This window comes from Homalodisca vitripennis, chromosome 2, assembly GCF_021130785.1.
Source record: "Homalodisca vitripennis isolate AUS2020 chromosome 2, UT_GWSS_2.1, whole genome shotgun sequence".
NCBI lineage: Eukaryota > Metazoa > Arthropoda > Insecta > Hemiptera > Cicadellidae > Homalodisca > Homalodisca vitripennis.
The window spans coordinates 76,323,922-76,396,010 of NC_060208.1; positions in this window are offsets into that span (position 1 = coordinate 76,323,922).

Below are 72,089 nucleotides of genomic sequence, written 5' to 3' on the forward strand. Positions count from 1 at the left end.
TTCATTTTCTATCACATTCTAAACATTGCTGAGATAATTGATAGTCGTTCCTTCGTGAGCTTCTTGGGCGCATTATGAAGGTATGTACCACATTCCTGATACTTCTGTCAAAAAAAAACAACTAAGGTTGCTTTTATAACATTCTTTATATTTGTAGCCAACGTAAGATAGTAATTATGATATCTGCATTGCTCTTCTGATCAAGCATGAGCATGGTTTATATTAAATAAATATTGCAGTTAAAGGTGAATTTTTACGTCAAATTTGAATTGTATTATCTGGATAGTAAAGTCTATGTTTAACAGTGATTGCAGAAACAGTTTAAACAAAATTTGTCGTTTCTCTTAAGCTTACTCTATGCTTTAAAACTATAAGTGTAGTAATTAAATTATATATAAATATATTTTTTGTCGCATTATATATGTTTACAAAGAACAGCTGATTAAAAATTTGAAAAGACTCTTTCACTTAATAACATATGTTTGCTGCAATGCATTTCTTACGGGTATTTCTGTAACCAGTGGGGCGGAATCCTGAATCGGGAAAGGGATAAAAAGTATCCTATAACCTTCTACAGATCAAGACGAACAAATTAAAAAAAAAAAATTAGGCGAATCCGTCCAGCCGTTTGTGAGTGATGCTGTTACACACGAACAGTTTCATTTTTATATAATAGATAATTTACATTCAGCAACCAGTGAACAGGTCTATTAGTGTAAGTGTCTGTAGACCTAAGCAACCTGCAAGCAGAAAATTGCCACATAGCTGTAACACAACTTGTGAAACATAGAGGCTTGCAGTACACTACTTGCTAGCTAACTGGAAATCTATTATCATAGAAAATGTATCTTTATAATATATTACTCTAAAAATTTTTCTGTTTGGAAGGCAGTGTTCGCTAGTTCTAGTCTACATTAACCTGAAAATTATTTTGTACAGCATAGGTAATATTATAAATTTCTAGCCAGATTTAAGGCGTGCAGTGTTCCAATATTTTTTATACCCTATATTATTTTTAAGACTGTTTAATTAAATCAAACATGACTAAAATTTAAATACTATTTATGTAAATAATTAAAACTGCTTACAAGAAAACTAAAGCACAAAACAAAGGAAAAAAAAAAACGGAAATCAACCCTAATTTGGTTATTTTTTGTTATTATTTACAATTGTTATTAAAATCAGCAATACTTCAGAGGTATTTATATTCAAAGAAAAAAGAATAACAAATTGTTTTTAAACCTTTAAAGCATAATTTAAAAATCATTTAAACTTATAATCAATCGTTATATATAGCAAAAAAAATATAACAAAGAACATGCATATAATCATGTCTCAGCTACTTTAAACGGTGTATTTACTATTTTTGTAGTTGCTTTACTAATGGCCAAGGTATGATTACCTCGTGTTTACATATATCTCCAGTGTTCCAGATGCTAGCCAAGTGTAATCAATCAGCAATCAGACAGAACAACAGACAGCTTGCAAACTATGACAATTAATGCCGGTCACATCGTATAACAAAGAGCTGTACAGAGACATAAAATACATTATTTTTACAGCAAAAACAGGTTTTTAAACATCTGGACAATCAATGAAACTAAAACAAATGAAATGTTGAAAATAAATATTTTAATTGTATTTATATAGTGTTGAAATTTAAAACTGCACTGAAAATTCTTATTTACAAACATTAAAACCCAAACTAAAATGGACCAACATGCATTATGAAATTAAAATATGAAAGTAGTTTGACGACTTCAAACAAAAAAAAAAAAAACTGAGAAAAATAATTAAAACTATACTGAATTATATTTATGACATTAGTTAATAATATATTATAAAGAAATAGATTTATTTTGAAAAAAACAATTTCTAACATCGGTTATTGGTAATTGAAGTAGTTCGTAAAAGTGTACCTTGCAGGTTATAAATTTCAATCCAAGATATTAATTTTACAGTTGTATAATTAATGCTACTTATATATCTTTTTATCCATTGCGGATAGTTGGCGTGGTATAAAAGCGTAATGTTATTATTTAGTGTAGTGGTATTTTTAATAATATCTTATATAATACGAAAGCAGGCAAATTTCCTATGTACCAACTAAAATAGTTCAAAATATCAAAGTTCAGTTGAGTTCTAAAGAATTTCGTTGAGCTTCATTGTATGTTTTCAACATTATTGTTGTTTGTTTGTTGCTTATTTAGTATTTCTACATGAATGTACAGTAACCACTATCTTGATCACGTTAGAAATTATTTCAGACTTTCACAATTTATCAACTAATTTAGAAGACTAAAATAAACAAGACAAAATGTAATAGATGAAATCGCTTATCCGACGAAGCAGTCATACAACGAAGTTCTTTTGAATACAACGGGATCTTCTTTTTCTAATATAAAGGACTAGTTATGTGTGTACGTCTCTCTAGCATATCGTGCAAAGATATATTAAGCAAGTTAAAAATATTACAATCGAAACAGCAGACGAAAAGGTTCTGCAAAATAAGACAGAAATTATCTTACAATATCACTCATTTTACACACCACAACACACAAAAACCAACACAAATTTAAAACATACAAAAAATAGATATTCATTGAATCATTAATCCACTCAACCTAAAATTACCCATAATCTCATATAGTCCATCGCTCAGGTAAAACTATTTTAGGGTATCTGGACACAATTCCTCCACGTAAATTAAATTTTGGAGTGTTCTAAGGCATGCACAAGGATATATTATACCATGTTTTGCCTAAATTTCTTTTGAAAATTTCATGGAACCTAAAAACCATGATTAGGACCCTTTCTAGTTTGTTGCTATAACTCGAAAAATACACATCCTTTGGAACCATTTTCGATATAAAGTTAAATAACACTACAAATATTTTCTTCATAATTCTCTGGTGAAACCTATATTTCGGCATAGTATTTACCAATGTACAGTCCTCTGTAATGAGTCCTCAAATAACTGGATAAATCTATTCATAATGTTCCCTTATGGTCTACGACTGAATCATGTATCACTGATCGACACTTTTGTGCACCATCAGTGCTTTCAAGATAGAACCAACCTCAGTGGTCTTCAATCAAAATAAATTGCCACAGCCAATCCTTTAGGGCATAAAAAGGAATAGCGTTTTATTGTAATCAATAAATAATTATTGTAATTAATTACAACGCAAAAATAAAATTAGTTAACTTAATTTGTTTACGAGTATAATAGTTCATACACCCGAACAAATAAAGAAAGTATAGGAACAAAAACCAATTTAAATGAAAGGATCCGTAAATTTATATAGCAAGAAGGAATTTTTTAGTTCTTATGTTTACAAATTTTGTATATTTGTATGTATAAAAATTAAGTATTTCAAAGAGCCCGAATAGTATGTCACTTTTCATAAGAGTTTCTCAGTTTTGGAGAGCCACGAAATGTATTAATTATGCAAAACCCTTTGTCGTTTTATCTTATTAAACGCCATTAATACCCTGCCTTTATCCCTGAACAATGGTCTTAAGCGGCTGAGATAGCCTTAATCTCCTTAGCAGAGCTAATTTCCTTGTTTATTTCTCTGTAACGTGTTTTGGTACAGAGAATCGTGTCTGCTAAAGTAAAGATGGATAGTGTAAGTTGAATAAAATAATAATTCAATCATTCTTTAAAAGTTTGTCCTATATTATGATTTGATACCCTCATTATATTAAACAAAGTAGGAGTAAGCCACACTAAGTCTCAGTAACAGACTTCGCTTAAGTGCATTGCTGCTTTTCAAGTCTGCAATTCATTTTGTTTTAGATAGATAGACCTGCAGGCAATCATACAGCAAATAAATTTGTATATCACCCAGCGAAAAAACAGGAATTGTGTCAGCGTACTTAGTAATATAGTTTAACAACGCCTAGGAAATATCTATGGTTGGACGTTCAACGCCTTACAAGTCTTTCTTGTCTAGGTATAAAGTAAGTTTCATGCAACATTTCAACCAAATAACCATAACAAAATGTTTGATAACTATTTAGGGTATTTTTCTCTAACTCAATAAATAGACATTACGCGCAAAACCTCTTATGACTTTCCTGCACATGTTTACACATTTATGTGTTCTACTATTTTCTCGATGCCATATTGGATATCCATAACATCGATTTACAAATATTCGCCAACGTTCAGCCAAATTACAACGCTTTTTACATACCATAATCGTTCTCAGTGTTTCTCATATAAAAATAAAGCTTCATGTATAATTTCAAGTCTAAATTCCATTTCGTTTAAAAGATATCGTGCAGACCGAAAGACAGACAGGCAGAAATTAAATGTTTCCCACCCCACGAGTGATAGGCTTAACTAACGCACAGCCAATACATATATTCCGTTTATTATTTGCAAATTAAAATTGATAACAATTTAATTTAAAAGTCTGAAAACATTGTATCTTATAATGTTATAACAGTCCATTGTTTAACGTGTTTTAAACTATCAAGGAATAAATTAGTAATCGTATGAACCATGTATAACTCAGAAGTGCAACATCCAAGAGCTCTATTTGATTTGGTCCTACAACTTAGTCCAGTATTCTCAATATCATTGAAGTTATAAGTAAAAACTTTTACAATATTTCATGACTGATAACTTTATCCCCTCACCATAAAAAAATTAATACGCTTATAGTTACAATAAGTTCAATTGGGGAACCTGACCTACTTTTGATTATATTAAAAATTGGAAAAGTTTTACTCCTTCACTAAAAAGAATAAGAACTCTTTATTTTTGTCACTATCTTGTATCTGTACATTCTGGAAGTCTCTATGGGTATTTTTTCTTCATAATGCAAAAAAACAAAAAAATACAAAAAAGTGTCTAATAATTAAATTAAAATCAAGTTATTGGCTAATTATCTTAGATACAGATTGTCGACGAAGCTTGAAAAGAATGATTCAACCATCTTGGCATGAAGTGATTGTAGCTACATGTATCAGATATCTGCGACATTAAAATAAATAAACAGAGCATTAGTTAATATGTTGTGTGGTGCAAGAATAATGTATATTAATAATTCATATTTATGTACCTGAAGATGAATTCATAGAATATGAAATGTATATCGTACGAAATAAAAAACATATATCAAAAGTGATCATATCTTTATTATTGTATTTAAGAATAATGTGTTATGCAGGTTACTTATCTTTCTATGCCGGTCCACTTTTGGTTTGAACTCTTGGTTGACCGTAAATTAGTAAATTTATATCGCTCAGGTAAGCATTTCAGGGTGGTATACAGGAAAAGAAGAGATTTAACAATTTGAACTAAACTTTTAATGAATCTCGGTATTAATATTATACATTTCAATGATTGTATAATCAGCACTAGCTAAGGGAGCATTGCGAGATATCCTATTAAAATATAAATAACATTTCACTAAGAATAAACTATAATACGTAATACATATTTAATTCAAATTTTATCCATGATGCTAACGTTCAGGTAGGTTTTGAGTGGTACATTTTGAGCTCACGTATTTATGAAGCCATGACAGTTGTTATACTTTCCATTTGTAAATCTCATAATCCCAAATTGCTTTCACCTCTAAAACGGTAGACTCCACTGGTGTTGGATTCAATTAAGGCGGGCTATTCATGTGATAGAAATGATTCTAAATTACGTACGCACTCTATATTAAAACTTCAAAGTTAGAAGTTTTAATTGAAATGATAAGAATGATGCTTACCTGCACCTTGCAATTCAAAAGCGTTGAAGATAATATAATGATATGCTGAATATAATCAGTGTTATGTATACATATATAGTTGTTGAATCCAATTCCAAACATTTTGCAGACTAGAAGTATTGCTTTCAATAAGTATTGTAGTAAATCCAGAATTAGAGGTGCATCTTGTTATCGATAAAGTAAATACTTATGTATTAGAATGATTATAAGCTTAAATCTACATGACTTCTTGGCCGATTGTTATGTTTTAGTCTGCTAAATGTTTGGAATTAGATTCAACAACTTTATTTCCTTTTAAAATTTTCATAATCATATTATATTTACGACTAATCTACTTTTAAGACTTTAACTGTCCGCCATTTTAAAACATAGTATGATAATATACTATTGATAATTCTTCTTCTGATTTGGGACTACAAGAAAAATATTTGCACAAGCCAAGTGTGAGTATTTTACATTTATAAATTTCTGGAATAGAAAGTTGAAAAATTATACATAAGGTAAACTTATCTGGCATATATGCATATTAAATGTTGTCTCGACACGAAGAACAAATATTGCCAGAGAGTTCGAAAGTTTCGATTATTTAAAAAAATATATGACATTATCCTCTTATTATGCTATATAATTTTAATGCGGAGGTTTGTGAAGATTTTTTTAGACATTTGATGTTTAGGATTTTGTACTCAACCACGCGAAATATGCCATACTCAATGGGCGAAATTTGGCATGTACGTTACAAATACTTAAAGTACAGGAGGTTGATTACCAATAAATTGGTTTTAACATTCGAAAATGACAATAATTTATTGTAACACTCTTTTTTATGTACTGAACTTTTTCCCGGAACAAAGCACTGACTGACTTTACTTACTTGCATAGCCTTTAAGAATTCCTAAGCCCTGAAAACTTGAGGTTGTTAAGTAAGAAGTATAAATAACTTGTACCAATCTTGTACCAAAGGTGTTTGTTATTAACTAGTTTTGAAATTTCTAATTTTTCAAAGCTATAGAAGTGTTCTTTCTATCTGAAATGTTATATCTATCATCTGCAATATAATATAAAAACGTTTTATATTTATAGTCATACTTGTTGTTAGCTATTGACTATTAGGCCTGACATCTTGGCATTTTTTGTATGTTCTGTCTTTTACTGCGATGATTGTCTGCTGTTCCATATATAATTACTCTATATATAAAAATTTCCCCCACTCCTGCCTTGTATACTGGAATCTGACTTTATATACTCAATATATAGTTTAATCTATACAAACACAATAGATGAACAAATGTATTTGTGGATTCTTCCGACGTGGCATTTTCATGTTATTGTTATTAAGATAACAATAGAACCCTAAAAATATAAACTTGCTTGCTTCAACTTATATTTGCTTTTATAAATGAATGTCAAAACAAAGAAGTAGTGTTATTTTTATATAATTTAAAGATTTGTTAGTGAAGTAATACAGAAACCTCAAAGCAACTTGTAATCCCCACTTGGTGAGATTTTTTGTTTATTGGGCCGCATTCCCATTAAAGTTTAAGTTAAAGTCCATTTTTATCTGAATATATTAAAACTGTTTCTGTCTCATTCATATCGTCAAAAATACTATACTTACTTTACAAATAAGGAGTATATTTGATATTCTTCGGTACTATTCTAAAGTAAAAAGTCGATAGAGTTTGAAATAAATTTAATTTTTATACACAAATTATGTCTCAGAAACACACGTTAACAAAGTTCGATCTAAATATGTAATCGAATCAAAATATTTTTTGAAAGTCTTTATGTATTTTTATGTCAAAGTAAAGTAATTACGCATAATCAAACAAACAGATCATTTGGCATACTTATTTAACTGCCTCAATTACGTTTTAGTCAGACTTAATGTTACAATTTATAGTTTATAAGAACATATTAATGTCCCATTTAAAAATCATACAAAGGTATCTTTTTCTCTTTCACTTTATTGATGTGTAATATAAACTTTACAAAGTTAAGAAACACTAGTTTTTATTTATTTAGTTAACTGAAGATTCAGATAGAAATCATAAAACATGTATGTTTAACTTTTGCTGCCCCACAATATTATATTTATGCAAATGACTAACCAGGTGATTAAGTAGCCAGGAACTCATGCACAAACAGTAGAACCCACACATACACACGGATATTAAAAATTCACAGTGTTTTCCTTAATAGCATTGTCTGAAAATAACTTGTACAGCTACGTCAAAGAAATAGCAAAAACACAAAACGAGTAGAGTAGTAAACCGGATTTACAACGTCTTGGCTTTGTTTAGCTAATTTGCAAGTTCCTTTGTACGAAAAAGGCTGTATATATTTCACAACATCTAAAGCGTTAACTTATTTCATTAAACCTTGCTAAGATACTAAAGTCTAGATTGCTGAATTCAAACTTATAAGCGTTTGTAATCGTCATACTATCTTGAACAAAGTTAAACATAATTCCTTTTAAAGTAGAATTTTGTTCAGATTATTTTGTATCTTTATATCAAATATACCAGTATGTCTATTTCACGTTTTAATCAAGTTATCGGATATTTTATAGTAACAATATTTTCATTATTTTGTTATCTTTTCTTAATTTGTTGTGTTAATTTATTAGCCAGAATTATTGCATTTAGTCATATATTCAGGAAAGCAGGAAATAACTTACTTATAAGTTTACGTTGCTTACACATGAACTTATAAATGAGCAGTATGTTTTAATTATTTTAACGTCTCAATTTTCATCAATATTTCATTTTATCTTGGGAGGATCAAGTTAGTGTATTTGATCAAGTTAGATCAAACTAATTCCGAAATCAACATGTCAATTTTACTGTACGAACTGAATCTGAAATTGAAATTCTGGGCAATCAAATAACAATTCAATTTACACGATTATTCTTAAATTGTTTTTGTAATACAGCAGCTGTAAAATCTCATATCTTGTGTTGTAGTAATTAAGATACAGTGAAATAAAAATAAAACAATCACTTCCCGCTCTATGGTGGAGTGTGATGTGAATAGCTATCGCTCGCTCACTTCTCTAACCTTACATCGTCATCCCATGATCAGGTTATGATAAAGGTGTGGAGCGTGATGTATATACGCTATCTCTTCCTCTCTCTTGAACCTTACATCGTCAGTCCATTATTAAGGAATAACAGTACTGGATGTCTTGTAACAATTAAACTTAAAACTGCCACACATCCTAGTCTATTGTGGAATATGATGTCAATAGCTATCGCTCGCTCACTTCTCTAACCTGACATCGTCATTCCATGATCAGGATATCACGACACAATTCCTTAGCTATATATTGGAACGTGATGTATATACACTATTTCTCCCTCTCTCTCTCTCTCAAAACTTACATTGTCATTTCTTTATTAGGGAATAATAGTACTAAAGGGTTTTTCATTTTGGGCGGATAGATGTTGGCAGCCTGTGGCGGCCATGTTGTTTTGGTGTCAGCTCTTTTATTAGTGTATTGTTGTTCAGAGAGTGCTGCCATTTCAACGTTTGGTAGCTAAATTTGAGAAGACCGGTTCGCAAGCAGCCTACACCCAAAACAGGTGTATATATGCCTACGTCAAAGGAACAGCAGATATATCGAGAAAGTGTCCGTGTAAGTGTGCAGAGGAACCATGAACCCGAGGCAGTCAATTCCTCGCCGTGCACAAGAACTCGGCCTTTCGAAAATTTCAACTTGGCGAATTTTGCGTCTGAATTTAGGCCTGCATCTGTACAAAATTCAACTGACCCATGAGCTCAAAGTTTGTGACCATAGACAACGCCGTTTGTTCGCCGAATGAGCTTAGGAGCGTTTGGAAGAGGACCCTAAGCTTTTCCGGCAGATAAATGAGCCTTTTAATTTCGGCAGATAAATGAACTTCAGAGACGAAGCACATTTCTGGATGAATGGCTATTTCAACAAGCATAATTGCTGTATATAGGATAACGCCAACCCACATGAGGTGCGCCAGGTAGTGATGAATCCACAAAAAGTTAATGTTTGTTGCGGATTTTGGGCTCGCGGTGTGATTATTCCGTATTTTCTTTCAAAAAAACGTTGGTGAGTCCGTCACAGTCAACGGCGAACGCTACAGAACGATGATAACGGATTTATTTTGGCCCAAATTTAACTATTTGGACGTAAACGACATGTGTTTTCATCAGGACGGCGCTAATTGCCTCACAGCGAACGACACCATGAACATTTATTTTGCATGAACGATTTTAAGGTATGGTTATCTCTCACAGAGGTGACGCGAATTGGCCACCAAGATCGTGCGATTTGACTCCCCTAGACTTTTTTATGAGGTTTTTGAAGTCGAAGGTCTATACCAATAGGCCTCAACCAACCGATGAACTTAAGATCAACATAATCCAGGCTATCGCTCAATTTCAACCGGATTTATCCGGCAAAATGAGAAACCCATTACAATCCTTGTGGAAAATAAAAGAAAGGGTTACCTCCAATCCACGAAACCAGTGAAGTAATTAACCAGTGAAGCTGAAATATGGAACGATGATTTACTCAAGGTTCTCCATCACATTCCTTCCTTTTCCACCCTCAAAAAGGTCATCTTTGTCTTTCAACACCTAACTATCGCTTATTGTAACAACACTTTTCAATTTAAATGAAGTTTATTTAAAAATTGTAACAAAACAAATAATTTAGAGCTCACTTTGGAAATAAAAAGACCTTAACTATAACATTAAGCTTTACAAAGATCCTAAATAAGAACTTTGTTAGTTATTTTACATTAATTAATTTTAAATACATAACTGATATTGTTTAAAAAAAGTGAAAATTATATTTGAAATTTATTATTTGTATTGTTTGTTATTTGTGTATTTTGTTTGTATTTTCACTAGGAGACAATTAGGTACTTACATTTAAAATGTTCCATGTTTTTTTTTATAAATTAAGCTATGTGTTTAATTTTCTTAGCAAATAAAATTAAAATGCTTTTGCACAAAGGTTAAATGTGGTTTGATTTTCTCTCTCATACGATGAACAAATGTTTTAAAAACCTCCGGCTTAGTACCTCTGTTAGTCTGGCGTAACCATAATAATTGATTTCCGACAGACAGGAGCGAGGGTGATCTCGGGCCGTAGTAGAGAGAGATCCAGTGGAAAGGGCTTACCTCACTTGATACTTTTTCATACCACTCAACCCCATATCGTAATAATCGCCCATTAAACAAATATAGATTTTACATAGTACAATAAACTTTGGTTGGTAATTAAATCCAACAAAGTTTTCATATATAATTATTTTTGTTTATACTTAAAAATTAACCACATATTAAAACAAAACACTACATCCACCAAGTTATACAGTAATAAAGTATTAATGATGAGGTAAACAAGGCCAGACAAGCTCAGTACATTATTAAACTGCCATCAGGTGAGCATAGTTGCCCGGAGCGCTACGTCATTGTCTGAGAAGATTAATTCCCTCAGCGACGAGACCGAGGTTTAATAACCCGTCTAGTTAGGCTGGCCGTTTCTTTGTTACCGCAGGGATTTTAAAAGTCATACTAATTTGACATTTACTACTAATATTAAATACATAAACAATGCCCTTGAGTAAAAAATGGTCCCTTAGTTTGAACTTCTGGATCTAATCGGTAAAAAACATTTAGGATGGAGAAAATAAAATTATATTAGGAAAATAAATATTGTAGACGATATTTATTTTTATATTTTCTCCATCCTTATTGAAAAGAAAGTTTTTTGTTTGATAAATAAAATGTAAGACTTTTATATTTAACTTGAAAATCAATCAAACCGTTTCTTTCTTTGATCAAGAGTAACCTACCAAGTTTTAGTACAGACAGGCGGACCACACTTTGACATTTTGGAGTGGTCTGCTGATCATTTGTCATTGATTTGGTGAAATGTAGAGAGGAGAAGCATCAAGACAAAAACAAAGTATTGTAATTGTCTTGTATAAGGTATCCATAGAACAAGATCAAAGTTACAGAAAATTGGCTGAAATAATGACTATTTATACTCGTAAAATGAAAACGTATGAAAAGCCAGTTCAATTAAACCATCCCTTCTTGATTTTTAAAATAACCTCAATATATTTCACATTATAAATGCATACTCACTACAATATATTACTATTTAGTTATGTTGTCAATGCTGTATGACATAATTAATTGGATAACACAGTAACCAAGGTGTTTAATTACTGACAAGATATATATCGCAGCAATGCCAGATTGTCTCAACAATCACTGTCAGTTCCTTCTCTGGTGTCTGAAGTGTATTGGATTCGTGCAAAAGCAAATACTTAATTTAAATGTATTACTTATTAAAGCATCACTTAAATTCAGTGTTCTACTTTGTGTTCAGAAATTTAAATGCAGTTTTCCACCATTATCAGGTTTAGTTTAAAACTGCAGTTTATGAATACTTTTGATAATGGCTTATACATGCTATCAGTTAGTGCAATAAATATTTACCTTGCAGTAGATGTTAGATTTTTATTGTAGTCTCATAATTGGCCAATAGCATGTCTTGGACATACCTTAATTAATCATCAGGTATTTCTAGAAATATAATGTATAGTTGAGTGTTCTTTGACTATATATTCTTATTTTAACAGCAGAAACTTACGTCTGTTACACCCGGTTTTGTGTATTGTTATATATTTTGTGTGTATGAACATTCAAACATAGAAACCTGAAAATATACGTTATTCGTTATGTACGTATGTACGAAGAATACAAGTTTTGTTAATTACGGCCTATATGGGTTGAGCATCCTATAGTAAAAAATCTATTTTCTCACTCGGTCCGTTGATGGGTTAGTAAGTGATGTGTAGATATCTCTATTCGGCTCACAGTAATAGCAACTATAGTTAGTATACTTTAGAAGTGAAGAGTGGCTGACGCTAGAAGAGGAATTGAGTCCACGACGCTATCGCTGTCACCCAGCATTGAATATTAACAGAGAGGGAGGTTGTTTTGCCTTGAAAGCTTGAGAATTTCATTGAGAGAGACGTAACATGCGCACGGTGGTCATGCTACAGCCCTAGTCAGAACTAATTGAACTTATCTCCCGGACCATAGCAAGCCTCGTTCATAGTTATCTCCTGTATAGCTAAAAATGTAAATGTTAACTGCATGTACTGTGATACACTTCCACACAGTTTCTTTAAATAGTGTAAAAATTTAAATTTCGTGAAGTGTTGATCATTCCAATTAGATTTCTGCAATGATTTGAGCAAACCGGTCCCTTTTAATACATAATTTGACTTAGACATTCAGTAGTTACTATAAGTATAATTGGTTTTGAGTAAAACGAAATTAGGTTATTATTACTTTTGTGTGAATATTAATATTTCATTACAATGGTCAGTGCGTCTTTCGAAAAATGCAGTTAGTTTACATTCATTTTAATTACAATATATATACAGGGTTAATAAAAAGTCTGGAGACCCCCCACTAATATTGTAACGGCTCACACGAGAAAAACTAAACTCGCCACACATTTATGTTACATTATGAGGTACTTTTTGGGCGTAATTAGTGCTTCATTCACAAACCCAAAATGGGGGATTTTGGGGGCAGCTCAAAAATTTTAAATGTAAAGCCCCATCAAGTGACCTGTCATTTTCAAGCCCCTGATAAAAGAAAACAAACAACGCAAACTAGAGGTCTCTATCTTAACCCAGTAAAAAATTACTGCCAATTGAAAATTGCATAAGCCAGAATAAACTACTTACAACATAGGAATAACTAACTTTTGGGGCAGCTAAAAACTGTCATTTTTAAGCACCACTCAGTTGATCTCTCATTTGTTAGGTATTCATAAAAGGTACAAACTAGGAAAAGTGGAGAATTGTAATGAAACCCTTATTTTTTATTGTTCCCTATAAAGGAAAAGAAGAGATATTTAATAAGAATTTTCTAACATCGTTTTGTATTTTTTAAGCAGATACTCTGTCATTACTTACCAGCTTAACGTTTCACAAGAAGTGTTCAAATTGCTTCCCCTCAGCGGCTTGACAATGCGCTAGTGTGGTGTAAACATGTGATACAGCTCGCTGCAACGTTTGTTGAGGAATCCCATGTATTTCCTGTACAACTCGATTTCTCAGATTGTCAATATCTCGTGGCTTTGTTTTGTACACTCTGTCTTTGACATAACCCCACATGAAGTAGTCAAGTGGTAACAGGTCTGGTGATCTGGCGGGCCACTCAATAAACCCACGTCTACCTATCCATCGATTTGGGAAAACATTATCCAAGTGAGATTGTTTTGCCTTTTAATACCTAAAAAATGAGAGATCAACTGAGTGGTGCTTAAAAATGACAGTTTTTAGCTGCCCCAAAAGTTAGTTATTCCTATGTTGTAAGTAGTTTATTCTGGCTTATGCAATTTTCAATTGGCAGTAATTTTTTACTGGGTTAAGATAGAGACCTCTAGTTTGCGTTGTTTGTTTTCTTTTATCAGGGGCTTGAAAATGACAGGTCACTTGATGGGGCTTTACATTTAAAATTTTTGAGCTGCCCCCAAAATCCCCCATTTTGGGTTTGTGAATGAAGCACTAATTACGCCCAAAAAGTACCTCATAATGTAACATAAATGTGTGGCGAGTTTAGTTTTTCTCGCGTGAGCCGTTACAATATTAGTCGGGGGTCTCCAGACTTTTTATTAACCCTGTATATAAAACTTAGTTATGGTGAGAAGGGTAAATTCAATGTGAATGATGAGGTAAGGTACATTCATCTCCCGCTTAGTTCAGCTTCTGAATTCTGATGCTGCTACTGACTTGACTCCTAGAACGTGGTCACTAAACACTCGCATTGCGTTAAAACTTCCCACCGTAGTTACGTTATGTGTAGAAAACTTGGTTGCTCCACCGTGCTTTGCGATCGTGTCTAAATCATCGTAGTGCACTCAGTTGTGCACTTAATGAAACAATGAGAATACCTATTCATCTAGACTTCGCTTGATTCTGTACTCAAGGTGTTTCTGATGTCGAAACGATCGAAAGAGATTGTTTTGAGCTTTTTCGTCACCAACTTTTCTTATATTTTCAAACGGATATTGACTTCAGATTCCTGTAGTTAGGTCTTAACGTCAGATTTCAGATCGGTGTGTAAACCTTTAAGCATTATGGAGCAAAGATACATCGTTAATCCTAATAAATTTTCAAAGATCCTATAACAGCAGTGCTGCCTATGACATACATCAACTAAAAGAATGTTTAGCCAAATATAAATAGTACCAATTTTATTTTTTTTAGGGTTCAAATATCAGTATCCTAGAACGTATTTCATAACTAACTTAGTTATTATTGAAATACACTTCTGAAAATATGCGATGAATTTATAACTAATTAACATACATTAAGTGTAGCTTTTGTAACCATATTCAATTACTTTAATATTTGCAGCCATGTGAGTTATATGATATTTAATTTAAATAAACCGTTAAAAAGACAGTTTTCATACTTGGCAATGACCACGTAATACACACCCGTGTCACTGCGGAAACCTACCAACTCGGTGAATAGATGTGTTTTGTGTAACGTATAATTAATGTGACATTAATGTAGTTTTATTTTTTTTTTCTTATGTTAAAAAAGTCTAAGATGAAAATTAAATACGTTCTTATAGTTTTTGGAAGAAGTAAGAAGTAGAAGGGGTATGCAATTGATTCCTGTGTACAATTGATTCCTGTATACTATTGATTCCTGTATACCATTAAAGAAGTAGGGTACACGATTATAAAAATATATCAAACACTTTCTCCTATTTTTTTCATTTTCATTTTACAGGCCCAATAATTAGGAAACAATAAAAAAACACATCGGTATGAACCTTGAATGAGCTTTTAAATGTAACTCATGCCAAAAATTAATTCTAATTTCTGGACTTCAGAAGTACATTATAATTTGTGTACCGAATGTCTTACAAATTCCACCCTCCCCTCAATTACCTTTCTTATGAATACAGATGAAGGGATTACTTTGGCGCATGTTTATATGAGTAACTGAGAAAGATTTGTGAATAAAAATTTTTGCACCCCCTCTCCCTCTAAAATGGCTTAGTTTGAGGTAAGTCAAAATGTTTTAAATAGCAACACCTAGAAAGTAACAACTCATTTTAATGTGTTATAGAAAGAAGAATAATCGTACAAACTAGAAGTATCTAATGTTACTATATCAAATTTGGTAGCTAATTAAATTTTGAATTATTTTTAAAAACCTCTTCAATATTTTGTCATACCACTCAACCTCATATCGTAATCATGCTCATTAAAAAAATGTAGATTTTGTACATAGTAAAAAAAAGTTTGGTTGGTAATTGAATCCAACAAAGGTTTCATATATAATTATTTTTGTTTTCCAATATAATTTTTTGTTTATACTTAAAAATTAACTACACATCTAAACAAAGATATGTAGTAATAGTAAAAAACTTTTTTTATTATTTACTAACTAGATATTTTGAGAAGTTACAACACCTAATAGTAAAAAACGTTTTTACAAGAACCTACAAATATCAACAAATATCATGAATAAGAATTTATTAGGTTTTGTTTTATCTGACTGAAGTCCAGTAGGAAGTCTTGGGAATACCAGTTGTTAAGTTCACAAAGAGATAGAAATAAAATTAAGAAATTAAATTACATGAGGACCAAAATGTTAAGTTTGGTCCTCCATGTGTGAGATTTGGTGACATAGAGAATTCGGTTCGGAGGTACAAAATGTTACGTGGAGAGAGCGCTACAAATAAAATTAAAATATGGAGATATCCGTAGATGGAAGGACAATGTGTCATGAGGTATTAAGGATGCATTTGAGGGTAGGTTCCAACTCACCGATATTGGTTCTTGCCTCGATTCATCCGAGGGGAGAGGGAGAGAACTTCCAGCTTGGCCAGGGTCTCTAGAGCTGCAGTGAGAACCAGGGAAGGACTAGTCACTTGCACTAAGAATCTTCACTGGCATCGGGATAAGAAGAAGTGTAGAGAGGATCCATCACGAATGGTAAGCTCCCGCAATCGTACCATGTCGCCTCCGACGGGAACAATAAGACACTATACAATGAATAGGAAAAAGAGGGCATAGAGACCCGGGGCGACGACACTTTTACTACCGTCGGTGATCGACTACAACTGGGCCATGTCTTCAGAAAGGTACAGATTAATGTTCTGGCGTTTAAGGGACTCTCCTGAAAGGCAAACAGGCAGATGGGAACACGCGATGTGTTCACCAATGAGAGACGGTGGTTAAATCGGACGATAGGTTTAACGGTCACTTGGATAAGCTCACCAGTATTGATTTTGGCTTAGGAATTCCCTAAACTACTTAAATATAACAAAGAGTATTCTACTGAATATTAAAAACTAAAACCTACTCTATTGGATATATACTCTATTTGACACCGTCTATTTAAAACAACACTAAAACGAGATGGGGCCGTAGAGCAGCTTAGTTGAGTAGTGGAAACACCTGGGCCGCATGACTATCAGGGTTCCGCATGGATTAGGCACGGAACTGGTGGTGCGGGCTTAAAGATGGTGGGGAGGGTTGGCAGGCTGCCGTGACGAGGCGCTCTGGTACAGCTTAACTGGTGTGCGTTCACGTGCTTGCGCTACACTGTTGACCACATCAGTCGTAAGGCGGCAGTGGGGAGTTTTTACCAAGAAAGGGTTACAGTAGAGTCACGCCACACGGACATAGAGTCAATGGTAAAATGTTTACCTAACTGCTCAGAGCAATAGCTAACCAGCTGGGCTAAAAGGTGCATGGCACGCAATTCCATTATTGGTAGTGTAACACGCTTAAGAGGGTCAACACGAGTTTTTGATATGATTTGACTCACGCGTACTTCACCTTTACTGTTTGTGCATTGAAAGTATACTAGGGCTGCGTAGGCCTAACTACTTTCTGTCGCGTCCTAGAACCCATATATTTCACACTTTTAAATTCTGGCACAACGAGTTCCACTGTTGGGCGAGATTAGTGGGGAGGGGTTCATACTAATCACTCCCAGATGTCCAGAGCAAGAGCAAAAAATATTTAGTAGTCATTATGCAGGTATATTGGAAGCCATAAGGATCATAGATATAGGCTATAAGGCTTAGTAGGGGTGTCAAAGGAGAAGCCTATGTTGTAAGTGAACGAGTCACTTTGAGAGGACCAATAAAAGTGGACTCAGTGAAGTAGGTTATTGATTTTGGAATAGGAATGCCCTAAACTATTTTAAAGATAGCAAGATGTCTTAATGAACGTTAAAAACTAAAACCTACTCTACAGGATATATTGTAAATATTAAACACCAATAGCTGGTGTTACCATGTTGTCACTAATTGGTTACCAGTTAGTATGTGAGACATATTCAGTCCAGTTACTGTTTTAAGTTACATTGTTGTTTGTATGTAATAAAAATGGCTCGATCATATGAAGATAAAATAAAGATCATATTTTTTAATAATGAAGCTAAAAGAAATTTTCATAAAGCAGTTTGTTCATTTAATGGTGCCTATCCGGATAGACCAGTAGGCAGGGCATACATTAGGCATTTATTAAACACAGTAACTGGAAACATAACAAAACCAACCACTGGTACTATCAAGACTTCCTGATGGACTTCGGTTAGACAAAACGAAACCTAATAAATGCTATGTTATTCATGGATTTTGATGTTTGTTGATTCTTGTAAAACCTTGTTTTACTATTTGGTGTCGCAAGTCCTCAAAATAACGAGTAAGTCAATAGTTTATCTGACTTCCAATAACGTAACAAATAACTTAAATTGTGGGTGTTTTATTAAAACAATTCAAACTTTAATTAGCTTCTAAATTAGATAGGGTAGCATTAAAGACCTCTACATTGTGCCAATATTCTTCTTTCTATAAAACCTTTAAATTAAGGCGTTACTTGATAGTTGATCCCTTTTAAAAATTAAATTTATCTCCAAACTACTCCATTTTGGAAAAGCAGTCGCCAATTTTCTACGTTGGAAAATCTCCTCAGTTGATGATATAAACATGGCTCAAAGTAAATCAGTCCATCTGTATTCATAAGAAGGTGATTCATATGGAGAGCAGATTATAGGACACCCGGTGTATACCTTAGTTGAAAAAACATATATTCTGTTTAAAAAGGGCATTTGAAATTACTTATACATTTTTATTTTTATTTATTTAAAATAGAAAATGAATCCTTTAAAGAAGAAAAAATGTGACGTTTTATGAAGTAAATATATGTTTGATAGGAACAGGAAAACAGTCGCTACTTCTAAAATATGTTACGCATGAAGACCATCATAAATCTCTATAAGCTCTCCCGACACAGCGGTGGAAGTAACGTAAACATGTCACAACTGAGCAGTGAAAACCTTCACCTTACAGCGTAGCGTTTGGATAAATTGTGTTGGGTATTGTACTAATAATATACAATTGTTTTGGAGAGAACTGTACCTTCCTAAGAATAATTACATGCAACATTTTTCTTGTTATTTAGAATCTATAAGAAATATACAACCTGGCTAGAAGCCACGCACCTTGATTTCACTATAGACTTAAAATTTATATTTTACATTTTGGAAATTATAATATAGTTAATTGATAACAGTGTCTTAAAAACTATTAGTGTGGATACATTAAATGTCGTATATAATATAATGGTTAACAATTAATTGTAAAGTATTGTTGAGAAGAGGAACTCCTTCATTATTACACATCAGGAGTATACTTCAATAACATGAACGTCTAAAGGATTTCCTCCTGGGTCATATCTAAAATGTTCTCAATGCATGTCATAACGGAATTTTCATAACCTCCAACGCCCTCAATAATGAACACATGTCACATGGGATCATCATTTTGTACCTTTACAGTGTGCATTTGTTGTGAGTTGAAGTTTGTTCCAAAAAATGTTATGTGCTGATGATGTTAGTGTCATATGAAATAAAGTGTGTAAAATTATTTGCTCTCTTTTTATATAAATGAATAAATGTGGCTGAGCTTTAGAGAAGTCTGCACTTGAGAGGCTGGTCATATTTAATTTTTGTCTCTAAGAACGATATATCAAAAACAAAATTACCTACAGGCTTTCAATGTTACATGAAATTTCATTTCAATATTATCGACACTGAATAAAATGTAACCCAAGGCAGCCATGCGATTATGCTGAGCTTAATGAATGTTTTTATATTGGTCTTATAGGTAACTATGATGGAAACGAGAAAATTACAGAATAAATAAATTAGTAAATAATCTGTGTAAAAACTGTGACTTGAATTATTTATATAGCAAAACGAAAAAATAAAGTCACTTTCATTTACAAATTACCTAAAAATTACCTAAATTATTTTCCTAACCATGAAAATTGAAAAGAATTTTACTTGATATATGTGATATTTGCCTGTTTTTCAATAAAAAATATTATAGGACTGGAACGTATATCACATTTACGTTACAACGTATATTTGTTTAATAAATAATAGAATGGACGTGATAGTGAAGAGAGAGTTGAGTTTTTACCGGAGATAGGATTTCTTAAATCTAAAAGCAGTCAGCGGTTTAGGTACGAGAACAAGAACTGACTTGTAATGAGAAGATCTTCATCCCAAGTTGTGTCAGGAGTTTCCTGTAGGTAATGACCTTCCTTGACTGTTGTGGTATTTCAGGAGATTTGTTCCACAAACAGTGGGCTAAAGTCGGAACAACATGATACTGGACATTTATGCGACATGGCTTTGTATAATTTGTTACACATCATCAGAAACTAAAAAGTTTATACTGAACAAAAGTTTATAAAGCTAGAATAATGTGTAAAGTTAATTGATTTTATCTTGTTTTTATGCATACTTCTTATATGACACACACACACACGCACACACACACACACACACACACACACACACACACACACACACACACACACACACACACACACACACACACACACACACACACACATATATATATATATATAATAAATAGATATCTTTATTCTCCTCATTAAGTTGCACTTAACAAAACAAAAATGATTAATACTTAACATTTTTAATTCTTTAAACAATTAAATAGTAAAATTATACTTATTCTAAGATCCAGGCTGTCCCCAAAAGGAAAATATTAGGGCCTCCAAGGCTACTAATTAGCCCATCATAATAATTATAACCTTTAAAAATAAAATGAGTTCAGGAGCATTAGTTTAGTTTATACTTATATATATATATATATATATATATATATATATACATATTTATATACATATGTATAATAAAGTTTTATATATTAATATGTACGAATTAATAATATTTCCAACGCGACATCTGAATCTACCTGTTCAAAATTATAAATACCTAGGTCTCGGAAACCTACTTCGGACGAGAAACCTTTACATATAATAACCCCTCTCGTGCAACCCCTTCAGTCCACTTTGTACTCACAGTACACATTAACCGGACTCAATGCGTGATACATAATAACGTAACCAATAAGAGATGACATGAAAAACCGGCTATTGGTATTCCCAGGACTTCCTAATGGGCTCGGTCAGACAAAACTAAACCTAATAAATGCTATGTTATTCATGTTTGTTGGTATTTTTGTTGATTCTTGTAAAAGGTTCTTTTATGATTTTGTATCGTAAATTCGCAAATTAGCTAGAGGTTGAATGTTTTATCTACCTTACAATAACCTACCTTTAAATGTAACTTGAACTTTGGGAATTTCGCAAAAAAATATAACTTTTATTGGCCACCAATTTTTATTATCATTAGAGACCTCCAGTCCTTTAAAATTAGGTATCACTGGCTATGAGGTACTATTTACAAATTTTGGCTACCCCCAAAACACTTCATTTTAGGAGGGGGATTAAAAATTTCCAAATATCTAATAACTCCTCAGTTGGCAATCTAAATATCTTCCATATTAAATCTCTCCCATCTCTATTCATAAGAAAGTTAATAAGGAGGAGGGGGAGGATTGTTAAGACATCCATTATATTTTCTTGACCAGTACAAGAAAAGCAACAGTGGGGTTAGAAATTTCATTTACTCGCACTAGCAATGTATGATCTTACACGTACAAATCCTGTAATAAGAACTAATAAACATTATGTTATTTATTTTATCTCTTAGCTACGGAAAATTAATTAAAATTAAAAGATTTTTGACTATTTATATTTTAAAAACATCATAGGACTTAATTATATTAAATCCTAATGCTTTGACTAAGAAGAAACGCTTTAAATTACAAAAAAATTGCGATTTTAAAAACTGCGTACGAAGCTAAGTAACTGTTACAGATATTTTTAATGTTTCACACTAACGAATTTAGAAGTTTTATAAAATATGCAATATGCAATATACAAATTTACATATACATATATACTGTATACATAGTAATACTATAATATTAAATCTTTACAAATGAATTGTTCACAAACTATAGGTGGTGCGAAAACGAATCAACGGTTAGTCCATAATATGTTTAAGCGATAAAATTTGCACAGTTAAAATATTATGTAGAACAGGCATTCATTGATAAACTGCGTTGAGGACCGCAAGGTCCACCATTGGACTGCTGCGAAGATTTTAGATGGTTCATAGTTTTACATTTCACTATGCTTGGTACATCTTACCATAATGTAGGAACATTATATTCTGTTCTTGAAGCCAATGTGATGAAAAATGAACTGATGCTTTTGTGTTTCAAAGAGTTACGAGTACGCTACACCACATGTTGCGTAACAGTCTTTGCTGATGTTGAATGAAAAAAATTAAGTGCAAGAATATTGCTCATTTAATTAGGCTAAATGTGTTAGGTCGCATTTGGAATGATAAATCATTGTATACAGATTGTTTTCAGTCTCCATCAACCTATCATAAGGATCATCATATGGATATTTGGATATTTTCTCAATGCCACAAGGGTTACCCATAGCCTAATATGAAAATGATCACTAACGCTCAGCCAAATCCCATAAAGCCGCAAGCATTATAATAGAAATCTATTTTGCTTATAGCAATTAAAGATAGTGCAGTTCGTTGTCATTATATCGTGTGCGCAGATAGATATACAGACATAAGACATAAAAAAATATTTTTTCGCAGTTACCAGAGTGTAGCGTTTTTAAAGCTACATTGATTTATTTTTTAATTAAAACTTAAATTTAATGAAAATTTAGGGATCGAAATATTGGGATTTAATTTTAGATTAGCTTGTGGAAAGTCAGGGTAAAACGAACATGTAATCCTTTGGCAAGTTAGTACTGGTAGTTTTAAATTGTTAGGAAGGCACGTTGACTGCTTTGAATTTATTAGAACTTGTCTTGTTGCGACTATTGTTTTCCTTGTTTGATACAGCTGGACCAATGAGAGGGAACACCGCGGATGTCCTGCAAAGTTCATTGGAAAGGGAAGTATTTAAGCGCCCGCTCATAATTTTCGCCCTTCTTTTGAATATTTTCGTGAGTAAGTTGATTACAGTGCGCCGTGTTTCTTAATTTTTTCCGCGATCGATTTTGAGGTAACTACCAAATTTATTGTTCGTTTTATTAAAATAGTCTTCCCGATCTGATATTAAATTAATTTTGTTGTCTTTTTTATAGGAAAAAAATTAAATTCATAGAAACTACAGAGCAATATGAATAACTTATTCTCGAGGAACAATAGAGCATACTAGAACCATACAAGTTACATTTGGTTCATGCTTGCAAGAAAAGTGAATTAAAATTGAACTTTGTTAATAACTGTAATTGAAAGTTGGAAATTTAGTAATTTATTAATATTTAACTGGAACTGTTTTATTGTGAATTATTAATTGGAAATTAATTGAACATTAATAATTGTTTGAGAGAGTTGTAATCTGAATTGCAGAAACTTGAAAGTTAAGGTTCAACTAGTGTAAAGAGAAGTTTAAATTTTTATTTTTTGAATTGTGAGTGTACTTAGAAGTGAACATTTTTATTTCAGTTATTTCCAAGTGGTATTTGATTTTTAGTTTTATATATTTGATTAATATTTTTATTTCTTGCCAAAGGAACTTTTAAATTTACTAAACGGTTTGTCAATTCTTTGTGGAAAATAGAGTGATGAAAATACTGAAATGTTGAACTTATTAATTTGTCAGTTTAAAATAAATCCATTATTTTTATTTAGATCTGTGAATTTTATTTTAGACAAACCAGATAATATTTAATAGTTAAAAAATTTAGTAATATGTTGTACTGAATATTCACTAGGAGCTTACTATTCAAAAAATATTTTATATCGTCTTGGATGTCTCATTGATAATTTAAATATTAATACTCTGGAATATTAATATCCACAATCCAAGTCGTTATACAGAGTAATATCCTGTATGCAGCCAAGGAAAGTTATGTACATGTATTTTTTTATTATTATAAATAAAGTACCATTATGTGTTTATCCTATTAATATTATAATTGTGAAGATATTTGAGGTTAATGATAATCAAACCCAATAAACATATTGGATAGATTGGATTATATTGCACACGTAGCCTAAATAAAATAGATATGACAGCATAAGCTTTTTAACAATAAAATAATACCTAATATTATTATAAAAACAACTAAAAAAACACAGAAATATTTACCATAGAGACGAACTATATTTTGGGCACCTGATCGAGTCAAATAACGTGCCACGCTTTTTTGCAGTATTTTGCGTTTGCATGAATAACTAAATACTTATTGTAATTCTTTGATCCAAATAGCGATTACAGGAAGTATGGTACAATTTATAAAATAGATGGGAGCGATCTCAAATCAAACCAATTAGTTTATTCTGTTCATGTTGAACCTTTACTCAGTAAATAAGTTTGTGAAAATGTACATCAAAATATAGTCGCAATTGGTTTCACATGTCATTTTGGGATGACATATTTACAGTAGAAAAAAAAGAGGGACCAGGCTCTAACTTGATTCAGCGAAGCATTCTCTTCGTGACTACATTTTGAGGAATAAGCAAACGCAGTGAACTCGTGATCATAGCAAATGGAATAACAAAAAAAACATTACACTAAACACATAGATTTATTATAATATAAAACCATAGGGAGAACTTACCGTTCGTGTTTCACCCATAAGGGATACGACTCCATATTATTTAATAAGATCACATTTTTTTCAGATTTGATATAATAATTACAAGTATTATTCTATGATTAAATATTGATAAGCTTTTATGACTTAGTGATATATCAAATAGGGACTCGGTAGCACGTTAATATACTGTATTAGGTTTAGAAGTATGTTATAAAACGTATGGTTACCAAAGGTTAAACACGTGTAGCGAGCCGAGTGGATCCCAAATAGTCATACATTTTATTTTACAGAATGTAACTTATTTAATTATTAATTATTATTAAATCGAAAATATGTCATGTCTTTATGTGTTTGTGTCCAAATATTTATGACTACACATTATTTAAAAATTCATTTAACGATGAAGATATTTTAGCACCAATGTACAACAAACAATACATACAGCAAACAAGAAGTTATAGTTTTAACTGTGCACATTACCCCCGAAATGAAGCGTTTACCTATTACCTCTTACACAAGCGATGGAAGTAGAGATTCCCTTTGACTGTAGTAAGGCTCTTTAGTCCAGCATATGCATGTATGTAATTACTACTGCAATTTTGTATACAATTCCTAAGGATTTCTTCTTAAAACCGTTAGCATTTTTGTTTACTGTAAAAGACTTCATCATGACAACAAGGCAAACTAAACCATGGCACTGGAAATATATTAGACAATACGATCTTGAAATAAGCGGTTTTGTAACCAGACTGAATTTTTAAGACCTATGAATATATTTTCATGGTCAGGGCAATAAGGCAAACTCAGCTGTAGAATAGGAAATTTAGTTCGCTTGAACCAAAAACGCCCTTATACATGAAAAACTTGATATAAGAGTTAGTCTCTCAGGATCTGATTATCTAACCATGAACAATGAAAAAGCATGTATTGATAAATGCCTATTTACGTTTGAAAAATATAATTATAAGCACTTTAACTAAGCAGGCTACAGACTTTGATTTAAAAATTGCATGCAAAGCCAAGGGTAACATCTAGTTTGTTTAAGATCAGACAGATGTATACTGAGCGATTAATTCAACCTCATACAGTTTCAAAATATCATTCAACTACCACTTATTTAAAAAGTTATAAGTTATAATCATAATAATTTAAAGCGAAAATTTAATAAGTTAATTTTATATAATTTACTATTTACTTATCTACTTCCGTCTTGGATTCAAAAATATAGTACACTTTGTGGAGGGATTAGAAAAGCAGCTAGAGACAACTAAGACATTAAAACAAACTTTACACCCTGAAAGTAATTTATCAATCAGTGTTCAATACAATGCAACAAACAATCTAGATGGATAACATTGGATTGAATGTGTGAATTTAAAATTATTGTAATTGGGTGGAAAAGACGTGTTAATGATGGCTTGGACACTCTGATGGTTAGTCCTTCTGATTTGACTTTCATAGATAGCCCGTACTTGCTACTGATTCCGGAGTTATACAATACGTGGCAACTTATTAATTCTTGTTGCTCAATGCCATATTTCAAAAGACTCCTAAATGAGTGATTTTTGGAACTCTAATATATAGGAAACCTTCCACAGCAACTTTAAGGTATATTATAAAAAATTCCAACCTCAGCATTCAATCCTGTACTGTTGCTTAGGACGGATATTTCAGGTATCATTCATTAGAGACATCATTTTGAGGTCAAACACTAAGAGAGTAATTTACTTTGTCTGGCTTTTGAATATGGTTTTTATATGTAACATTTTCAAAATAACTTCCTAGTTAGATACTTGATTAATCCTTTAAAGTCTATAAGCGACCACTATAAGGCAGTCCTGTATCTTTTAAAGTAAGATAGTTCTAAATCAGTTCAGGAGTTTTGGAAGAAAATGTGGATAGAAACAACTCGAATAGCGTGCCTCCTCTTTTTAAAGTCTATTAAAAAGTGTAATAAACTGATTGAGTTGTATACTAAGGTAAACCGCAAAGAAAACTTCAATGGACTCTTGTAGTCAGTCAATATACGATTTTTAACTGGTAGAGAAACAAAAACGTATCGACAGAAGCAGTATGTTTTGAGCTGTAACTGTTTCGTAATTGAAAGAAATCAGGGGCTCATAAAGAAGTGGGGAGATATCTAAGTTTGTTTACGTTAGTTAACAACAAATTTATACATACTAAAATATAAATACAGTATATATTTCTGCAAATATTATTAAAATAAATATGTAAATATTATCCACTGATTAATAGCTGCTATTTACTTATAATCCGTTTGAATGTTTAAATGTTACATATTGCCGGTAGAATCAAACCGGAGTGTCAAGGCTATGTGAACACTTATACGTGCATCATTGTCTTAGCTCTCTGAACCTTATTACAAGTTCCAAACAACTCAGTCAGTCACGACTAACTTGTAACTTTGTGCTATGACGTTATGATTTCACTGTTGACTGCTTATCATACTTTCATACTCATTGAGGGAAAAGTATACATAAATCATCGATTGACTCGTAGGTTATGTTAATATATTTTTGATTTCTTTTTATACACAGTGCCATGTAAGCCAATAGTTCTCCAGTTATTTCTTATTGATTAATTATATAATCCGCATTGTTTAAATTGTGTTTATAGCGTGTGTTTAAAAATGATATCTTCATGAACTGCGTGCTCGTCACGATTATGAGGCTAGGTATTCCTGGTAATTTCACAATGCTTGAGCAACTCAGTTTCTTTAACAGTTAGCTTCAAGTAATTTATCTTTATACATAACAACATTATTTACTCTAAAAGCGGGTTTATCATCTTCTTGCTCGCGTTGGTTCAGCCAATCTCGATTCAATGTATCAGCTACATACAATTCTTTACCTTTGGCGTACACTATTTTAGGCCAATAAGGTAAAGTCATAACTATTCTCTTGAGTCAGAGAGGAGCTTCATGTACGATAGATATTTATTTTAAATGGCTTCTAATAGTTATAGATCAGTATGTATGGTTAAGTCTACTGACCCTCAGATGTACTGATGGCATGTTTTACAAGCTGAAGATATATCAAGTGCATTTTTTCATAGCTGGCTACAACTTTGCAGACAGTTGTTAAGTGATTTAGATTCGTAAGCAACTGGTTTGAGATTCTGGCAATAGAACTGCACCAGCAGCATGTGAGTTTCTGTCAACGGTTTCATAACAATATGTATTTTAGAATCGTAGAACCGTAGTAAAAGTAATTGAGTAAGAATATAGTTTAGCCAATAAAAATATATTTGTTTGTTGAAATTTCAAGCCCTAAGAACGATTTTTGTTAATACCTTTTGGTCTTGAAAGGTCAGATGACTTACTGAAACATCTTGGAAGATACGTGTTCATCCCTAGACATCTTTGTAGGTCTGAAACATTAGATGGAGGCTTCAATCCTGTTATAGATTTTACTTTAGAGTGGTCTTGAGTATACCCTTATTCATGACTGACGAATAAATTCAATTTTTTTTGTGGTTGATATAAGCATGTATCTTTTTTAATTTAAGTCCTGCTTGATTTACTGTGTACCTAGATACGTGTCCTAACACTGAGTGCGTAGAGTTAGTAAATATTTAAAGCAAACACGGATAAAAATATTCATATTCATTTGTTAGGATTTCAATACTATCAAGACCTTATGTTGTCGTGATCATCCCCTCTTGGAGTACTTAAAGAGAGGATGCTTCAAATTGAATACGCAAATAAGAGTATCTACCCCATGGTGTTTAACAATTTAAGTATTTAAAAATACGATGTGATACGTTAATCTACCAAAATTATTTCCAACAAACTAATTATGTGAAGTTATTAGATCCATTCACTTGGGCTGATATTCCTTACAAGGTCTAGAGAGGGTCATGTATACGTTTTATGTTTGTTCGGAATTAATGAAACACATGGGTTTGGAAATTTCTGAGGTCGTATTTAATAAATTTTCGATATAAAAATTTTATTTTTAAGTTTAATTATGTTAAATAAAACTTAAAATAACACCTTTAGATGTTAAATAAAAATCTGACTTGGCACGTTGCTGCCAAAACTGATTAATAATGAAGAAATATGATATCTGAGGGGGTGGGCCTGGTGGTTCCAGTGTTCTTTGTAGTTTTTCCCACGAAATTAATCACTTAATGCAATTTTACGATGATTTCGCTTTACGTAAACCGACTTCGAGATAGACGCGCGGCGTCAGCATTTTGGTTTGACATTGCAGCTGTAGTTACAAAAAGGAACATTGAATCAAAGTAGTTCTTAAAGAGGAATCATTTTAGGGCTCAAGAATTCTCCCTAAGCAAAATCGCGACGGGATGTCATTTATCGAGACAACTTACAATCACGACAGCGTGGTCTCGTCAGTAGGACATCACCACAACTTATATCCTTATTAATCTGTGTACTAAAACATCATCGTAGATAAGTTACTTTACTATTTAAAAATATAATTACATTCAAAACAGATGATTTACACAAAAGGGATAAATAACAGTACATGTTTTGTTGAGGTCGCAATGATCGTCAAACTCTGACTGCTTTTCTGACGAACCACTACCATAGATTACAAACATGGAGTAAGCTCTGTTACATACCTAATAGTTCCCAGTATTACTATTGAGCTACCTCTCGTTTAATTAACATCGTTACGGATAATATAAGACATTCGTCTGGGAAGAAATATTTTTAATGAATTGATTTCCACAAAGTGAATTTCATATTCATAATTTTTAAGCAACCAGTACCGTTAGACAAATTGTAATCTTACGAAGTAATCCTTATCCCATATATATGTTACAAAAACCAAGACTTAGGTACCTTTATCGGCCTAATACTGCATAATAATAATCGTTAACTTTCATTTTGATATTGTGATTAATTCGCTTCTTAGTGGTGATTGATGCAGAATAATTTCCAAGTACGAGTAGTTATTGTGGGTATATGATTCAGTAAACAATTTAGTTCAGATTTTGATACACAATCAAAATCATGAGATTGATTCACTTTCACTCCATCAATTATTATTTTTATTTAATGTAAGTTACTTGATCAAATCCCTTTGTAAAACTCTTTCTTTATGTATGGAACTAATGTATGTAATACCTGGTCAGATGTATTGATGAGTGTCGACCTGCCTACCTCGGTCAACCAGCTCAGCTTTGCGGTTTTCCTTAACCCCCTAATAACGCCCTTAGTAATGAACGCCCTTAATTCGTCTCTGATTCCAGATCGACAAGCTGATGAGAACTGCTTGGTCTTACCGCAGAATGAACTGGAAAGAATAATTCTGGAATTATTTTCTCGTGGTTCGGTTAAGACCGGTAAGTTTGAGTTTTATTGCATTTTATTTGTGAATTTAAAAAGAAACGTGTTAGATAGATATAAAATATCTTATTCTGCTGAGCTGAAAATGTTAATGGTTCTATCTAGTGTCAATCCTATTTCAGTAAAAGTTGACGACGAACTTCCACATTGTTTAGCCTACAAATTAATCCATTGTGAGTCACGATGTCCTTAATTATCCCATAGGAACATTTGTTAAATCATTACAAGTTTTCTTTTCAAATTGGTTAAGTTCAATAAAGAAAATTTGTTCTTATACTATGTTGGATTTTGTTTATACATTAAACATTTGTGAAACTTCGATATTGGACCATTTAATAGTAAATATAGCTCATTTTCAGCGGACTACTCGAAAGTCATGAATATTAATGGAATCTTTCTATATTGTAACCATGAACGGTGATTTCTTTTCCATAACTTTTGGAATATAAACTAGTAGATCCAGGAAACCTCTAAAACTGTTCGATACAATGGTCTCTACGAATTGTCATCTAGCTTTCGTGGTAGATGATGATGAATGGTTTAGGTAACTTCACAATCATTGCTCCGTCATATCCATCGCTTCTGCCGTGTACTTGCGCAAACCAGGCAAAAGCCATAGGTAAAAACAACGACTGTATTTCAGCAACATGTCTAGTTAATTACTAACCTTGGTATACAAAACATAGTACTCACATTTCACTTAAGGCGTAGTACAGAACGTCATTGGAAAATTAACAACAATCATATTTCAATTTATGAACACTAATTATTTTGTCCATATGAGAGCATGGTAACTATTCTTTCTTTATTTTATAGTCGTATACAGAAAATTTTTTAATTTGCGAAAGAACACCTTGAACAAAACTAATACAAAAGTATCAATTCAGTACTTTCTGCATTGTATTTATTGTAAATTTTGTTAAAAAAAAAATGTGAACACGTTGTTAAATTCACTTGCGAGATTTATTCTACTTTGGTACGTTCCCAATTGATGATATTCTACTCAATCTTAACAGAAGTACCAGCATAGGAAATATATTAGTCGGTGTCTCCATAAAGAGCCTGTTGCAAATAATGAAATCTTAAAAATGCTACTTTGTAAAGATATCGAAACAGGTAATTAAAGGGCGATTATTCACTTAAACACATCACATATATCGAAATAATATCGTGTGAGGATCTCCGTAGGTGGGACTATTCTAAAGTGTTTTTATTTAAACTTGCCAATAAAATAGTATCAGTATTGTTTCCCAGGCTAAGCATGTTTTACTCACGGTAGAATTGTTACAGAAAACACCGAACCCTTTCAATCGGAAGTGTTTCCTCTTCAAAGCCACTCAAAAGTAAAAGCTTTTTCACGTGCAAATAACAAGTATTCTCGAGGGTCTTTCTTTTACCGGAAACATACCTTTTTCCACTATTTGCTATTATGTATTGCCCTAGCAAAAGTTAGAACAACCCAACTGTAATACCCTGTTTAAAAAACATACTGTAATTAAAAAAACATTATTATTTAGGGGGAAAGCAAAAAGGAACAAACAAATGTTTGAGACCTTTATGATCATTGCCACTCATCTGCATATAGTAAACTAGTTACTATGGAGCTATTAGTTAGTTATATATTTCCACATCAAGTATACAATAAACTATGTCACATTTCAAAATTATATTAATTGGTTTGCTAAAAATTTTTTCTGATTTTCTCATGGTTTCATAACTTTTAACAATAAAAAGGCATAATTTCGCTAACGCCAAGCCTAAATCCAAGGAGGATAAGCACCACCATCAAACTTGGATTTGCCTACATAGAAATGAAGCATCAAAATAAGAAAACGTCAAGACTTTGCTTATATACCTATATACTATACTTCGTTCTCAAGGTACTGTGTGGGAAGTCAAACAGAAAGGAATCAAATTAATACAGCTCCTAGAGTGGTAACCTTTGCTAAAGCTTAGGCAACTCAAGAACCCTGGAGTTTTTTGACATGGAAATATTTAGAATGTTTTGAAATTTGATACGTTGCTTAGAAAATTGTTTTGGAAGTGTCAATAATCCAACTCGAATACTTGCAATAAATTGTATACAATATAAATAAAAGTAGGTGCCGTTACACCTAAGAAATTACACCTAATAATTTCCAGGCTAGGTGAAACATTTTATATTTTGCATAGTATTTTAACATGGTTAACAGTGTAAATAGTGATCATATAAAGAAGTTATTACATACGAAATTTGCTTGAAATTTCTGCGAAGAGGGTTTTAGAAAGAGGGAAGAAAACCTAGATATCTTTGTATGAAGTTTACTTTTGACGATATAAGGACTGTGAAGGAATCATGATATTTTTGTATACATTTGCCATCCTTCAGTGATACAAAACATCACTTACACCACGTTTCGAGATCTGCAATCTAATTTATTCCCCCGGTGAATAACCAATCTAACACATAACTACAAACTATGCAAAAATAAATAAATTATAGGCTACCAGAAACAAAATATTGATCTCAGAAATTCATCTAGAATGAACTAATAAAAAACCCAGTCCCGGTTCCTTCTTTTTGGCACTATCTTGATCTGCTACGACGATTTTCACTATTGGCCTCTGGTTAGTTCTATATGGTAGGTCGGTCAGTGCAGACATATTGTGACCTGTATTATTTCGTTCAGTTATAATTAGTTGGATTTTTCATTATTATTATTAATTGCATGTTTTACAGTTAGTCTACTTGGAGTTGACACACAATATGGTTGTTATGATTGCTGATTTATGCCTGTCACAACGATTTGGTGCGATTTGTATATTTTAACCTAGATTGTAGTTTTGTGTTAGGTTAGTTATTCACCTGAAGATGAGATCAGATTGCACATCTCAAAACTAGTGTTACTGATTATATTATGTCACTAAACGATGGCGAATGGCGGGAAAATATCATATTTCCTTTTTAGATATATCTCAAACACTCTTTCACTGTAACTATATGAACTGAAGCAGTGTACAAGAGCATCAAAAACCTATACAAAATAAAAATTTTTGTTATATAAAATGCAATCCAAAAATCCTGGTATCGTGAAAACTGCGAGTGGTAATTTAAATGTGCATATTTCTTTGTACAATATGTACAATTATAAATACATCAGCATGCATTCAGACCAAATGCATTTCCACCAGCTGCTGTTTTCAAACATCAAAGAGCACTTTTCAATAAATTTCTGCTTTGGTGTTTTAGAACTAACTGTGAAATAAAAACTTCAACGCAGGAAAACTTTTAATGATACAGCCTATTACTTGTTTAAAAACAGCAAATGAATTCTCACGAAAATGTAAAAAAGATATTATTCGTGTGGATTCAAATAGTATGATTTATCAAAACAGATATTTTCATGTCTATTTGTCTAATATCAACCCTTAAACTAAAAGTATGTTAAAGTATTTTACGAGACACTGCATCAAACATGCTATTCAAAAGGTGTCATTTCCATTATTTAATGTTTAAATTGTGTCTCAATTAGCAAACAGTTTTGAATAATATTTTTTGTTTACAGATGGTAATGGGGTTTAACAAAGTTGTCCTTTTTTTGTCTCGGTTATTCTTTTTTTCTGCTTGATGGTGAAAATATGTCAGTGCACAGACAGGTAAATAGTGTAGCTTATTTTTTTATATCTGTAACAACTGTTTCAACGCCTTATCCACTACCTTTATATAACTTTACTACGATAATATTGTACTTAGATATGTTTTTGTGTCATGTATTCTTTGTGCTAATCTTTCCAAAAGGTGTTTTACATCACATTTTGTAACCCATAGTGCACTACTGAAGAATGTTTTCACTGCCTCATAACTAGTTTAACTTATATAAATAGTAAAATTATCTTTGCATTAATCATCTTTATCGCCGAATATGTTGTATTATTTTCCTACTCGTTTTGCATATAATAATAAATAATACTATATCATCCACATTATTGTACGAGTACATACGGAGAGCATAGTTTTATTAGTGTGTGAAAAGATCTATATTTTTTTACATATTTGAATGTAAAAATACTTCTTGATCACGAATATAGAAGGAGTTTTATTAGAAACTTCGATAAATATACTTTAATGAGGTTTTAAATCGAGAATGTAGTCTCGAAGCAATACATTCACATTATCTGTATTCCTTTCAATCTGGGGGTTTTAATCTAATGGAGATTAAAGCAAAGGTATTGCTATATTTGATATTTAATTTATACCTTGGTGCATGCATCATTCATAGTAGTGGCAAAACTTATAATTACTAACATGTGCTTATCTACTAGTATTACAGTTATTGCATTATTTTTTAATAGGTTCTATAAGGCAATTAAAAAACACACACTGTTTTCGATAAAGCATAATGTCCACCGTTTTGTATATCAAAGGTTTGGAATAACAATCTACAAAATGCCGGAAGAGTGGTCGTCCAAATGCGGGAACAATGACCCTTTCAATATTTATATTACAACACTTTAAGCGCTAACAAACTTTTAAAATTTTGGATGAGAAATCATAACTAAAGAGCATTTCTGGAGAAGATCGAAAAAATCATTAATAAATTATTAGTCAGGTAGCATATTAAAGTGGAAGAAAGTTTAGTACAAAGTGTATCTGGTATCAGTGTTTATGTAACTTTTTAAAACATTTGAATTTGTTTCTAAGTGTCCTTGATTTTTTCTCTCAGTGGCATCTACAGGAGGTGACACCAAGCATGAAGATTTAAAATAAAATTGTGAATTGCATGGGATATGCATTCCTCTACTTAGAGGAATCAGTAGAAATTTTTTAATAGCACAGTGTTTAAGTTGCAAATAAGATCAAAATATATTAATGTAATGTAAATAACTAAAACCCTTTAAATTAAAACTTTTTGAAGACACTGACGATGGTTAAAAACCAAAACACGTGTATGTAATAATAAGTTTTAATTTAAAGGGTTTTAGTTATTTACATTACATTAATATATATAGATAACCCTATAAGTGGAGTTAATAACATGAGATCAAAATAATAATTACCTGACCTAACTGATGATTGCTAATGTGAATGGACATATTCTCGTACATCATTCACGAAACTAAAGCTAAGGCATATTATTTATTAATTACAGGAAAAATACACTTAATTACCTAAGCCATTCGAACATAAACATTGCCTTTTATTTTTTAACTAAATTATATAAAAAATGTTTGCCGTGAATAGGAAATTAATAATTTTTGTTTTACAAATTATAAACGTTATAAAAATAGTGTAAACTTTCAATATTTTTAAATTTCTTATTTTTAGTGATTTTTTCAACCAATTATATTCGGGTTCAGCAGTTAGTTTTACGGAGATAGCAGTTTTTCAGTATATATTAGAAATATAAATATGAAAGAAAACTGTTTTATTATTAGCAGACCTTTACACTAACTGTCAATTACGGTGCAAGCAAAATATGGTTTTTATATTTGGTAGAAGTAATATACTATTATACAGACTACGACAAATTGTAAATTTATTTTTGATTTTTTGACTTAACTGCTTAGATTTACAACATAAAGCTTATATTTCCTAATTACTTTAGGTTAAATTACTGACAACTCAAATGTTTACCAGTAGCCATGCTGAACATTATAAACCTATATGAAACTGTGATACAAAAAGTATTCACTCAAATACTCACATGGATGTCAAAAAGTTGAATCGTAATATGCTTGATAATGCTGCATTGCATTGTTTTATCAAGTCCCATCGTTCACTGCCATATTCACTGACACAGCCCACGCAAATTCCATGGTTACAGAGTAGCAACGTAATCAAGTCTACCATATGCTACATCAACTATCTGTTTGCATTTTCAGATTTAATTAGCAATGCCTATAAACTATTTATTTAACATTTCTCTTTTAAGGTTTAAATATTATGATAAATATTTAGCTAACTTAACAACAGTTTAGTTAGTTGTTTTAAAATAAAATTATATAATTTTAATAAATTAAGCATATTTTTTATTTGCTTCGTAAAATTAATGTTTTAACCACCGTATATGATGTTAATTATGTGTTTTGAAGTGAATTTTTACATGCGATAAAATATGAAATAAGACGTTTTTTTTGCAATGCAACATATTAAAATAAATTCTGTAGCTAACGTGCAACCTTTACAATTAATACATGTGTGCACCGAACTTTCAGGCCCCTAAGAACTTCTTGAGTATACAAAACTTTTTAAAAAACCGTATTTCTTCCTACCCTATAACAAAACTGGCATTTAGGGTTGTCTAATTATTGTTGAATATAATCTGACAAAGTTTAAGGTAATAGTAACCTGCAGTCTCTAGGATAAATAAATGGTTTATAAATAAAAGCATTTTTTCAAGGTGCTGGGGAAGACTAAACACTATGCATAGCTAAAGATCAAATAGTGGTCATATTTATTTCAGCTGCATAAAAACAATGTTGACATAAAATATTTGTTATTGCTTCTACTTGATGTCATGTGATAACGATAGGAAATACCACTTTGTTATGGACCAAAAACGCTTCTAAGTCTTTTATAAACTGTTTACTGGTTCTTAAGAAAAATCAGGACTTGTTTGTGATTTCTTTTCCCAAAATATATATAATTTTACAAATAAACTAAAAATCATTTGAATACATATGAACCAAAACCCTAAAATGAGACTCATTCGATAATTTTACGATAAAAAACAAGGGTTAGGCACTGAATTCAACACTTTAACCATATGGTAAAACTCAATATGTTTTCAGTACCACCGGCTGTGAATAACCGTATCCCATTGAACTCCTACAAATCCATAAGAATATCCGGCTCTCTCCACCGTCTGATATATATGTCCCTTAGCTTTTACTAAATTTGGCTGCCATAATCTTCCAGCCTAAAAGCTTACTTAGGACATTTTGAAGATATCATGCAAATAATCACATATTAACTGATGTAGTCCTGAAGAGATATTCTATTTAACCTTTACATTACCTCTGGGTTCATTTCATGTCTAAAATCCAGCAGCCACAGTTAACTAGCGTGAAGTAGTTCCTATTCTCAGTTGCATATTCTTGTATTCATCTGCTATATTGAATCATCCATCCTTTCCTGCCTCTAAGCTTTTGGTCATTTCCACCTCTAAAAGATCTTCCGGTCTGTATGTCAGGTATACATAATCTAAATATTTTTATATCCGTTTTTAAAATACACAAGACCGTGAAACAGGAAATGCCCTCAAGTTCAATCATGCAACCTGCATGATTGCAAATAAAAAAAACCACAGTAAGCTATTTTAGAGATTACACAGTGTTTAAACTGTAAGGGTTAGGATGTTATTATAAAAACAAATTAAATAAAACTGCGTTAAAGACCTAGGGACCGTTATAAAATTGAAATATAATAAATAAACAGTTTTTTCTATATTAGGTGCCATTATTAGTAGAACATATATTTGAAAATGTGCATGCAGCTCGATATATGGCCACTTAAATACCAACAGCAGAGCTTCTGCAGAGTGACGCGGCAATCAGCGTGCAAGCCTGCATTGCTCAAAGGAACGCTTAATGAAAGCGCACATGAAATGCGGCAAAATTAAACATGTAAACCTTCCACACTAATTTTCCCATTTATCTTTTAACTTAGCCTTTTCCTTAATTTTTAATTCCCGTAAGAGTTTTACCTCTTTTCAGGGGTAGTTTAAATACCATTAAATATATTAAACATACCATGAATTGCCATTATAGAAATCAAACAAGAATTTATTGAATCGTGTTCTCTCCTCTCCAAATATTCTCATGGTTTATATTTACAAATGTTATAGCCTCAAAGAGAATTTTACAAGAATTTTAAATAATAATATTGACAAATATTCAAATTTCCTCTCTAAACTGTTATATATTTTCTATGTAAACATTTGTATATAGTATAGAACATTAATCCTGGTTTTCACCATATGGGTTTGAATGCTAATATATATATATATATATATATATATATATATATATATATATATATATATATATATATATTCACTTCGGTTGTACGATGCAGAATTGCTCTATTATAACAAATTAGACTTCTTAGTTTAAATTTCCTTTAATATTTCGGCTTTAACCTTAGGCTTAACAAAACAGTTAGGGCCAACAAATTATGTACTGATAGTGCAGATTTTCAAAATTATTTAGAAAAACTTGGAAATGCATTTGTCAAAAGAAAATATCCTTCAAAATTTATAAATAATCAAATTAAACACTCTGATGTTCACAAAATCCAAAATAATGATGATGTAAAATTTATTACAAAATATTTTCCTGGTTTATATAAAACAAACAATATTCTAAGAACGGCACACAAAATTCTTGAATCTTCACCAATTACTAAAAACTTATTTTCAAAACCACCCAGGCTAGTGTTTCGTAGAAATACTAACCTGAAAAATCTTCTGGTACGGCCCAAATTGCCACCTACTGACATTCAAAATTCAGAAAAGAAGAACAGTTTTAAGTGTAAACCCTGTAAAGATAAACGATGTAATACTTGCAAAATTATGAAATCGTTAATTCTTTTACCAGTAAAACAAAGAAAACTTACCCTATTAGAGGAGAAATTAATTGCAAAAGTAAAAATGTAATTTATCAATCAACATGTAAAAATTGTGCAATGGATTATGTTGGATTGACAACCAAACCATTGCACATAAGAAGGAATAATCATCGTTGTTCGTCTAAAAAACAGGATGAAAAATTGGTTTCACAACACGCATTAGGCCACCAACAAAATTTTGAACAATGTTATTCATTGAAAGGTATTTGCAAAGTACCAGAAGATGGAAACAAAATTTACTTAGAAAATTTAGAACAGGCACGTCAGTTAATATTAAAATCAAAAGTACCCTTTGGTCTGAATAAAAGATGAAATGATCAATTGTTTTTGTTATTATTAATTTTTCTAAATTCTTTCTCTGTTCATGATATTTCTCTTTGGTGTTAATCACATGTTCAAAAATTCCTGTTTATTTATGCAAATGTTTATTTATTTACTTGTGTAAATTTTGTTGTTGTGTTATTTTTGTTTTATACCTTTTTGAAAAACGGCAAAGCCAAAATATTAAAGGAAATTTAAACTAAGAAGTCTAATTTGTTATTATATATATATATATATGTGTGTGTGTGTGTGTGTGTGTGTGTGTGTGTGTGTGTGTGTGTGTGTGTGTGTGTGTGTGTGTGTGTGTGTGTGTGTGTGTGTGTGTGTGTGTGTGTGTGTGTGTGTGTGTGTGTGTGTGTGTGTGTGTGTGTGTGTGTGTGTGTGTGTGTGTGTGTGTGTGTGTGTGTGTGTGTGTGTGTGTGTGTGTGTGTGTGTGTGTGTGTGTGTGTGTGTGTGTGTGTGTGTGTGTGTGTATAAACATATTGTGACATTGCTTATTTCATAGATGCTAATAAATTGCTCAAAAATGTAGATTTTCGACAGAAGTTAGTTCTCATAAATATAAAGGCAAATGTGCTTTACGCCAAGCATGACTTGTGTGGTCAGGAGATAATGAGTAAAACAATTTTAGATAGATTTTAATACTTGTAAAACATTTCTTTAATTTATATATACCACTATCCTTTGCCAAGGGAAACCTTCCGTTTTCACGGATTACAGAAAAACACACGGAATATTTCATCTTACTCTTCCTAGAATTCTCCGGAGCAACATAATCTTCTGATCATGCTCATCTACATCCTTTAAATGTCTTTAACCTGATATATAAAGGTCCAGACTCCTTATTATTATTTAAGCTAACCTCCAAGAGCATGATCCTTAAAAAGAATATTGTGGAATTATTGGAGTTGTCCCACCTTCTATATTTACCTCCAATAACAACTTCTTACTCACCAGTCATATTGAGAGTTATATCAACCACCAATAAGACTACATTGGTTCTGGTGACGCAGTCTTGGCTAAGGAGTCTACAAAAGGATGCTGGATTTAAAAAATAAATCACTCTGCTTGGGAATTCTAAGATTATTGGTTATGTGCAAAGGGACTCAAGCGATATAGTGTGATGTGTTTGCGAGGATAATTACCTCAGTTTCTTATTATAAATAGTTAGGAAAGATAACTCACAGTTAGTTTGAAAAGTGATTAGCCAGCTTTTTTAATAAGCAATTTAAGATGTTGGCGACTATGTGTAAAAAATACGCATGTTTATGTCCTTAAGCTCCAAATAACACATCTATTATTATTTAACCAAAACAACAATACTTTTTTAAATTTAAAAGTGATTGCTCTTTCCTTTGATAAATCAAATTACCATGTCGGAAAGTGGATAAAATTCTGATTTTGTGTTTCATAAAATATAAAACTACACTAGTCGGCTTTCACTTGTAAATAAAAATAATCTATATGCTATGGTTGAGTGTGGATGATTCAACATTAAAGATTTAAAAAAAATTGATCTGCTTGTCAAAACAAAGATCTCGAAACGTAATGTTTCCAATTTTTTTCTACTGAACGGTGGCTGAACAACCTGCAATGTTTATAAAACATCCATTGTCAAACATAAACTTAAAAAGGAAATTTCCCAGTTGAAAAGAGAACATTGTAAGCTAACTTTATATTTAAACAATAGAAGGACGGACGTACTATAGTGCATCGACCGGAGTCTCGCTATTTGAATCTTTGAAACATTGAGGCATTGAAATGCGAACCGTTTTGTTCCTCTTCTCCTGCATGGTCAGTTTCATTCCACAGCATCACCGCTTTTGTTAGCCCTCACAAATCCATGACATAATTTCCTGCAATTTTTATTACATGAATTATAGTTACTGAAATGATCTTTAAACAAAATAAATAGTCCTTGAAATGATTTTAGGGGAAGAATGTAGGAATTCATAACTTTAGAACTCTATAAATGAAAATTGGTTTGCATCAGCAGGATTTAAGAAAAACGTTTTGTATTAGAACTAAAAAAGTAAGCTTTAAATACACACATAGATAGATGTATATAGAGATCAATACGGACTATGTTTTTGTTTTGTTAGTCGAGAAATTTCACTCTAAAATGCTAATAAAATAATAAAACATATGTCAAAATTATTAAATGTAAATTTTTTACAAAATTAAATTGCATTTCTTACATTTAGAACAATAATATGCGGAAAACGCATATGTAATTCGTAATAGCATACAAATAAATGTTCATACTATATGGAATGTACTAATTAAATTGCTAAAAATTAAGGAGTGCAAGAGAATATTTATAAATGTTGTATATCTACATATTCATACACAGAACAAAGCCAACATGAATTATATGTATCATTCTACTCGTATTAACTGTTATTATAGTGGACAGAATTTTACCCATAGGCAATGACCTTCAAAATTCCTCAAGAATTATAGTTGCATTCAAGTATTATTTAAACATTTAATTACAATAATGACAACATACAAATGTTAAAGGATTATGTTGTAAAACAAACGATCTTAATCTCAAATCTCTTTTCTACAATAAATTTACAATAGTTCTTACAAGTTTGCAAGCATATACGTTAAAAGTAATTAATAACTTTACAAAAGAGCTTACCATTAATAATAAACAAGAAAAATTATTGAAAAAGATATATGCAAACAAACAAATTTGAAATAATAACTCATACATTTATCCTGCAAAGGTATATCCTATGATTGAAGATGAATCGTTATTTAGACAATGATTAAAATAAAATAAGCAATATATATATATATATATATATATATATATATATATATATATATATATATATATTTAATCACATTTATATAACTTGTGTACAATATCTGAAGCATGAAAGTACAAAATTACAAAATAAAAAAAACAATTTCAAAAAGTAACTATATTCATTACCAATAATTAGACGCTAATTTGTTGCGAACTATTTTTTACATTTATCAGGTTAAAAAAATATCATCAGTTAGTATGTCCAATTAAGATACTTTATATGTTAATTACGCTCATATACAATACACATTCATAAGTTCAGTTCCAAGTTTGTAGCTGGTTGATTAGTAATTCAATAAAAATTCTGAATAACATCTGTGACAGTGTCATATTTCATACGCTAAACTGAATGGAAGGAAAAGTGGAGCAAAACTTAATATATTTTTTAATTTTTCCCCTACACATACAATATTTGCAGCAAAACTCTTTGAACAGTATTTTCCGGTGCATTTCAGTCAGAACTATACTACGAGTATATAAATCATGTAAACAACCAAATATACCATATCAATTTATATACGCTCATGAACTTTGTGGGAACACTTTCAAACTGGATTCTAGCTCGAACTCGCTAGAACGCGAAACGATATCGGAAATATTGGGTATTGGATGCCAATAAATCCAACATATACGTAGGACAGGTAAAGATTGGCTGAACAAGTACGTCAGAGAGGGTGTGTATGCAGGACGGCTTTGTTTGTGTTCACGGCTTGTTTTGCCTCGCACTATTTAACACGATTATTCAGTAATAATAATCACGTTCGAATCGTCTCTCTGTCCTGACTTAAATAGAAAATTAGTATTAAAGCCTAAAAAATCCTAAGTTTGAAAATTCTTGAAAAAAGACTAATTATTTTAATTTACAATAAAAACGTAATTTTATTTCGAAAAAACAAATTACAAAATTTACATTACTTCAATATCACACAAAATTTATTATTTACCAAAACAACGACAATACTAATTTTCACAGTGTCTCTAGATGTAATCTTTGCTACTTTGTAATTGAAAAAGATATAAATAAAATATTTATATGTGCTTACCTTTATCTGTGGTTTCCTTTAGAAACGGCATATTATAAATATCGGAATTACACATTATCATGGTGAAATAAAACAAATGTATATACTTTTTATATGTTCTCGATTTTAAGTGTTATTGAAAATTTTCATTATAATGACCACAGAGCAATATCTGTAAATTCCTATTATTACTTTATCTTAGGAGTTTAAATTAAAGTATATAGTAAACATATTTCAAGATTATTAAAGAAAAATATAAATTGATATACGGAAAAACTTAAACTGTTAAAATGTGATTTTTAAGTTAAACAGTCAAAAGTTCTTACTCCATATATTTAATAATGGTGCAACAAACAATGTTTTTGTTTTGTGAAGTGGCTATGCATAGTAACATTTGAGAGCTTGGGTCATAAAGTATAGAAAATTGTGTGTTTGCATTTAAATTTCCTTACATTGAAACATGGAACCCTCTATTTTAAAATAAATTTTTTAGAGAGGTTAAACTATTGTAAACAAATGTTTTAGGGTGGAGTTAGGCGTTTGAGGGTTATAGGCTACATTTGAAACGGGTGGTCTGAAACATTCTCTATATAAGCATTGTCCTGACTGACTGACAGACTAAATGACTGATTAATCAATGCTTAGAAACATTCATAATAGATAGATACATGATAATTGTTACTTAGGTATATCGTGTGCCCTAGGACTAAGGAATGATTTTTCTCTCTAACCTCAGGGCTCTACCCCACTGACCTCACTCTAAAATTGCGAAATTTTTCATAAGAAAAGTATTGCGGCGAAAACACTTTATTTTTTATAAGAGCCTGTTACAATGTAATCAACTTTTATATGTAAACACTTTAATACTATGACAAAACTATCATTTGCTTAATTAATGTAACTAAGTTTTTAAATACCTTTACATTGATTTGCTATGAAAATAAACTTATCTCTATTTTGACTTAAGTAGTCTTCTTATACCTGCATTATAGATCGGTCCATCAAAAAAGTATACTATATAACTGTAAATATCTTAGATCGGAAGTCAGTTATAAGAGATGAATAATACGCTTTATACCTGAAATATTTGCTTTTCAAACCTACGTATGTACATGTCTTCTTGATTGATGCGAAAAATACATTCGGACTTTGCATCGTAAATATAATTTATTCGAACCAGGAGTGAAAATACCCACGCAAAGCCTATACTATTAGCAATTAACAGTTTTACTTGGCATCTCAATTTGTTAACCGTGAGCGGTGAGCACTAAAATAATATGTACGAAAACATGATACATTCTTATCAAAATAACATAGATGAAAATAATTTAAAATATATAATGATCATTTAAACTGAAAAGCAAAGGACTTAGACTTTGTGCTGCCTCTGCACTGGCCTAAAATAGTTAAATGTCTTACTAAAACCGTTGGAGGTAATCAGTCAAATATCATGTCATATTGGAGATAATTAAACTTATTTTGATAGGCATTTATAACAACTTCATAATCTTTTACATCAAGGGACTAAAACACTGATCTATAAATTGTAACATAAAATAGATCAGTAAATTTTATCTTTTAGCGACTATAAAAAAAAAACAAAGTATTGTTTTGAATGTGTTCAAAAAGATTACGCTCATAGTGTCATTGTTCTTCAGTATGAAATTACATGCGAAGACAAGAGTAAGCAAATTCGAAAGTTAAATTAACTTTATTTAACCCTGCAATTGAAATCCGACTTTATAGATTTTGGTTTAACTCAGAGAAGACTGCCACTTGAACCCGTTAAAATTGTGTAATCATAACGTTTAATGAGATGGAACAGTACTGCCTTTTAAGGGCAACAAGAGAGGGAACAGTTATTTTGGATAAATATATTAAAATTGTAAAAATATACCAAAATCTCTCTTTTTTATTTCTATGCGTATTAATAAAACGATCTTATCTTTCAGGATGAAATATATATATATATATATATATATATATATATATATATATATATATATATATATATATCAATATATATGATTGTTTGACTCCCCATAGCTGAAGGAGCTCGCAATGACATTTTTCCAACTGCTCAAGTTTTATACCTCTGTTTTCCAGAATCCAAATAGTTAATAAAGCAGGAGACCCCACACCGTATGTCTCGCAACCAGATTCTGGAAGATAAATAAAAATGTTCAAGTCTATAGAGAAAATACGATCTTGTAGAAAAGGTATTTTTACATTCCCTGACATACACATAAAAAGGAATGAAAATCACCTGTTTCATATACTTAGTGACAAACAGTTGGTTCCCGTGGATGGCAACACACCGTGAGAGAACAATTTTTATGTATGTAGAAATAGCAATTTCTCCCAAAGTTAAAGTATACAGATGAAATGTTTCTTAAGATAAAATACGGATAGAGAGGCTAGATCTGTTACTGTCTCATGATTGCATTCATTCAGTTTGTTTACATATGTATTTATTCTGCAATTTTCTCGTTGCGATCATGGTTAACTATAAGACGAATGGAAAAATGTTCGCTAATGCTCAGCCAAATCCCAACGACTTGCACCATCATTATGATTCTAGTTACACCAAATTAAAAATAGGTAATTATTTCTTCCGAAGTTTCAAACTATTCTTATTATTTTCAAATTAAAGAGGCATTTTCTTCGTCAATGAATTTAAGTATTTTTCTCATGTATTCATTAAAAATTACAAAAATAACACCTCTGTATTAATCATACGGATAAAATGTTTGTATCATACGAAAATACCTTTTCTTAATTACCCAAATTCAGGTGCAAACAGGTTCGAAATATTTTAGAAACCTATAAATGTTAATATAAATCCCATATTAAAACTCTTAAGACTACTCTGACCAAGAGGGCCACAATTCTCTGAGCTGTGCTTTTATTCCACCTTTGCCAATAATCCCATTACGTCATCGCCGGTCAACATGATTAACTCAAGGCATACTCTTTGTAGATCGAAATATAATCCTTATACAACAGTATCCCTTCGTCCATGTGTAAGTAAAACAACTACATTTAAGTCTATTCCCCGCTTGCCCATAAGTAATTATCCATATTGCAAATGAACTGTTTTTAAACAATGATGTATTACTTATACTACTTTAAAACTACCATTTCTAATACACTTTTTGTTTTAATTTTTTAATAATATAAATATATATATTATTAAAAAAAATACATATATATATATATATATATATATATATTCTTGATCGGGCAAGAAGGCCAAATTAATTATGGAACAAAATATACTATGAACAAAGTAAATTACAATGGTTATAAATATAATTTTTTGACGTAGTTTCTTGATCATGGCAAAAAGGCAAACTCAAAATTGGCGTCATATATATAGTTTACTTGAACCAGCAGTGGTCATACACGTGCAAGACCTACTAAATTGCGTACAAAGAAGCATTATTTATCGGGAAATAGGTAAAGTCATCTATGGAACAAAAATACTAACATCGAAGTAAATTCAGTGACTTGAAATATAAACTTATTAACTTCTTTTCTTGATTGTGAGAAGAAAGCAAATTCAACATTGGCGTTGGAAATAAAATTCACTCGAACCATAATTGCTCACACAGGTGAGAACCCTACAAAATTGCGTGCAAGGCCACGGGTAACTGCTAGTATTTATATAAATTAAAAGACGTGCATTGTTCTACATTTCTTACTGTAAATGAAACCATCGTTTCAACAGCGATTCGATTAACGAATTCTAAGGTATAGGCTTCAAAGTCCAATGTTCTGACTAACGAAGGTAATGCTTTAACTTTCTTTTGGCTTTTGGTTAAATCCGAATCCTTTGACGCAGTTTTAGTTAAACGAAACTCGTTTACTTTACTTCAGTCTCTAACTGATGTTACTGACAAAGTTTTACTCAGAGGAGAATCATTAATTATCTGATATACAAAGAAAATTGGGGAAACATCTTTGAATTAACATATATCTCTGTTTATATTTATATTTTATAGTTGTAACATATTAATTGTAGTCCATATATGTTATTTTGTACATATATACATACATTATATATCAGGACCTAAGACCTAAGGCATAGGCGTATGAAGGTTGTAACCTCCCCCACAATAATTGATATACATATTCAAGATATATTTTAAATTGAGTTAAACTTAAATTAAACTTTTAGTCGAACAATGTATCATGTATGTAGTTCGGTTTTCATTTTATTAGTTTTGATGTTTTAACTATACTAGCGTTTTAAGCGCTACTCGAGTACTCTACTAGTGACACATTTAATAGTAGTAGTGAAAAAACTTTTAAATGGAAAAACCTTTAGTTTGTTATTTTACTATTTATAAATATTTTATTTCCTAAAAGTTATTGTATTTAATCGCGGTTACTGTTACACTTCTCCGGTATTGTTAAACAAAAATTGCTTTAGACATATAAAAAATTAGGTACTTATTTAAAATGTGATATAGAGTTGATATTTCAATAAAAACAAAATAATGAATTTTCAACTCTTTGGTGGTGAACTTCAAATACTTCATAAATAATGGAATAACTTATTAATTTATGTTATAGCATATTTTAATCAAATATATTATTAGAAAGTAGATGTTAAGCTAATAATAAAATAAACTCGAGAACTTTATGCAAACAGTAAAATGCCTTTCCAATCAGATAACCTCCTACTTTTGAGGAGTTAAATAATTGAAAGTAAAACATTGATTTTTTATAAATGTGTAAATAAATTTCTCTAATGTGAAATGATTAGTTTCCAATCCGAAAACTATTTTAAAATACTTTAGAATTTTAATCGAATTTTTTTGTTAAAAAAAAAATGAATGAAATTATAAATTACCGGTAATTAAAAGGATAGTGTTAAGATTCCCTCTGAAGGAAAATAGTCTTTACAACTGTTACGTTCTGAAACCCCAGAACACCAACAAGTCTACGCGGAACAAAATGTCTATTAAAATGGTGAAAAAATAGTTTTTATTCTGAAAACATATAACAGCATAGAATCAAATAATCCACATTAAGCCATACTTAGAGTATTTTGTTCGACAACTTCAAAAGCCATAATTAATTTTTTTTCTAATATAAATTATGGCCATATGACTCAACGGTAGTCATTACTTTACAGGAAAATGAAGACACGCGAATATTGTAGAAATGTTGTAACGGTGACCCAGATTGAGAAGAACACATTACCTTATTAGTTTCAAGATGGTAGTGGAGTATAGTAATGAACTAAAGCAAGTTACTGCAGTGTAGTGATGCACAGTACATTTTACCTTATGCAGAAGTATTCTCTTTTCTCAAATATTTCAAATAATTTTGTAATCGATATTCGGTTCAATCTATCAAAGTTAAATTTTAAATTCTTTGGAATTAGGATAGCTTTAATAATCTTAAAATCAGTTGGGAAACACCCAGAATGTTTGATGATCAAAGTAAGGAAATAGGTAAAAACATATTGTTTGACTAGTGAGGAAAAAAATGGTAATAATACTCTTTTTAAGAGAGCTGAATGCATCCAGAAATTCAAATAATAGATTTTGTGAACGTAAAATTTAATTAAAGATTTTAATAAGGAAAATTTTAAAGATTTAGTTTTAACAGTAGTAAGGCTATGATAAGAGTCCATCGTCTTTATCATACATGATCTCTTTCAGACAGTTTCAGAATTCGACTTTATAATTCCGTTATATATGTTTAAAATAGTTCAAGCATAGTACTGAAGTTTTTGAAGCTATTTAATTAAAAATAATGGGATTCTGAGATATTCTATTTGGTATTTAGTTGGTATATTTATATTTTGTTTGCTCTCTGAGTTCAGAGCCGCCAAAACGCTCTCCAAACATGAAGTCCATCTACTCTGGTATGGTTAGATGGTTAGGATATTTTTTTAGTTTTCATTAAGTAAGTCTTAAAAAAGTATATGACATGGCGTTACTATTTTGTGTGAATCGGTGCTAGTGATTTTATAAAATCAAAACTTAATTTAAAAAGAAAAGGACCAAGGAACACTGTGTCTATATAACATCGCTTTTCAGTTAGCAGATTAGATTCTATGCTTTATAGTAAAACTTTATAAACGCACTTATACATCAACTGCGCATTAATTATATAACACCACAAATTTCTTAAATATCTGTCCTCCTAAAACGTTGTTTGTGGAACAACCTGATAAGTTCTCTATAAAGTTAATATACCGTTTACAAAATATAAAAACATTGTATTTCTAAAACGTATTGTAATTTTATACTATTAAAAACCAGCATATTAACAGTAAGTCTACAGTATACAGTATAACAGTATATGTTAGAGAAGAATATTCTGTAGCCATTGTGATGATTAAACAAACTTAGTTTATTGATCAAACTGCAACCAATACTCACTAAGCAAACCTAATTAATTATCAAACTCTGCCATTTGGAAGTCAAGACCAATAAATTTGTTTATACTACTGAGTCCAGTGGTTCTAGCGCAAATTGTGAATCATGTTTTATAGGTTTATTATAACTATGTATTTGTACTCTATACTACTTGTTTAGAACTGTATAACAACTTGGTTTGATGATCACAAAAATCTGAATAAAGTTCAAGAATTAAATTGTAATCATCTTTTCCACATCGAGAAAAATCTTTTTTTGGTTATGACTGAGCAATGCTTAACCAGTGAACAACTATATCTACGTCTTTGAAATATTATTATTGTGTTTTAAAGTCGATAACAACTTTTTGGAAAACTCAAAACTTTGCTGTCACATATTCAATCTTTATATTATAATACAATTTGGAACAATTTTTCTATTCAAGAACTCATTTCGCAAGAATATTAATATTCAGACCAAACCAAAATAAAATGCTTAAATAAACATTAATGCTTTTCTCTTCTTAAAATAATATAATCAATCAAATTAAAGTTAAATTATTTCTTAAAGTTCTATTGCATACCTTGTGCTAAATTTTAACTGTGGGATTTTTCCAACACCAGATATTTTTCAGTTGATTTAAAAGAAAGTGATTGTTAGCAGTGAAATTTAGCTACAAAGTAATGTACTAATTAATCAAATTAGTCACAAAGACCTCAAACCTTAACTATTATAAATATTAATTTAATCATTTTTAAATATCGTTTAAATATATAAAATAGAAGTAGTGTACAGAAAAGTTTTATTTCCTTCTAACGGCTTTAATTTTCTACTGAATTGCATTAATAAAGAAGCCATCTAGTCTTGCGTAATTTCGTGAAATTCACTTTATGAAGAAAACCCCATAAACTAGGTTCAGGCCAGGAAAAACAGTTTAAAATGAATCGGAAAATAAATGTTGTACTCGCCCAAAATCACTCGTGGAAATTTTTACACACGAAACGGATTTACATTGATTCACGCACTTATAACAGAAAACTCGGGCGAAAATCGAAAAGCGCTGGTTGAAATATTTCATCCCTCTCTCCCATAATTAATACTGTCATTTGCCTAGCACCCTTTCAATAAATTAACTAGCTTTCCTGATCTGAACCAACCAAAACCCAGTAGTAGTCGGTCAACAGAATCGAAACAACAAAGGCTCAATCAAGAATCGAACTACTATCCTCAAGTAACATGAGCAGACTTGCAAAGGAAGTACATGTCAATATCATTACCAACCGTCTGAAAAATCTAGTTAATATTAAAAAGCCCTTTATTTATAAAATTTAATCCACAAAATTGTAAAATTAAAACCAATGTAGTCTATCTTTCCAAAAGCTGTTTCCATTAAGTATATTTTTTACTGTAGAAAATATAATCAGTAACGGAAAACTCCATCTTAACCCAGCGAAACATACCTGCAACAGCAAACTTTTGAAGCAATATATGTTACTCAAAGACATTTTGTTAAGAAAGAAGAATCATTGAAAACAATTTAAGGGTTGTGAACCCATGTGATAAACTATGCTGCAGTGTATGCAAAATCATGTCATATACTTTAAAGCAATAAATACAGCAAATTTTAATAGTTTAAGTAATCAATCATATTAATTTGAAGAGACTACTGATTGCAACTCGAGCAATATAATATTTCAGATAACTTGTAGTTTACAATAAACCCTATAAAGGCCACATTATTGACTCTTCATAAAAGACCAAAAATTAAACTTAATATAAATTAAGTAAATGTTAATACAAAGCACACCTCACACCAACAAAGGTGAAGCGTCTAAAGTCGATGTTTGTTGTGCTCTTGACTTCTGTGCAATGACAACGTCTGGGTTCATTTTCTCCTGGCTGCACTACATGCAGTATGATTTGTTTCTTTCCTTTTTAGTGGCAGTCTATTTCCGCACGTGTGTTTTAAGTAAAGGTATTTGTATTATCTTCACATTTGACGAAGAGGATGGATTGCTATCCTCTAAATGTAATGTTATAAATTTTGTAACACGAATAAATTTTCAAACCTTTCATCTTCAATAAGAAACTTTAAACTAAGACGTTAGTATTAATGGCATAAGTATACTATAAATAAAACTAGTAGAAAACTCAGTACTTAGTAAGTTATAATTTATACTAAATCGAATTTGAATCTTCCGTCCAATTTATCAGTAAAATATTTCCCTATGCTATTGTTTATTTACCCCTTAAAGTAAAAATTTGTTAAATAACTAATTACTTTTATCTCTTTACTTTCCAAGTTCCTCTATTTTTAAAATGAGTAACTTTTAAAGCTTAATACTAAATACTACTAAAAATTTATTAAATGTTTTCAAAATTTAGTAGATGATGTTAATTGCTTCAACACAAAAATAAATTAAAAACCTTTTACTGCATAATTTGATGCATTGAGGTAACGACTGAGCTAAGTGAGTTTGGTAATATATAATGGGTTACAGTTCAATATAAATGTAGAACCGATGTGACGACATCGTATTCTACAACTGTAATGTTATAGTTCCACATATTATATGAGAAATATTTCAGGAAATTCGTTATCAATTTCAGCATTGTATTTTAATGGATTGCCATGTTTTTCATATTTAAAATATACCTTCTGTTTTTTATAAACGTTACTGGTACCCAAGTGTTCTATTTAAATATTTGTGATGGATTGGTGGACGCAATACGTAGATGTATTATGAAAATGAGAATTAATGAAATCATCGAGTCAAATCATTGTAAATAAAAATTATATAATTTAATTATATACGTTTAAATATGCTTAAAATGTAATAAGTTAAATATTGCTTGGCAAAAATCTGTAAATATAGCATTTAGTATTACTAATTCTAGTGTTGTTACCTCCAGCCTATAATCCTATAACCATTCAACTTCTACTTTCTTCTTTTGCGTTTTGATAAGTTTAAGGGATACGGGGTCCTAGAAAATGTTTATATATATATATATATATATATATATATATGTGTGTGTGTGTGTGTGTGTGTGTGTGTGTGTGTGTGTGTGTGTGTGTGTGTGTGCGTGTATCAATTTCATAGGCTGAAACTTACATCAAATATCTTAAACATTCCTAACACATATGCCTTCCTGTTGTAATGGAAGAGAACTAGCAGAATCTGATTAAAATAAACTTATTCTGTGTTTTCTAAAAAAATAAAGTAGGGATATTTTTATGTGTAGCAGTTTAGTTTTCAATTCACTCATAATGAAGTATATATGTATTAATTTGATGAACTTAATTTTCATAGGAGATAGCCCTTACAACCAGGATTGTATGGATCAGTTTAAATTAAGTTTTAACACAAAAATAGAATGGACCCTTTAATATCGTCCCGACTTCTAGGTTGAGATACTAATATTCGTTATGCATTTCAGTGCATTTAAGCAATGAACGCAAATTCTCAAGACACAATACAGATTTTAAAAAGAGTGTTGCATAAATTGTCGGCATGTTTCGTAGGGTTAGCAAAATTCCAACAAATAACTCAAAATACTGATTTATCATTCTGAATTATGTTTAAACGCACAAAATACAAATTAATAACATAATCTATTTAAAAAAAGGTATAATAACATTAGTCAGTATTTCTGTATCATCTGGTGCTTGTTCCATCTAGGGTTTAACACACACCGCAAATTCATCTCCCCCCACATTTACAATTCAGATACATGACGACAAGTTTAGCTTCAATCCAATTTGGCATGTGGTGCTAGTAATCTACATGTAAATATCGCACTTTTTAACAAAGGTGACGAACTTCTGTCATAGCCCAGTCAGTTGGTGTTCAAAAACTGCTGCTTTTTATAATAAGTATGTATATTGAGTTTTGTGCTATTCTTCAAAACAAGGTCGAACCAATTTAGACAGATTTATTTTTATACTTAAGACTGACGATATTTTGAAGAAACGTTTAACTTCTGAGAATACCTTAAAAGTACTTTATGGATTTGACTAGAGTAAGGATACATAATTAATTTGTGGTTAACACCAAAAGGGAAATAACCAATGATCTTTACAATTGTAGTAATAATCAACCAATATTCAGACACTAATTCCTTTAAAATTTAGCTCCAGAAAGGATCCTTCAGAGTTTTCATACATAGTTTATAGCAAGTTTAGGAAATTATGGTTGGTGTGGGTAAAGGGAACCAAGACTGTCCATCGCCAAAACTGCACTAGCAATGTGTTGCTAATATTTTTAGTAATAAGATTTTCTGTTAATCATGTTTTTTCTACTTAATTTCATTGTTTCTTTTGTGTTTTGGATATGGATATTTCTATGCCTTGTGTTAATGCGTGAATAAACAATTATATATATTAACAATTTTTGTAACAATCACAATCAATAATGCAGCAATATTGTTTTAGTTTTGCAGCAAGACCATTTAAAACACATTTAGAATAAATATCTAACACGGTATTGAATGCAAATTTATTTCTGTAAACAAAAACTTTAATTGACATAATTTTTATAGTTGTGTTTAAATAGAAGCTGAAACGCATATAAATATGCCAAAAATTTTACTTCATATAGGGAGTTGGAAACTAAACTGCTGCACATAAAAATATCCGTACTTTATATTCTTTTAGAAAACACAGAAAAAAGTTTATTTTAATCAGATTCTGCTAGTTCTCTTCCATTACAACAGGAAGTCACGTGTGTTAGAATTTTTAAAGATATATATGTAAGTTGCCAGCCTGTAAGAATTACTAACACACACACACACACACGCGCGCACGCACGCACGCACGCACACACGCACGCGCACACACATTTTCTAGGACCACCGTGTCCATTAAACTTATCAAAGCGCAAAAGAAGAAATTAGAAGTTCAATGGTTATAGGATTATAGGCTGGAGGTAATAACACTAGAATTAGTAACACTAAATTCAGAATACTAATAATACTAATACAGAATTGCACTACCGTGAAATGGAAAAGTAAAATCCATCCAACCCCAATCAAATCAATCCCAACGATGGTTTGTTAATTGAGACTGTTTAAAACGATAAAACGCACATGCGGTTGTTTCCAGGAACATTAGCTCACTCCAGGACATTAACTTTATATCAACAGACAGACTATCATTGATGAAGTTGTATACAGTTATCAATTCTGAAAAAGGCTTTGGGGGATATCATGTAGTAATTATTATTACCTTCAGAAAGATAAAAAGTATTTCAAAGTAAACAACATATTACTTGATATATTCATGAAGAGATAACTCAATAATATGCAACACACAGTACTTATTTAAAATGGCCATAAGAACAATAACAGGTAAAAAATTATGGTTTGCCTGTAAAGTCGGTTTTACGGGCGAAGAAATTTACGTGACCAACGTCTTTTTCTCGGTAGAATATTTATTGATATGAATATTATTAAATTGCACAATAGGAACAAGGAATTGAATGAAAATAAGAATTGCAACAAATTTTAAACTATAGAAATATATTTTGTTTACTAAAACATTGTACATAATTTGAAATTAATTAAAATTTGTTATTGTAAATGGTAAAGTTGAATAAAACATTTACTAAAATTGGAATTTGAAATTCTTGCTAAACACAGTTAAATTCTAACTCCGCGCGTGGTGATTGGTCCGGTTTAGTTCGTTTGTTTGGTCGCACTGTTATGACAGGTTAGAGGTTATAATTTGTTATTTTTAAATGTTTGACTAGCAATACGCGCTGTTCTTCTCAATCGACTGAATTACGATTGATTGCAGAGTGATTTAAACTAATAATTTACTTAACACTATCAACATTTGTCAATAGTATGACATAACCTATAAACTCAGTTTCTCAACTTTTGTGTCAATCTAACAATTAATCAATCAATCATAGCTTACGATAAATAAATATCAGTGTACAATTATTTACCTTTATTGTTGTAAATGACGAATCTAAGCACTCCACATTTTCACGAATAAACATAGTTATCTGCTTTATCCCGTGCGGCGGACGCCACAGTTATCTGCTTTATCCCGTGCGGATCCCGTGCGGCGGACCCACTGGACGGGCATCGTAACGTTACCGGGCGTTACACTTTTTCATGAGTGACTCCGAGCCGCAACCTAATTTAAGACGTTTGTCACGTCAAAAACCATTAGTTTTCTATTGTTTTTAAATCTATGAGTGAATACATACGTACTATAACATGTTTTTCTCTTAGACCATGGCACTATTACTCCTTGAAAGTATTAAAACTATTAACATATTGTAATATTAAAATATAGCAATTAAAATTGTATTCACTATTATTATTTTACTATAATGTACAGAAGAATTTTATCCGTACTTCACTTGCTGATCTGAAATATTATGATATGGTACTCTGAGAAAAAAGAGAGAACATTACGTTTCTGAAAAGCTCACACCTTAGATACTTTTGTTCCTACTAACGCTGGCAATTGTTTACAATTGCTAGTGTACTATTTATATATGGCAAATAAAATAATTACTGAAGTAATAAAATGTATATTATTAGGCCAAAAAACAACTTAAATGTGGTAAAATTCCTTCTTATTGCGTATTATTATATTAGATTTAGCAAACATCAACTAAGGTTGATGTTACTAAATTACAAAAATTCTTAAAAAAAAACCACAGTTACATATAAAACTTGTACATAAATATTTCAACAGCTTTTTTTTTTAATTTCAATGATAAATAATGGATTTACTTAAATTCTGTAAGGCAATATAAAGAATATAGAATATATGTAACTATCTCATTTGCATAAGATCCACAATACCTTATTAAAAAGTGTAGTTTTATAGTAGAAGAGCAACGCAAGTATCTAAAGTTTGTTATGAAACGTTTTGACTTAATAAATAAAAGTGCGAAAATGTCACCACCGATGTCTACTGCATGTGATTAAATAATACATATGCTACATGAAATTCCCCGTATGAACGTTCACAGAATGTTAGGTTGAGGTAATATAACAACATGAAATAAAACATTCCCGCTGCTCACGCTACGTTGGTAATGTAACAACGTGAAAATGAAGATTCCCGTCCTCTCACGCTACACTGGCGTCAGTCTTGTTAGATATATTATGTATATATATTGTAATATACTTTTCTTATTCATTTAAATATAGTATAACCTAATTTTCTGACTTACTTTTTTAAGTACAACAGGAGCTGTAATAAATGTATTTCTTATTTTTAGTTGGATTCAATCTTAGTTTTAGTAATAACAGTTAACAGTTTTCAGTTAACTCTATTTACACAAATGTGATGCATGTTTTAGATATCTAGTACTAAAAACTGTAAAAAAAATCAAAACAAGCTTCCCTTTTTGGATGTGTGGGTATTAAGGGATAGAGATGTCCTTCAGACAACTGTTTTTTTAAAGGAAACACACACCGGAAAATATTTTAAATTATCAATCAAACCATCAAACATCTTAACTTAATAACATTTAAACACGTAAAAACCAATATTTTATACTTTTATTTATGTGAGGCCTTCGATAGCATGGCTATCTTCGTCAGACACATCACAAAAGTAAATTTTAAATAATAGGTAAGCATATGTATTTAATATTAATTTGTCCTGTGTGCGCAGTGTGTAAATACAATTAAATTGTTACTGGTAATTATACTATATACATTTTGAATGTTATTTTTTGTAATCCTCGTTTAAGTCATATTGAATTATGAGAGAATGGGAGTCATATTACATTAATCAAATAAACACAGAAGGTTTAATAAATCAAGAAAGCTGGGACCAATACAAAATTCAATATTACTTAATACACAACATAGCATTCAAAAGCTTTTTTACTGCTTTTATCAATGCAAAATGTTACATTTACCAATTTAAAAGAATAATACCAAAGTAAAAAAGAAAAGAAAACCCTGTCATTTCAATAGTATTTAAGGTAATTTAAAAATTGTTTTGCGTTTTAGACGGCTTGAAAATATTGTGGCATATTACGGATATTGCAGTTTTAAAATTTCGAAATTCGTAAATGTAAACCTCCTTTTGGGGCAAACCCTATATTTTAAATGTAAACCTGTATATATACATACAGGTTATTTCAGATCACCCGGTCGCAAAATCCTGTGGTTGATCCGTTCGATATTGAGCGATACAATAACCCTAATAATCTCATACGGCAAACGTAGTATAATCGTTTTTGTCAATTTTATGTGTGTGTGTGTGTGTGTAGATAGTTATACATAACTGTTCCATATATCACCGAGTAGACTGATAGATGGAGTCTCCGAGTTAAATCAACTGTAGCAGCCAACACGATATGTGTCACATGTTGTGGTGTGACTGTATAATTGTCTGCTATTGACACACATAACACTATGATACATATAAGTTTAATACACTGAAATTAAAAATAGATAAAAATGAATGAAAAATAAATCTATTAATAATAAATGTCTTAATAACACTGAAATGTCTCATTTTTTTCAATAATAAATACCTATGTTATTTGATTTCATAATTTTGTTGCAATAAAGTGACAAATAGACAAAGTAAATAGTAGGTAGAAGGTTTTTTAATATTCAGAAGTACTGGGATAAATAATAAATTTGTTTAATATTTAAATTATGATATGTCAAGAAATTTGGTTATTACATTGTGTTACTTTTGCTGATTTATTTACCAGCCAGGATTTAAGAGTCATAGGTTTCTTACACAAAGAGCTGGTTGATCATTCTGGCCAATTTTTATTGTTTGGAAACGGTTAACGAATTTCAAGAAATCATTTTGATTGTTAAATTGAACCGAAAAACATCTTTACTAAAATGGATTTCAAAATCAACAGTTCACTGATAAAATATTTTTATGAATTTAAATGTAGATAAAATCTGCAAGGTTTTGATAATAGTAATTGTTTTTATACTCTGAGGATGCTGCTCAAAGTTTAATAGTCTTAACAAGACCTCGAAAAATTTGTGGAATTTTACAAAAATTTATCTAGTTCGAGGACTTCGTTTTTGAGGATTCCTTACTATAGTTGGATTGCACTTCACTGTTACAATCCAAGAGACTGTTTTCAAAATTAATTAAAAAAATATTACATTTTTACTTTAGAACTTTTATATATTTCGTAGGGAGGTTTACTGGGTGTTCAATTTATTTGTATTCAGATCTCTAATGTAACTTAATTTCTGGGATGTGTAAAAATGGGGCTTCATCTACTCTGAAATTAAAGATATGAATTCATAATTTTAAAATTTTAAACACTGTATTTTTTCCAGTTTTAGAAGTCTGTTTCATTCTTGCCAATGCTCCAACTTTTTAGTAGCTACAGACAACCAATTATTAAAAAAAGAATAACACCATTTTGACGCTTCTGTTTGATGAATTTCACATTTAGTGTCAGGAGTCAAAAAATCATCTTATTGAGAGCATAAGTTGTTGGTTGTTTGCTGTGGTGGTAATATTAAATTTTAAAAAAAATCCGTAAATAAAAAAAAATAAAAATTTAAATCCGTAGTATTAAATTTTTGTTTTTATTTCGGAAACTTACTATTTAAACTCAAGTTATAAACTTCTGATCCTGGAAATATAATAGTTCACTTAACAACAACGTAATTAAATATTTATTGCGTTTAAAATGGCACACAATTGATTTAAAATATATCAATTTAATAATTTTAGATCTTAAACGAGTAAATAAGATATAGAACGCATTGAAGAAATTATTATATTTTGATTTAGATAAAACGTAGTAGGAAAATATAGTGTTCCATAAGAAACATAATAGTCTCCCATAAAGTCAATTATAAGAATAGCGGTGAAACGTTGTAATGCTGAATAATTCATATTTTAGCTGTCACTAAAAATTAGGTTTTATATCCTATATTTTTATTTTAAAGCTAGTATTTTTAGATACCAATTGTGACCCGTAGTATAATAATGAACTTTTAAATACTAGCGATTTATATGGTTTTATAACTTTTTACACAACAATAATGTGAATTAATACAGGAATTTGTAAAAATAAACATGAATTACCAAATAATTTTATCATACTCTAATAAAGAAAGGAAATAAATTTAAGTGGCGTAACTTATAGTTTATTACAAATTCAACAAATGAGATTCACGAAATGTTGCAATACTCTAAATTCAATATCTTTAAAAACTAACGCTACTTGTTATGTAGTGAGTTATCCAAATTAATTCAGTTTTAGTTCACAAATATCCTACAATAATGCTTACTTTCAGTCTCCGGAATGATGTTTCTACACCTCAAAATACTTATATTTACATTCTCTTCATTTGACGTAAATTAAGTGTCATTAAACTAGAGTATATTGTTATAGGCTAACCGTAATAGAACTCCCTTCACACAGGCTGGACCAATTCCGTTAGTTCTTTTTGTAAAATTATCATTAAAGTTTGAGTTGGTTTATGTAAGGAGAAACAATGGAAAAGCTGCCTGATATTTATTCGAATTTAGAAAAATATTTGAAATTTATTCTTTGTTTGAAGTATTTTTACGATTTAAAGGTTGCTAAGGAAACAAGATTTTTCGGCCTTTGCCATTGTTTAGGGATGCCATTGTTACAAAGCAATCAGTAACACTACCTTTCGATATCTGCAATCTGATTTCTTCCTCAGGTAAATAGCCAAACAATCACACAATTTAAATCTGAATTGAAATAAAAACGTCATACCAAGGCGTTGTGACACGCATAAGTGAGAAACCTCAACAGTTATGTTTTTTGTATACTCTATGCACAATAACTCTAAGACATGCACTAAAAAACGCTAATTATAACTAATATACAGAATACAGGTCACAATAGGTCTACACTTATCCGCCAACTAAGTAGAACTAACCAGAGGCCAATAATAAATGGCAATCGTCATGGCAGAAACAAGATCGCAGCGAAAAAATGAGGGGACGGGAGTCGGCCTTTCTTATTGTTGGCTCATCCTAGATTAACTTCTTAAGACAATACTGTTACTCCACATGGGTTATTACAAGTCTGTTTGATACTTTAGGTTTTGTCTTGTTAGTTCATTTTTCAGAATTGGCAATTTTAACTTAATTTAACTTAATTTTAATTTATGGTTGGCTGATGATCGGTTTGCCAATTGAATGTACGAAGCCTCAATTAATTTCCTTTTAAGGAAGTAAGGTTTCCAATATATTATTCTAGACTCTTCACAATGCATTCGTTGGTCTTCGAACGAATGAAGGTTAATGCTATGAATTTTATTACTTTACTGTTAGCCTTTTTCTCGTGTTTTCTTTACGCCCTTTTTTTGTTTTACTTTTTAACATACTTTTTTCATAATCCAAATACGACTGACAATAAACAACCATTGCTCGACTGACAGATATTTCAAGTGATGTTCGACGAAGTAGTTGAAACATCTGTGTATATTTAAATTCTATTACTTACTTACTAAGTATACTGTGTTCGGTCAATTTTTTTGATACAGATAGTATAGACAAAGTTAACATCTAAACTTTGCCCAAGATCGCGCCAGTGACGAATTTCAAACCATTAATATTTTTCTTAAATACTAGTGAAACTTTTATAAAATCAACCTTAAAATATGTAAATAACCGGTAAATGTTTTCACATAAAGTACCCGAACTGGTGGGCTTAGTTGGCATTTTAATAGTAGCTTAAGGAAAAACAAACAAAACAATAACATGCCTAAACGATCCATACTATACAGATTACAGTATGAAAAACAACAAGTTTATAAAAATATTATGAATCAAATTAGTTTCTGTTTCTCCCTTATATAGAAAATAGATAGAAGTAGGTAGGATTTCCCTCAAAACCGTAATAAGCCTTTAGGTTTTACGTATGTATGTAAACTTTCGTTTTCGGGATTGCAAGGTACACTCAACCTACGGTACTAAAAATATCGTAGACCGAAAGTAGATTATAAAAGCTGGGAGTAGACGTTTATGACCTAAGTAAATTTCCGAGATTGCCATACGTATATATGGTTTTGATTGGAGCAATAAGGTACCGACAAAAATATCTGTGACGCCGTAAACAACCGGATGTGGACTCATTATAAGGTGCTGAGGCTACTCAGTCCTAATTATGTACTATTATTATTTACTCGTCGGCAACAAGGTAAACTCTACTATGGTACTAACAATATATTTGCCATGAAGTTTATGACCAGAGATATAAACAAACGCTTTTTGACAGAATTATATTTCCAAGAACCATCTATTTGCATTGTCTTTATCGGGACAACAAGGCAGACTCAGATATGGCCATGGAAATATATAATTAATTTGAAGCAGGACTGCTCCCACACGTGAAAAACATGACATAAGAGTAAGATTAAACTCTAATTCTCTTGTCCATAATCATTAAAATAATATGTATCTGGTGTATAGGCATCCATACTTGCATTTGAAAATGTTATAGAACTCCATCATAATACACAATACGCGCTTTTACTAAGAAGTATAGGAATTTATTTGTAAATTTACTTGAGAAGCTACCAGCTAGTTTTAAATATAAAAAGGCACTTTGAAATAAGAACTATTATAATAAATATACATAAAATAAAACTTTTACATCGAATTCTAGCATTCAACCGATATTACAAGAATCCTTTGGAACTTGAGTATGAATTTTGGTTGGGAAATAAATGTGTTTACCATATTTACAGCAATAGTTTTAAAATATTTCTAATTATTTGTATATAACCTTAATTAAAGAAATGGAATTTACTCAGAATATACCCAAGCAATATTTATTAAATTGGTAGAAAGTTTGATGTTAATTGTTTGAGTTTAAATGTTCTATTTAAAGAGTCAAATGGAACATTGACCTCTGCCTTGCCTAACCAAACTGAAGGGCTAATTAACATTATTGGTATGGGATAGACAAGCACAACTTTGTTGCTCTAGTGGCTTTGTTACTTGTCTTTTTTCATTTCTAAAAGTTCAGCAAGATAAAATATATTGACAGTCTAAATTTGAACTACCTATACTTTTAATACTCGAGTAACTTGATCTTATCATTTTCAACATCGAAATAATTATGATGAGTATTATTGTACCTTAAATTTAATGTATTAAGTTTTTGAATGATACTTTATTTCACAGGGAAATATAATAATTTCAGCGTAAGGAGTTTCAGGATTTTCAGCTCTATTGTTTTTTTTCATCTATTCATTATTTTTTTTAAATTTCTTCTTATTGTATACATAGAGTTTGTAAGTTTTGTAAATTTCTTGAGAAATAGATCAGTGAGTCAGGCAGTGAGTGAGTGAGTAGTTTTTTTGTCTTTTATACAGTGTATTCATAAATTTCACACTAAAATAACATTTTATAAACGATTACAGCAATAATACATTCTAATACACCCAATAAGCTACATTTTGAAGTAACTCTCTGTTTTCTGACATATGACTGCAAGATGCCAGAAAATGTCTCAAACGACAGGATCTTTTGAGTAGTAAAACGGAAGGGTTCTAATAGAAGAACATAATCTTACAAATCCTACCTCAAAATGGTCTCCCTTTAAAAATGTGAGCTAGTTTACTAGTTCTCTAGGCTGCAAGGTCAGTAATAAACGTTTTAATATTCCTTTCAAGGCTCAAGTTGGAAATATTAAACTTCGTGTTATAAAATATTGCATTATCTGTAATCGTTCAGAAAACATTAAGCCGGAGTGGGACTTTATTATTTGTATAAGCTTTAACAGGTGCACGACGCTAGGACTAAAACTTTTCCAACTTAATACCTAATTTGTACCGGAGTTATTATAATTTGTCCTAGTATTATAATTCGTGCTATAACCTAAAACCAGAAGTTATTGGTGCTGACCAAGACTCTATTTGCGGCGACTGAGTCTCTGTTAACAGCGTATTGTAGTCGTACTAAAACCCAATTGTAGTAGGGTCGTAGTATAAGTATGTCATGAGACAAGCTGAAGGAAGGTAGGACGCTGAACATCAGGTGTTCATTACATACAATACGAGGGTCGGAGTAAGACACATTATTATCGGATGCTCTTAACACCATCACCTCGGTTATTAATATTCCATAGGTAATCGCTTAATAAGCTGAACAAGGAAAAACTTTCACTAGCACATCCCCATTATGAATATCGTGTCATACCGGAAGCTACTTAACCTTACTCGTGCAGTTTATATTTCCTCCACTTTGTGTCCTTGTAAACATAATTACTGCTCTTACCCTAAAGTTTCGCAGTGCCCATTTAATTTAATTGGAATATTTCCTTTACCTTTAGCTAACTCATAAAACCAAATGTCTCGTTCATATCACTTAACAAACAAAGCCTGAGTAGTTTTAAAGATTTTTTGGGCTCGAAATGTGGTAGTATTTATTATCTAAAAACCCTAAGCCATATTAAATTCATTAAAATTTTAAACAATCGTCAAATAAAAATCTGTTTTTTATTTGTGTTTAATTAAACATAGTAAACATTACTTTTGATATATTGTCGACATAAGTAAAATATGACATAATTTATTTAACTTTGTCTTATTTATTTTACAACTGTTAAATCCACAAAGTATTCATTGAGAAGTATACACGAACAATTTAAAAGGTATGTTGTCTGTAAGTTACTAACAAATTAATAGTCAAATTACAATGTTTAATCAATAATAGCTTTAGTGTATTTTAAAAGGTCTAGTTTAATCGAATTGTATTGCTCTAATTATTATACATTGCAGTGGGTATGGGAATACCAACGCTAGCTCATGGATATATTCACAATAAATATGAAAATTCTCATAGCAAGCATTTCAAATACTCGCTTCGTTTATTGTAAATCTACAATCCCGCTGTGTTTGATAGTTATATGACACCAGGGAAGATATTTATGGGCAAATTATCAACTAAATAACTGATGTTTTAAATTTAATTTTTAATTATTTTCCGTTATTAATTTACTACACGAACAAATTTCAGGCTTACATTTTCACTGTACAAAAGGAATATTACTGTATTTTTTTTAATTATTTAAAAAACGAAAAGATATGGTGAAATAGTATTTTATTGCCATTTTACCATATTTTTTCCAGAATAAAGAAAAGACTTATTGAAAATCTTAGGTATATGTCATTTAAAATTAAAACATAAATGTAAATTATTAATAAAAACTATTTGCCTATCAGAAGGAATAACTTCTATCAGCCATTGTTAAAAGTTTATTTCGCGTGAGATCTGATGCCTTTGATTTATTGCAGAAGTAAATAATATTTATTTCAGCGCATTTATAGGTGCCGAATGTTTTACTAAAAATGTTTTACTATTTTACTGTTAAATTTTAAATCAAGTAATATTTCAGGTTTAGCGACAAACTTTGGTTATATATGTAGAAATATATAATTAATTCTGAAAGATAACTGTTGTAGCAGCTGTGCAAACAAAATTAAAACCTGTAGGTTTTTTTCAAACAAAAATTAATATTATTTAATTAATATAATTAAGGCTTTTTATATTACTTCAATGTATCAAAAATAAACTAACGCTATGTAGCTGGTTCTAATCAAGGTTTAAATTTAAAATCATAGATTTAGAGGATATTTATATCAAACAAGTATTATTTTAACCTCTAGGACTTATTTTACTGTGGATTTCTACATATTGTATGTATATTGGAACAAAACATATCGGCATGTGGCAATTATTACGTGTTTTATGGTTCTCAGACCTTTCTCCTCTTTGCATCATTCTTCCTATAGAATATGAAAATAATAAACGATAGTATACTGATGTTTACAAAAACCCATTTGTATAGTGTAATGTACGCGTAAAAACCAAATGGTTATAAAATCAGTTATGATTTTTTATCTTAATATATAACTGAAGTTTATTACCGAACCAAAAGTATAATTTCTAGATGTTATAAAAGAAAATCAATATAACTACACACTAACCTTGTAGAATAAATTACTCCCTGATTTGGAGTAAACATTGGACGACAGACTTTACCTTTATGAAAGGAAGAAGTGACCATTGTTTACATCTGTGTCTAACGTTGCAAACTCTAAAGTTTTGTGAACTTTAAGCCTTAGCAAAGTAAGTTTGTGATTAGTTTTGCCACTTTGTTTCCTGGCGTAGCACTGCATTATAAATTACATTCATACTAATATTACTTACATATTTTTTAAATTTAACACAGCCTTGTAAAGTAGTTACGATATTTAGTTACCTGTATTGTTAGTGGCTATATGTAGAATTGGCAAAATAGTTTATTTAAAATTGAATTGAAATAATAGTTTAAAATCAAGTTATACCTTGAATAAAGAAATGATATACGATGTGTATTATTCTTATATAAGTATACAGGTTTAAAACTTTTTGTATAATTCCTACAATAATTACCAGCGTTGAGACCAAGGAGGGTTAAACTGTGGGTGCTATGAAGCAATATCTGACACTTAACCTGGGGACCAACGACTGAAAGGTGATTTCCGAAGAAACACAAATGCGGGCTACACGACAGGATCTTATTCAAGCGGCAGTAATGCCTTAACTCGGTTGTCTTGCGATAATCGCTATACTGAGTCATTACAACAATTATAAGGTGGGAATTCCATATATTCTAGGTTTATGTATAGTCCTCTTCCATTTTGATTGAAGTCGTTAATGAATGAAAAGTTTTCTTTTAAAATATATTACTCGTTGTAACGAGGAGGAAAATTTTGTACTTAAAAATATTTTTGTGAGTTTAAAATGAAGATTTTAAGTTTATAAAATCACAAATTGAATTTCATTTTAAGAAAGAAATGTTCAATTTTATTGATTTATTTGCCAGATATTATGGATTTTAATAATAAAAATAAATATAAATAAAACACATCGTAATTAGTGTCAAGAAACCTAATATCCTTTTACAGCAGTAACTTAGTTTAATTTTTTGGTTGGGTATTTTAAAAGGTTTAGATTTAATAGCATATTAAAAATACTCACTAAGAGGTTTGTAAAGTACAAACAAGTCTAAGCCTACTGTAAACTTTGTGGACATAATTTGTTAAAAATAACGATTATTTCGTTTAAGAAAAGAAATTGTTTACATTTGTGTTGGATTTTGAGTTGAAAATTAGTACTTGGGTCAGAAAAGTACAGTGATTTTAAGTAATGATAAATGAAAATTACACGCTTTTCCATGCATTAAATCTCTCATATTTATGTACTTATTAAAAATAGTGTTATTAAGAGCTAAAAGTTTATTGAACCACAGTAATTCAAGATAGTTTTTTTATTTAATTTATATTTTATTTAATTAATAATATTTTATAATAAGAACCCTTAACAAAACTAATAGATATCCATTTATATCTGTAAAGATAATAATTATTACAACAACAAAATGTAACAGAGTACCGAATGTTTGTTAAATCCTGGTTTGTAAATAATATAAATTGTCCTGGAATAAGGGATATTAGTAATTTGTAAATTAATGTTTTTTACTTTTATTATTATTCGATAGTAAATAGAAACAAATACAGTTTTAATTATAGTTTAAACATTTCTTACCATCAACTTAATATGTGTATAATTTTTCATACACATTAAATATAGTTAATAATATGCTAAAAAATCAAGAAATAACGATATCTAGAAGTCAATTTTCTAGTAAATGTTTTCATTTGGATAAAAAGCCAATACAAATAAAACAAAATTATAAAACAAAGTAGTTTCAATTTAAAACATTAATTGTACATTAAGAAACATTAATTTCAAAGTGATACAAACAATCCCACTGTTAAATGGAGATGAACACTTATACTCACAAATCATCCGATAATCATTATGATAGTAATCTATTCACAGCCGCTGTGTTGGCTGACAAAACAAAGCATTTCGGAAGCCCGTGCAGGGGCGTTATTAGCTCCATCCCAGGGCAGTTAGTGTATCGGATTTACAATTGACTAATACATCTCTGGTGGATTATGAGGGTAGCAACCAAAACGATTCGATTGTTTACATGCTATACAATCTTTTACATGGATCCCTATACACATCATATTGTCACTTTAGATTATATAGTAATTTTAGTCTTGTAGTACGATATATATATATATATATATATATATATATATATATATATATATATATTTACCTTCTATAAATTAATCGTACTACAAGACTAAAATTACTTTACAAAAACGCAACACAATTATACAAGTATAATAGTTGTTATTTATGACTTTGAATATCACTATAATTTTGTTTATGAAATATTCAATATGTTCCTCATGGTGTTTATAAAGCGTTTACAAGTGTTGTGGTACTGGTAAACCAACCGAATATAAATAAGAGCTACCAGGTCTTCATCGTGCACTAAAATTTACTATTTATGTACAAAACCGTATTTCAGTTATTTTAATAGTTAAATGTAGGCTTCACAACCTATCAACACATGGGACAAATTTATGGTATTGGTTGTATTCATTGAAAGCTTTATAATTTCATTAAATCCTGCAGTGTTACCTGCTATACAGTAAGGGATTTTTACAGTGTATGGTGACTAGGATTATTGATTGAAAATGGATAAGTGGGGCATGAAAGTTTAAAAGTTTTTATGAACTCATTTACTTGCCTGTTTGTTTAGTATAAATATTTTATATATTCTAAAGTAAACATGTGGAGACGTAGGACTCTTAAACAGAAACTTAGCTCACAACTTTATAAAAGTGTGACGATAAGCAATGGACTGCTTTATGTAATAAAAATTCATATTTACTCACACACCTGTTTACACATTTTTCGGCTAGTGCCTTAAAGCTACGGAAGTGCGAAGTGTATTTTGCTGAGAGTCCTTCCTACTAGTTTATGACAAGAGATGATTTCTGTAAAGACAGAAAGGTTGTCCAACTATAATATACATGAAAGTTTTTGAACTAGCTAACTTGGAAAATTGAAATGTTATTTTGAATTCACATCTACTACCTCTATATCAAAATACAAAAAAATGATTCGTCATTGTTTTACCTAATATTAATAAATATAAATCATTAGACCATAAAATGATTGTAATCTATCCGCAGTTTAAAGCCGATTTGGCTATAAAAACTTAACTTATCGGAAGCCTATTACTGGACCGTTATTGCTATCTCCGTCACTAGGCAGTTTGTTTATCAGATTTTCACTTGAACAATGACTCTTCGGTGGATTAGGTTAGCAAAAGAACGGTTTCATTGTTTAGAGATTATGATCTCACTTACAAGAACCTAAAATTTTAATGAATAAAATTTGTTACTTAAAAGAATATTTTCTCTTATCCATCTTCCAATCATATAGGTTTTAGGTGATAAGCAACTCAATTTTAACTTTAGCTTTCTTGATAAATGTTCTTGCGACAATTACTATTTAGCCTACAATATTGTTTATAACTACTGTATAGTATATTTTATTGTATATAATAATCGGCAATAGTATATCCAATAATTTCCTTATAAAAGCCATGAAACAGAAAGTGTCAAAGGAGTGATTAAGAGAATTATTTACAACCTCTCGAAAAAGACTCACTATTTGTCATAATGTCATTTAAGATGTGTATTATATAAGTATATAGCAAAATTTCAAAAGTACTAAGAGTAAAATGTCTGAATAAATATTTTCAGGCAACTTACTTGTACCATTACTGGTGGTTAAGTTGATGGTTGTAACCATGATGGTAACAACGAAATCAAAGAATAGACAACTATTAAATCGAATATGGTCACGTAACTTTCCGTCGTCAATTCAACCGTTTTATGTCAAAGATGACTATAGTGCACTCCCATTATAAAATCATACCGTCATATCATAAATTTAAATTGGAACACGGCGTTTAAATGAAACTTCTAATTACCATAACAAAACAAACAACAAGCATACATGAATGGAGACATTCAACAAAACTAAGAAATTGGTTTACAATTAAGTTTACACAGGGTCTTCGAAAAAGAAAAACAATATTTAAGATAACTAAACTACTTAAAAATAAAATTGAAGAGAAAAGAACACATTTTGTTTTAATATTTTAATACGTTTTGATGTGAGCTCCATATGTTGCTCTGCATATGTCAAAGCGGTATTCGATATATTGCCATGTGTTATATAACATCTCTGATGTCAGAGTTGCGATCGCTTCCGAATTCTCCAACACAGATGTGCCAAATCACGAATATTTATAGCATAGAATATGTTCTTTACGTAACGCCACGAGAAAAGTATAAAGGGGTCAAAGTCGGACTCCTGGGAGGCCAGGGAAGGGATGCACCCCTGCCTATTCAACTATTTGGATGTTTTTAAGTGTGTCTTAACTGAATGTTGTGTGCATGAAGTCTCAGTGTCTTATAAATAACATCGTGGGCTGTTTATTTAGGTATGTTTAACTTAAGACGTCGTCGGAGATTATTCGTGATTTTTAAGCAAGATTTTCAAGTTTCTTCCATTTTGTCTTTATTTGTATTTGGCCGTTCAGCTGAATATCCTTTCAACGCACTACTTTTGTCACGAATCAGGTTAAACTGTGTAACATATACATACTGTGTTCTTGAAGACTCTTGCAGCAATTGGAAAATTCTATAAATATTACTAAATCGAACTAGCAGCTGTGCTCCAGGCTTGTGTAAAAATAAAGGCCTGTACGGGACTCAAAATTTAGTTACTAATACTTTAAATTTATGTCTAAATTGTTAAATTGTATTAAATAGTTTTTAAGTAACGGCCGTTTAAAAACACGGCTTTCTATCCCGGAGACCCTTTATTTATGGTCGGTGTTGACAGCAATTTAATGATATCTAATTTATTTCATGTTTTTTTTTTTTAATTTCCGACTATGGATTGGATTTCATGGTATACCTAAGGAGATGAAAAAGCAATAATGGTTTGATTTTATATAAAAGATCTTACAATTATTGAGATCGTAAAACAGTTTTGGAACGCCATTGTGATTTTCTCCTTAGTCTCCGCACTCTCGTATCTCGGGAACAAGAAAAACGTAACAATTCGTAAGTGGATTAAAGTATAAGAACCCAAACTAGGTCGATTTAAAAAGTTTATGAATACAGTTTACCAAGCTGGGATTAAATATGAAGAATTTTGCAACAATGTCTCCACTGAGATATGCACAGCTTACAGAGACCGTTATGTATTATAATTAATTATATTTCATTTGAATTTATTCTAAACTATTTATTGAAATTCTCTAAATTGTTTCATAAATTATTTTTCCAATCCATTTTCATCAGAATGCCTACCTAATAAATATGGAAATTAATCTCTCTAAGAATGTATATTGCTTAAAATTCTAATCCAGTGAAGATATAAAACTATAGCAAAACGTTGTCCATGCTATAATTTCCAACGATAACATTTAAAAAAAAATCATTGGCGTGAGGATTATTTTGTAACTAAAAAGACCATTATTTTGTTAGTATGCCAAACAACCTTTACGTGCTTCATGCATAATTGCTAGTTTAAAGCTTAGTTCGTTTTCAAGACATAGTGCAAATTAAATTATTCTGCCTTTTGAGTGATCAAATCAAATAAAATTTTATTGCATTCTCACTATTGTAAATTGCATAGCAAACGTTTGTAAATCATTATTCGTAAATAGTTACTCATTAACACACGCACTAAAACTTACACTTCCATATATTTACTCAAGCACACTCTCATTTATCATTGATCCTATGCCTCTCATAAATCCCAGTGGCAATTTATGAACTCATCGACAGAGTAGAACGCACTAGACACCAATAAACGTTTCATATGATTTTTTATTTGATTTTGATTATTGGAGTTCTTTATACTTTCTGGGAGCTTGTTTATCAATCTGACACCAGCTTGTTTCATTCAGCATATGATTTTGGGCTCGATAGTTGTCCCCTACCTCTTACCTCATATCAGTGAATGCTTCTGCCACGGCCCAAAGTACATTTTGGTCTGCAATAACATGAACACATCAAATATGTAGAGGCAGGGTGGTCACAAATTCCAGCTCCCTAAAAGATTCCCTGTACGAATCTTCGTAGTTTAAGTTTCCAATAAATTATTCTGACAGCCTTTTTTGAGTCTGAAAACCTCGCTAACACTCAGCTAATAACTTTAGTATAAAAGAATGTTTAATTTTAACTTTATAATAATAATGTATTAGGGATGCTATAATATTTTAAATCAGTACACACAACCTTATCATGAGGAAGGCACCTCAGGTATAGTTGTGTTCAGTTCATCGGCATGATTCTGTGATCATGCAAATAGGGTTGTGATAGTTAAATCAGAGTTATTTCTCTTTAAATTCGTCAATTACCGGTTTTATCACCCTGTAACCTGATCATAACCTTACTGTGTCAACTACCCAGCACTTGAGCCTGGCAAAAAATACACAACTTCTAAACAGTTACAAGCTGGTCTAATTTTGTTATAGAACTGACCTGGTCCCACTTACTTTACGCTGGCGTGAGGGTGAAAGGTCAATGAAGGCCCGCTTCTGTATTCTGGGCGCGCTCAACTCTGCAACTACCCAAACCACGAAACTGGTCCCAGATTACACAACTTCTAAACAGTTACTAATTGGCCATCTCATGACAAAACATAAACGTCTTAGAGACTAAATACCTGAAATAAGGCCCGAATCAGTTAATTATATTAACTTATTAATTATATTAAGTTCTAAGGTTCATTTGTAATTGGATGGATTCTTTTGTATTGTTAATTTGTATTGGATATACCTAAATCTTAGCCTTTTATTACAATTACAGGTTCTCATCCCTATTTATAGGT